This window comes from Cryptomeria japonica, chromosome 7 (assembly GCF_030272615.1).
Source record: "Cryptomeria japonica chromosome 7, Sugi_1.0, whole genome shotgun sequence".
Classification (NCBI taxonomy): domain Eukaryota; kingdom Viridiplantae; phylum Streptophyta; class Pinopsida; order Cupressales; family Cupressaceae; genus Cryptomeria; species Cryptomeria japonica.
Window position 1 is genome coordinate 429,195,353 of NC_081411.1, and position 72,089 is coordinate 429,267,441.

At 37.3% G+C, this 72,089-nt stretch overlaps 4 protein-coding genes across 4 annotated transcripts; all 4 read left to right on the forward strand.

The window, feature by feature from the left end:
• Window positions 1-6,658: 6,658 nt before the first annotated feature.
• On the forward strand, window positions 6,659-23,844 carry LOC131856813 (polyamine oxidase 1-like). Its single transcript, XM_059208744.1, has 3 exons — window positions 6,659-6,843; window positions 6,925-7,091; window positions 23,806-23,844. Exons 1-3 carry the CDS (start codon window positions 6,753-6,755, stop codon window positions 23,842-23,844), a joined length of 297 nt encoding a protein of 98 aa, XP_059064727.1. The 5' UTR covers window positions 6,659-6,752.
• A 1,923-nt stretch (window positions 23,845-25,767) lies between these two features.
• LOC131856814 (polyamine oxidase 7-like) lies at window positions 25,768-26,275 on the forward strand (the record flags this gene model as incomplete). Its single annotated transcript, XM_059208745.1, has 3 exons — window positions 25,768-25,868; window positions 25,950-26,096; window positions 26,188-26,275. Coding segments are annotated over 3 exons (336 nt in total), but the record flags the coding sequence as incomplete, so codon positions are not given.
• LOC131855918 (polyamine oxidase 6-like) lies at window positions 26,268-28,164 on the forward strand. The gene is made up of 7 exons (XM_059209237.1): window positions 26,268-26,543; window positions 26,625-26,768; window positions 26,909-27,058; window positions 27,149-27,403; window positions 27,521-27,602; window positions 27,720-27,820; window positions 27,906-28,164. The coding sequence occupies exons 1-7, from the start codon at window positions 26,328-26,330 to the stop codon at window positions 27,984-27,986; spliced, it is 1,029 nt and encodes a 342-aa protein (XP_059065220.1). The 5' UTR covers window positions 26,268-26,327; the 3' UTR covers window positions 27,987-28,164.
• Window positions 28,165-65,830: 37,666 nt separating this feature from the next.
• On the forward strand, window positions 65,831-68,808 carry LOC131030422 (polyamine oxidase 7). The gene is made up of 11 exons (XM_057961256.2): window positions 65,831-66,148; window positions 66,230-66,479; window positions 66,561-66,707; window positions 66,822-66,883; window positions 66,990-67,171; window positions 67,253-67,396; window positions 67,531-67,680; window positions 67,771-68,025; window positions 68,144-68,225; window positions 68,343-68,443; window positions 68,529-68,808. The coding sequence occupies exons 1-11, from the start codon at window positions 66,058-66,060 to the stop codon at window positions 68,607-68,609; spliced, it is 1,545 nt and encodes a 514-aa protein (XP_057817239.2). The 5' UTR covers window positions 65,831-66,057; the 3' UTR covers window positions 68,610-68,808.
• Window positions 68,809-72,089: the final 3,281 nt, after the last annotated feature.

Consider the following 72,089-nt stretch of genomic DNA (forward strand, 5'->3'; position numbering starts at 1 on the left):
CACACCCACCAATAGTCAGGTAGTTTATGCAAACACTCACCACCTCTCCTAAAAAGTAACAGGTTCGGAAGAACTCACTACCCCAAGGTCTTTATAGTCGGGTCTCGATGGTGATGGATAACTCAATGGCTGATGTGGTTATACCTATGAAGGGGCCTGCTGGTTAGAACTAAATCTCGCTACTTTACGAACAATTGCACTTCCTTTTTTTTTTTGTATTTTACGATTTAAGACTCTCTGGGGAAATAAAAGGCGAAGCATAAGGGAAACAAGAAAATAACCATAAAGATCAATACAATGACAACTCAATAAACTATACAATTAGTCCCCTACAATTTGAGCAATTATCAGATATTATCCAGGTTAGCATTCAACAACGGACTTCCATAAAACCTGCAAAATCATCAATTTCACAAATTTGTGGACATAGAATCATCAACAATATGGCCTCTCACAGTAATTCCCATACACCACTGACGTGCGCAATATGGTTCATATCATAATAGACAAAAAGATTACCATGTTGCTAACTCAAAATAATAGACATTACCAATTACACAGAACAATTTGGTAGAATATAGATGTATCAGGCAATCTACAAGTTGCTTTTCATATTAATCTCCATGAATGTATAGCAAAAATAACTCGAACTTCTTAACAATCAGCAAAAATCTCTAAAAATCTCTAAGTGGGCCACAAATCATCAATTTGGGGACTCCTACAAATGAATTCAACTTCTCAATTTATAGAAGTTTTCCACCCTTTTATTTAGGAAATAACTCTATCCTAAATTAAGAACTAAAATTAGGAGTCGTAGTTAACTTGCAAGTTTCTACCTGGAGATTCCACTTAACAACTACGAAACAGATGCTGCATGAGCACTACGAAGACCATGCTGGGTTAGCCACGTTTTTGTAACCATGCAAGATTTTCAAAATTGGAACTTGAGTAAGAAGAGCAGTTTTAAAATCAGAAAAAGCTTTGCTATCTTTAGCAATTGTGTGCCTAGCTTTTTTTTTTATTTCTTGGTAAATGCCTTATAATTTTCAATTATGCATGAAACTGCTTGGACTGGTGGATTGGCTACATGCTTAATTCTAAATTTATACTTTTTCAAAGTCTCCTCTGCATGTACTCCTTGTTCTTCTAACTCTTTTACCGTATCCCCCACCTCCTGACACTGAGTGATCAGCTGTGTGTATCTATCCATAAGGGCGGTATCGAACTGGGCAGCAGGTCCTAAATTTTGTGCTTCATATGCATCCCATTGATTCAAAACTTGCTGCTGGTCCATTATTCTAGTATCAGCCATTCTGAGGCCAAAAGGCCCTAGTATATTCATTACAAAATCTTCATATGACAAAATCTCTCTGAGAAGAGGGTCTCGAATATTAGTCATCTCCTTGACATAGTGCTGATACATCTCTACTTTCACCTCCAAAATGTATATGTAGGACTATAGATTCTCACAACTATCCCCTCCTAAGAGGTCTTCTTGTACTATAAGCTCTTCTCCTAACCGCAGTATTCTTTTCAAAATTCGGAGCTGTTTATTGAAGGCATTCTCCTTCCACTCACATTGTGTGGAACAGGTTGCCAAAGCTCCACCTGCCTGTACCACCTTATGGTATATTTCAAACGTGTCCTATAGAAACAACCTAATTTTGGCTGCATTCATTTGAGTCCAAGACTTAGCGGCCACAGCTACTCGTCTCACCTCCAATAGTGCCTTTACATCTCCTTCTGGCAAGGATGAGGTTGAAGGTAGGTCATCTATCCTACAAGAGTCCAAAGGTTTGCACATTTCTACCAAGAGATGTTTATACTGCCCAAGCTGTGCTTTAAGTTCTACATTCGAACTATGCTCCTTTTCTATGCACCCTCTAGCAATGCTTGTGGCTAGTTCCAAGGTATCTAACTCTCCCCACTTGGTCTGCTTACCTAGATTTACCTATGATGCTTGGTATTTGGGAGAAGCTTGTCCCTTGGCCTGCGATGGAACCGCCACATCTGCAATCACTTCACCGGAACTAGTTTTCGACAGGTGGTGAACCGTCTTCAACTTCTTAATCTTTGGTGGTTCCTCGGTGATTGCTTGTTGTAGAGTAACCTTGGGAAGCTCTACTTTTCTCTTTTTCTTCTCAAAGGTAAACTCTAACCATTTTGGTATATCTTAAGCTTTATCACCTTGATGTGATACAATCTCAGCAATTATAACATGCACCTTTGCCTGCTCCTCTACCTGCTCCTCTGCTTCAGCTCTCGTTTGGCTAGGAACCTGGAATGATGAAATTTGGCGGGTTAAGTTAGCTTGGAGAGCTTGTTGTTTGTGTAACTCTCCTAGCTTACCACTAAGTTCCTCATTGAATGTCATCTCTTCATTCCCTAGGTCCATCTTTGTTTGCCCGGCTTCTATATCCTTAAGCAAGTCTTCTTGGTCTTGAGGAGTTAGAATCAACCTTTCATTCAGGACATCCTTTGCTTCACCTCCTTCTTGCTCACTACCTAGAGGTCGTTGTTGGTCTAGATCCTCTTCCTCCTGGTCAGAGTCAGACTCAACATTTCTAATTTTCACTTTCTCAGTAGTGGGTGTAAAACCTTGCACTTCAGGCTGCCCTGTGGATACATTAACAAATGGTCGTGCAGGAGCAGCGGTGCCCGAAGCACTTGTTGTACCTATGGAAGGTGGCTGAACAGGTACCTTCTTGGTGGCCTCTAGGTTCCCTTCCTGTTCTTGAGTATCTTCTCCTCCAGTGTGGCCTATAGCAGTCCTTGGTGGGAGAACTCTAGCAAGTGGAACGACACCTAGCCCATCGGTCACCCCTAGGTCTACAGCCTTCTTTAGTAGTTCAGAATCCTTCATCTTTTCTTGGAGTTTCTTTAGTAAGTCCTCAGTGCTTTCTTGAGGCTTGTCCTCCTCACTTGGGTCAGTGGAGGTATTCTGTCTTGAAGTTGATCTTGTTTTTCGGGAATACTCTTTTTGGCCTCTTGATTGCGGCACCCTTGAGGTGGATTCTTTTTGTTTTGTTTTTGATGCATTGGGTCTGACCCTCTGGCTTAACCATTGCTTAGTCCTATTGATGACTACTTGGGAGACCTTCTCCATATCTGTATCTTCACTTGCAGACCATTTCACTGGGGAGAGAGGCCTCTTGTCTATTCCTGAGGGAAAAATATAAGGAACATGCACACCCGTCAAGAGCGTTTGATTGGGTGGTCCAAAGGTATCACGTATATAAGGAACATGTACTTGAACTGAGATCAGCCACTCATAAACTAGATCGAGTAACTCTTGATCATCCCTCGGGTCTTTAGGGAGGTTTGTCTCGATACCAAAGTCTCTAACCTGCGGCACGGACAACCTTTTATAATTCTTCTCCCTGACTTGAAAATTGTCTTGCAAGTTGGCCCAAAAGTCTTCCAACTTGGGCCTATGCCCCTTATATGCCTTAGGCATAGCTTGCCTAAGTTTCCCGTAGGGATCATAAAATTCCCTAGTATGATTATATTCTTTCAGGTTCAAACCTTGAAGCTCTTGCTTGGCCAATTTTGCCACTTGTATTTTAGAACAAGGAAAGTACCCAATGGACACCGAGAAGTCAATACCTGTTTTATGTTTAGAGGATAGTAGTGATTGGAGACCAAGAAGTTGTCTTACATACTCCAGCAGGATTACCCTATCATTGCAATAACGAGGCAGCAGCATTGGATTCCCTGTGAATCCACTAACTCTGATGTAAGTGGAGCGTGGGTTTTGGATGAACCAACATGCCCACTCCTGGATAATAGCCATGGCTTCTGGGCTTATCCGATATCCTACATCTCCAGTCAACTTAATGATTATAGGGAAGATGAAGGCATCATTAACCCTTTTGAAGTGTGTCTTTGCATTTGTTAGAGTGAGCTGGGAATAATATTCCCATATGTTCTTTTGTCCCTCCTTCTCTCCTAACTGCCCTTCTACCTGTAGGCCTGGAAACTTTCTGGCTCTGGCAGCTACCCAAATGACATAGGACATGAAAAAGAACTTCTGGGTGTGCTACACCTCCTTCATCTACTTACAAATGTTGTCGGAAAGGATTTGCCGCCAATCAAAGTATTGCTTTCCTATGAATATGGTACTCATAAATTGGAACATCCAAGGGTGGAAATGCTTACAATCAGGCTTGTCGAAGGCCCTATTGAGCATGATAATCAATTCTGTCTGAGGCTCTTTGAAGTCTGCCCTCAGGATCTCTATAGCCTTGAGCCCTGTTTTCCTCTCCTCTTCCAACCAGTTGGTATTCATGTGTCTTTTGCTGGCTCACACCTTCTCGTTCCATGTTTTCAAGGCCTCTTTTTCTGTTAATAAGAATGCCTCTTCCCTAGTTGGGATTCCAAAGATGAATCCTAGCATATCCGGTGACAAGTCAATAACAGTCTTTCCATGTGCATCCATACACTTTCTTGTCTCTAGATTGTAGAATGGAGCGATGGTCATTATAAACTCTGGTGCTTGAAGTGACTGCAGGAATACAATAGCTTCCACAAGACCCGACCTCTTTATCCTTCAGTGGAGAGCATCTAGGTTAGGTTTATCAAATTGGGTTGCAATATCTCCAATCTCTATGTGTCCCACTTCAGTGTCCGTGACCCATCTAATTTGATCATCGAGCTTCGAAACATGGACCTATCCTTGATATTGGTATTTCATGGTGGCTGGAAGTCTGTCAATTTCTTTACCTCTCTTGTTGGCGGATGAGTCCATCTAACCACTGTAACCTGCAGCCAAAACACAAATTTTAGTCCTCAGTATTAAACATAATTCTTCATCCACTTCGGGTAAGCAAAAAGGAAAAGGGCTCGGAAATCTAGGGTTCCAGGCTCCAGATTTGGGACGATCCGGAACTCCTGGGATCCGGGGTTCCGGGGGTGGAATGGAAGGCAAAACCCGGAACTCTGAGGATCCAAGGTGGAATGGAACATGAAACCTGGAACTCTGGGGATCCGGGGTTCTGGGGTGGAAGGCTAGATGAAACCCGGAACTCCGAGGATCCGGGGTTCCAAGGTGGAAGGAAAGATGAAACCCGGAACTCCGGGGATCCGGGGTTCTGGGGTGGAAGGCTAGGGCACACCCAAAAACAACAAAAAGAACAAAATACGAAAAGGCATCCAATCTATAAAAAAAAACACAAGGAGAGACAACAAATTCACCACCCTGGTGAATCGAAAATCCAACGGACGCCAAGAAAGAGAGCTTGAGAGTCCGGAGGTTCGCGACTTGGAGCTAGGGAGGAGAAACTCTTAATGCACAAATGAACTCAAAAAGTTCATTATCTCCTATATATAACCTCCCAAAAACTCTTCTGTACGAAAACCATAAACATGAGCTCGGGACTCCAGGATTCCAGGGTCGACAGAAAGGAAAACGAAAGCCACCTCGGGACTCCGAAATTCTGGAGTTCCGAGGTTGAAAGTGTTGAAATGTACTGTTTTTGCTGGATAATAAGAAAGATTGGACGACTGTGTATGGTGGACATAACCCATTCTGGGTGAACCAAGTTAAATCTCTGTGTCATCTGTGTCCTGTTTTATTCCTTTATCTTTTGTATTTAAATCTGCATATAATTGTTAGTTCATATTTGCTTCGGATCTGCTTGAAACCCTAACAGAAAGACCCAAGACCTCGGGAACTCCGGGAGTCTGAGGTCAGAACAACAAGGAACCTTGGGACTTTGGGATTTCAGAGTTCCGAGGCAAAACCAAAAGAACCTCGGAACTCCAGAATTCCAGAGTTCCGAGGTCAAACCCAAAAGGGACCTTGGGACTCCGGGATTTCGGAGTTCCGAGGTTGACACCAAAAAGAACCTCGGGACTCCGGGACTCTGGTGTTCCGACGTAAAAACACAAAGAAACTTGGGACTCCGGGATTCTGGAGTTCCGAGGTAAAAAACAAAAGGGACCTCGAGACTCTGGGATTCCAGAATTTCGAGGTCGACACCAACAAGAAAAGAAAGAAACTAAAAAGGGGGTCCATATTTTGACTCAAGGAAACCAAATGGGGAAATGGATATGCTAGGCATAACAAGAACAACAAAAGGGACAACAGAAAATACAAAGAGCTCTAATGAGCTTTATCCTGAGCAACAAGATGATCCAATTTGTGAGACAATTCAAGGGGAAGATACCTCTGATTCGTAATATTCCAATCGTGCATATACTCGGATACCCACTTAGCCAAATGGTCGACCACACCATTCCACTCCTAAAGATAAAAAGATGTCAATAAATTTTTCTTTGCAATTGGAAGGCACGTGATACATACATATTTAGTTCTTGACTATTATATGCATTTTTGGTGTGGAGGAAAGAAAAAAAATGATGCCATTATCTATCCACGTCATTAACTTGTCGCTTTTGCTCAATATATTTATTTTTCTAATCAATTTCCCTCCATACAACAGAAATTACTTTGACCGGCAACGTCTTCCTCCTGTCCTCTCCCTTCATTGGAGAACTTGAAGTGCGTGTAAAACATATTTTATAGAAAATTAACTTCTCATTCTATAGTTTAATCTAAATTGGGATTTGCAATCAACAACACGAAAAATGCGTGGTTTTTATCGAGCATGAGCAAAATGATATGCTTTTGTTGGCCGGCACTACGATAAAATAAGCACTCAAATATTTTCATCAAAACGAAGCCACACAGCCTATATAATGAGGGCAGGAGGTGAAGTGAATTCACGGAGCTGCCACACTTGGTTATAACAATGTTGTTTCTCTTTGGGATTTTCTTCATCCTCAAGTTCTCCTCTTCCATAGATGCAACCACCACAATAGTGGTGGGAGCAGGGATGTCAGGTATGCTTTGATTTTATTGAATCAAACGTATTCTCGCACATGGAAACCTTGTATTAACTGATTTGTTTTCTGTGAATTCAGGAATAATGGCAGCCAAAACGTTGTCGGAGAAGGGAGTGAAGGATTTTGTAATTCTTGAAGCAACGAATAGAATTGGGGGGAGAATGTACAAAGAGTCGATTGCAGGGTATACTGTAGAGAAAGGGGCTAACTGGGTGGAAGGCGTGGGAGGCCCCAAAATGAATCCTGTATGTGGGAAAAATGGGTTGTTAGAATTAAAAATGTGAAAAATACATAAAATACCAATCCACACACACACACAGGACTTCTTGATGCAAGCTATGGAGTAACGTAGTGTTACTCAGCTTCCCAAGGAGGGTCCCATGGTTCTCTATCTCACAATGTCCCTCAAACCAATGTTTTGCTCTCAGATTACTGAGCAAAATGGTTTAGGGATGGCAAATATGAGAACGAGAGAGATTTTAACTGATTTTAGTATGAGATGTGTTATAAGCTAGATGAGATGCTAGAAATGCAACAAACTAAATGATAAGATGACGAGGTTAGTATGAAGATTATCCTAGCATACTATATTTACTCTATGATGGAACTAAAATGATAAATAAACTACTTTAGCATGCATATTCATGATTAATTCTGATCTAAAAGAGAGGCTAAATGATGAGCATAAAATGATATGAAAGCTTGAAACAATTTGAGCATAAGTGTGATGCTTCAAATTTGAAAGATGATTGTTAAGAATGGAGGAATGAGAGCTCTATTTATAGCACAAACAGGGCAATGGATGGTCAAGATTGAATGGCTTAATCAAGGGCCAAGTTTGAAAGTTAGGGATCCATATGCACAATTGGCACCAATGAAATAGTGACAAATGTCCACACCAGATTGGGTTGAGAGAAGAGGTTGGAGGCATTAAAGGCCTGATGAGACCTCATGGTTATCTAAAGGCTAAGGGTCAAGTCTAAGTTAGGTTTACCCACTGAATTAGGATCTAATCCAAAGATAAACCTTTGTGCAAATGATTAAGAGATAATCATGGTCAAAGCATTAATGACCTGATGAGACCCTTGGGTTGGATAGAGGTTGAGTCAAAACAAATGTTTTAACCATGTGGGAGGGTTTGAAATAACCATTAATGGTTATTGGAGACTTTGTGGATTAAGTGGTTGAAGGTTGGAAGCCTTCAATGGTTTTCAAAGACTTTAGGGTTTTAGTGGTTGAAGGTTGAAAACCTTCAATGGTTATCCAAGACTTTGGGCCATTTGAGAAGTGACCTCCATTTGCTTAGGGATGTGACAAAGTTTAGAGGAGGGTTAGGTTAATTAGAATCGATTAGAAGATTCTAGAAGGGGTTAGGAAGGGGTTTGGGATTTTGCAAGTGGATGAGGGGATAATAGGATTTAATTGAATTTATTTGATTTTCATTCAATTTGGTTGGAATTAAATAAATTTGATTTATTCAATTTAGGATAACTATTTAATTAAATTTGAATTTAATTAAAAGTGGCTAGGGGGATTTAATTGAATAAAATGATTTATTCATTAAATGGTATAGTGAATTTTATTTAAATAAATTGAATAATTTATTTAATAAAATAGAAGAATGTGGATAATTTAATTAAATTGGATTTAATCAAATAGAAAAATGAACATAAAATATTCATTTAGGAATGTGGTCATTTTTATACGTCTACATTTTGCCCCTCTTTGAAGTGACGTGTGTGCACATGTTAATTCAAAGAAAATGATGTGTTTTTGTGTTTTTATGATCAAATGCAATTTTTGTGTCACTCTTTTGATTTGCCAGTCGTGCCCCAGATTTGATGCGATGCTCCAGATTCGATGCGATGTGATGCCCCCTCAGGAGATGAATCAATATTTTTTTGGTTGGAAAATTTCTGATTTAAATTGATGACGTTCGTATGATGTGTAGGATTTCATGCGTGGAGTTAGTGTGTAAATTGATTCATCTCCCGATAAATTAAAAATGTTTTAGTATAGGGGAGACCGCGACCATATTACAGGTCCAGTGAGGTAACCCTAATTTCATTTTTCTCCTATAAAAAGGGAAAAGGGTTTGATTTGAATTCATTTGTGCTTTGTTGACTTTGAAGAAAAGAGAATTTGCTCTGGAGAGAAAATGCCGATTCCTTACCACAGACACCGTTTCGAGCACGTTCGGAGATATCGGAGACCTGCAGCGCATGGACCACCAGTAAGTCAACCCTTTTGACCCTTTTTTGATTTTTGATTTTGTCGATTTTAGGTGTTTTTTGAATTTTTAAGTTCGGGCGTTGCGGTTTAGCGCATCTAAGGTAAACAGTAGCGCATACGCAATGCAATCTAGCGCATCGGTGTCAGATTTAGGGGCCGCGTCCGAAAATATTTGGTAGCGCATAGGATTTTTAGGTTAGCGCGTAGACGGAAAACAGCGCATGTAAAGCCCATGTTAGCGCGTAAGGGAAACAGGATAGCGCATCACTTTGACCTAGCGCATAGGATGCATAGAAGTTCGCAGGAAGCCGGAGGGTTAGCGCGTGATCATAACCTAGCGCATAGGGTTTAACAGGTAGCGCTTAGGAAGATTAGATTAGCGCGCAGAGTGTTTCTAGCGCATAGAATGAAAAGGCGAGCGCCTAGGGAGGATAGATTAGCGCGTAGACAGAGTCTAGCGCATAGGTTAGTTTAGGTAGCGCAATGGAGGAAAATAATAGCGCATAAACATAGGCTAGCGCATAGGGCAAATATATTAGCGCATAGGAAAAACAGCGTAGCGCATAGATGGAATCTAGCGCATAAGATAAATAGGTTAGCGCGTAGGACAAACAGCCTAGCGCGTGGGTCTTTTTTAGCGCATTTCATGTCTGTTTTAGCGCATCCAGGAAAAATTTGTGTTGTGGTCGATCTAAAATGTGGTGTTTTTGCGTGTCTGTCGTGTTTTTGATGCATGTATCCAATATGAGCATTTGTATAACTTGTTTTGATGTGAATGTTTCCAAGTTATGTATAGATATCAAGCTATTTGTGGGGATCAGAACATGATTTATTTTGTGTTATCTGTTTTAAGTTCAAAATGCATATGAAAGCCTGAGTTGTTTTACAAGCCGGTATGGGTTGGAAACTTGAGTTGTTTTACAAGTTTTGATATGGGTGGGAAACTTGAGTTGTTTTACAAGTTTGTGATTGTGGTACTTGAGTTGTTTTACAAGTTTTGATATGGTTTTTGAGAACTTGAGTTGTTTTACAAGTTGATATGAAATGATAGGTTTTTGAACTTGATGTAGATGAGCAAATTTGTTTCATGTATTTGATGTGAGTTGTATTTTGATATCTTTTTGTTGATGTGGAATCTGATATTGGATATGTTTTGTTTGTTGACAGGAGCGATTGGGGATCGTGCAGTCGAGGGAGAGATTCCCGAGACCATGGACACTGATACCACGTCTGTCACAGGCAGACTTAGATATTATTGAGAGGTGTGGATTGACCTCACTTTTGGATATGCCTCGGTTCACTGTGAACCGGGGACTCTTGACAGCACTGGCAGAGAGGTGGCATAGTGACATGAACACCTTCCATTTTGCCACTGGGGAGATGACCGTGACACCAGAGGACTGCTATCGCATCCTGCATATTCCTGTGGTAGGAGCTATACTGCCCTATGAGCAGACAGAGGAGGGCGGCACAGAGGCACTGCGCCGGATTTTTCATGATGAGAGTGTCTGCGGGTATGAGATCTCGTGGCAGGAGTTCCTGGATCTTGATTATGCACCGCTGCCATCTGTATTGGCAGGATTTATTGGAGGATTCCTTTGTCCTGATCGCAGGTCAAAGGGATTTTCAGTGGGATGGGGGCTGGTTCTGGAGCAGATGGTCACACAGGGCCGGAGATTTGCATGGGGGTCAGCGATGCTGGCCCACCTTTACAGGAGCCTGCACGAGGTAGTATACCTCGGTTATAGCAGTTTATCAGTAGGGGTGACACTCTTACAGGTATGGTGCTGGGAGCACATTCCAGCAGCGAGGCCACTGGCAGACAGGGATAGGCCCGTGGGGGCAGCTTATGCATATGGTTATAGAGGCCTAGTTGTCCAGCGTAAGCTGGGCAAACTAGAGCACTGGAGGAGGGTTTTTGATGACATAGATACGGTCATCTGGAGACCGTACATAGGCTGCGAGGTATGGGCCGAGGATGGTATGGAGATGCCGTTCGTTTTTATGATGAGGCATTTGATTGGGAGGACCCCGTTCGTTATTGAGCGGTTTTTGGTTACCCGAGTTTTGAGGCAGTTCGGGAGGCAGTAGGGTGTTCCACAGGGGACGTGCTTATATGCACGGCGGCAGCAGGATGTGGCCGATTGGGGGCCGACCATTGACAGTGCTGTTGTGATTGAGGAGTTTACGGGTTTGGCTGGGTAGATCTGGGACTATGCCCCAGAGATACAGGATGCTGGTATGACTGACGAGTTTGCTCATTTATTTGTTGCTCGGGCTGTGGCTAGGATCTCAGATCCAGAGGAGATGAGACCGGTTTTTGATTCAGATGGAGAGGAGGGAGACGGGGGAGATGAGGGGGATGATGGGGATGATGGGGGTGATGGAGGGAGGAGGAGAGGGAGAGGTGTGCAGAGGGCGGTACGACAGGGTTGGATTGAGAGAGGGAGGGGAGGATTGGCCATTGGAGCCGGGAGAGAGGGCAGAGTCACAGAGGTACTAGCGGCAGTAGGAGGAGAGGAGGAGGTGGGGAGGCCAGTACAGAGGAGGAGGATAGATATTCTTCCACCTCCCGTACCCAGGACAGGCCGAGTGGGGGGAGTGGCGCCAGCACAGGTACCGTTACGGGTTCGAGTGCCGGGACACATAGAGGACGCCCAGATCCAGACGCTTCAGATCACTGTGCAGCAGCTGCAGGCACAGATTTTGACTTATCAGAGGCAGATCTCTCAGTTGATCACTGAGAGAGATACCGAGATGGAGCGGCGGGGGCGAGCAGAGGAGGCCTTGGCGACCGTACAGAGAGCTGAGGCGGGTGGTCCCTTGAGAGACACCCTGAGAGAGCTGACACGGAGTGTGCAGGAGGCTGCATATTACAGGCAGCACTATGAGGAGGCGGTTCCCAGAGAGCGGCATGTAGAGAGCTTTGCGCAGTCGAGATCGAGTCGATCTCGAACTGTCGGGACACGATCGGAGAGCCGTGGAGTGACAGGGCCAGCGGGACAGGACCCTCCTGCCGATCCGGGAGCAGGTGCCTCAGGGGCTAGACCATCTCCATCAGGGGATAGTCATACTTGAGAGACATGGTCTCTATTGTATTTTGAGCAGTGTATTCTTTGTACTGGACACAGTTGTGACACATTTTGTAGATTTTGATCATTTTGAGAGATATATATATAGAGCACCATTTTTGACCGATGTGATGTGTTTATGGATGTATGTTGTATGTGTGCTTCTTCCTTTTTACATGATGATGTAATGCTTATATACATGATGTAATGTATGATATATATGTATGTTTTTGTATGTTATGAGACGTATCTTGAAAATGAGATGTATGATGTTAACATGCTGCTTTATGTAAGATGATGTGTAATGATGTAATAATGATAGATGGGATAATAATGAGATGCAACTTTTTATAAAATGAGATGCAACTAATTGTAAAATGATATGCAACTAATTGTAAAATAATATGCAACTAATTGTAAAATGATATGCAACTAATTGTGTTTGGATCATCTCTCATTCTGTATTTGCCATCCGATATAACCATTCATTTGCTTTCTTTGTAAATATCATCATTGAGCATTGATTTGTTTAGGATATGTTGAAAATTTATACAAGCATAATGGTATAATTGAACCATAATGACCTGAGTAAAAGTTACATGATTTTTAATTTTGCAAGATAGCACAAGCGTCAAGGTATATTTGAACCAGGACGACCTGAGTGCGTATTGCGTAAACAGACAAGAGTAGATCATTTATAATGCGTGAAATGGGATCAAGCCTTCAGTGATATGGATCATGTCTCGAGACAAATATTCACACAATACAAGTGATCGCCTCCCAAACAGAAGACTAAGAAAATGTTGGAAGTTTCCCATGATCTCTGGCTGTGAAGCTTTTGATGAGATAAGAAAAAGATTTCAATTTATTAAAAAGTTCAAAATGCAAAATAATCAAGACTTTAATATGATAATGCAACATGGAGTACTTCAGAAAATCATCCATCCTTAAGTTTCTGGTGTATTGTTCGTGTTTGGTTGTTGTGATGTAGTGTAGTTGTGTTTGTTGGATGTCATATGTCTGAGTTTTGCAATAGTTGGTATGTCTTGAATGTTTGCAAGTTTTTGAACAGTCTAATGTCCCTAGATGAGTGTTTCTGCTGGATATGAGTATGTACAGTGATTTCCAAGCCATAGTAAAATGTGGTAGATGAATAACCCAGGATAGTGACTACGCTAAGTATGTTCTGGATAGATATATGCTAAGTGTCGGGCGATGGCCGAGAGTGTTTTGATGGATAAAATGGCATGGATATAGAGAAAGGAGCCGGCCTTTCACAAAGGCGCCTGTTTACCAGGTTTTCACCATTTGTTTTTATTGTACTTTGTATTTTGACTTTTTCTGGAGTTTTGTATTTTTTTGTTTGTTTTGGCGTTTTCCGTGCACTAGGCTACTTTAAGTATAGTACTTTTTTAGATGAATGCTATTAGTTGGATCATCAAGTACATCTCCTTCAGAATTTGTTAGCTGATAAGCACCTGATCCATAGACTGAAATGATGACATAGGGACCCAACCAGTTAGGTTCAAATTTCCCTTTCTTTTCTCTATCTTGCTGGTTTCTGGGATTTTCTTTTAGGACTAGATCACCAACCTTGAAGTTACGAGGAATGACCTTATGATTGTAGCTCCGGCACATGCATTGCTGATATGCTTTGAGATGAGTATAAGCATGTTGGCGTCTTTCTTCTAATAATTCCAATTCCTGCAGTCGATTGACCCGATACTCTTCATCTGGAATCAAACCTTTCAAAGAGACTCTAAGAGATGGAATTTCTACCTCCAAGGGTAAAATAGCTTCTGATCCATATACCAAGGAATATGGTGTTGCCCCTGTAGGTGTGCGAATGCTAGTCCTGTAGGCCCAAAGAGCTGGATTGAGTTGTATATGCCAATCTTTGCCTGCATCATTCACTGTTTTCTTAAGGATTTTTAGGATCGTTTTGTTAGATGCTTCTGCCTGACCATTTCCTTGTGGATAGTATGGTGTAGAAAATCGATGCTGGATTTTGAATTTTTCACATAGTTCCTGCACATCTTGGTTTTTGAAAGGTCGTCCATTATCTGTGACAATTGAACTTGGAATACCATATCTGTAGATCAGATAATTTAAGATAAAAGAAGCAATTTGTTTCCCAGTCATTGTGGTCATGGGAACTGCTTCAATCCATTTGGTAAAGTATTCTATGGCAGTTATAATGAACTTGTGTCCATTTGAAGATGAAGGATGTATTTTGCCTACCAGATCTAATCCCCATTGACAAAAGGGCCAGGATGTGGTAAATGGTTGCAGTTCCTGTGCTGGTGCATGTATCAGATTGCCATGGATTTGGCATTTAGGACATTTCTTGGCGAAATGATATGAGTCTTTTTCCATGGTAGGCCAGTAGTATCCCATTCGTAGAAGCTTTTTAGCAAGAGTAGTGCCACTCGAATGTGTACCACAAATACCTTCGTGAAGCTCGTGTAAAGCTGAATCAGAATCATTACGATCAAGACAACGAAGAAGAGTACCATCTAGACCTCGACGATATAAGGTATCAGCGGTAAGGGTGTAACGGGCAGCTTGTCGGATAAAGTTACGTTTTTGGTTGCGGGATTGGTCAATGGGTAATATATTATGCTTGAGGTAGTCATATATTGGTCCATATAACGGAGAATCCGAACCGGTTAAGGCATATATAACATGAGATTCAGAATGGTCATAGGCGGGAGAGAACAGTTGCTCTACCAGGAACTCATAACGACTCTGTTGTTCTGGAATTTTTAGTAATGAAGCGATCGTAGCCATTGCATCGGCTGCTTTGTTATTTAACCTTGGTATTTGCTCAAAAGTGATGTGCAAAAAATACTGTTTGAAATCATCCACCATCCGTTTGTAGGGTAGTAGCTTATCATCCTTTGTCTGATAGTTGTTGTTGATTTGATTGATGACCAATTGTGAGTCTCCATAGACTTTTAATTCTGTGATCTTCCATTCGACGGCCATTTTGATGCCTATGACCAATGCTTCATATTCAGCCATATTATTTGTACATGGAAACATAAGCCGGTATGATCTTGGCATAGTGTGTCCTTCAGGGGTGATGAATAGAATGCCGGCCCCTGAACCATGTTGGGTATAGGATCCATCAAAGTATAGGATCCATTGTTTGGAGGAAAGAGCAAAAATGTCCCCGTCTGGAAATTCAATGTCCATGATTTGTTTTCCTGGTAGCGGTGCGTCAGCCAGCTGATCTGCAATTGCTTGTCCCTTGATGGCACGTCTTTCTGTGTAGTGGATGTCAAATTCACTGAGAATCATAACCCATTTAGCTAATCGGCCTGTGAGAGCTGCCTTGCTGAGTAAATATTTGAGAGGATCAATTTTGGCTACTAGCTTGATAGTGTGTGCTAGCATATAATGTCGGAACTTTTGAGATGCAAAAACAACTGTTAGGCAAGCCTTTTCAATGAATGTATAATTGAGCTCATATCCATTCAATGTTCTACTGATGTAATATATGGCGTGTTCTTTTCCTTGTTGATCTTCTTGTGCCAATAATGCCCCCAGTGAAACATCTATCGTTGATATATACAATATAAGAGGCTTTCCTGCAATTGGTGGTACTAGAACTGGTGGATTCATCAGGTACTGTTTGTTTTGGTAAAAGGATTCTGCACATTTAGTCTCCCATTTGAATGGCACATTTTTGTGTAACAAGTGGTTAAATGGCAGACTTTTATCTGCTAATTGAGCGATGAATCGCCTGATTGATTGAAGTCGCCCTTGGAGAGATCAAAGTTGACTAATATTCTTTGGTGGTGGCATATCCATGATGGCTTGTACCTTTGCTGGATCCACTTCAATACCTTTAGCTGAGACGATGTAACCTAGTAACTTGCCTGATGTAACCCCGAAGACACACTTTTTAGGGTTGAGTCGGACTTTGAATTTCTGCAATCGATCAAAGATCTTTGTTAGGATGCCAAGATGTTCAGCTCTGGTGAAAGATTTGGCTAGTAAATCATCCACATAGTCTTCCATAAATGTGTGCATCATATCATGGAATATGGTTGTCATTGCTCTTTGGTAAGTGGCTCCGGCATTCTTTAAGCCAAAAGGCATTACATTCCAACAGTATGTTCCCCAAGGACAGGTGAATGCTGTTTTGTCTTGATCTTCAGGAGCTATTTTGATTTGATTATAGCCTGAGAAACCGTCCATTAATGAGAGCATTGCATGGCCTGCTGTGAGATCTACAATTATATCAATACTTGGTAGAGGAAAGTCATCCTTTGGGCAAGCTTTATTGACATCTCTGAAGTCGGTGCATATTCTGATACTACCATCTGGTTTTGAGACTGGAACAATGTTAGAAATCCATTCTGCATAATCAATAGGTCGGATGAATCCGACATCTAATAATTTCTTTAATTCCGTTTTGACCATGAGTGCTATCTGTGGATTCATCTTTCGTAGTTTCTGCTTGACTGGCTTGACCCCTGCAGAGATGGACAAGTGATGCATGATTAGGTGTGGGTCCACTCCAGGCATATCAGCATATGACCAGGCAAAGTTAATTTGTTGTCCTTTAAAGAAGATGATGAATGCCAATCTTTCCTCTTCGGTCAGAGATTCTGCAAGGTGAATGTTTCTGACTGCTTCAGTGGTACCAATGTTGATTGATTGAGTGGGCTCAATCAATATGGGTGATCGTTCATGAAAATGTTCAGGAAGAGTGTCAAGTCTCCCATCATTAGGTGCCTTATAAAGGTTTTCACCCTCAGATGCGTCCTTTATTTTTACTTTTTTGGGATCCATTGCTGCCATTGACTGGTTTTCAGCCTTAGATTCATTATTTGATTCATTTTTGCGACTGAGAGACTTGGCACTCCCTGAAGAACAGACGTCGTTATGTGGTTCACTGGTAGAGCCTGTTTCGGGATTTACGGTACATAGGTAGTGGATAATAGATTCATCATCTGGAAAAATTGGGATATCATGAGTCTCAGGTTCAGTCCAGTCGATGAGATCAGGGAAGACAAGTGGTAAGGAATCATGGGGTGGGTTAAGTTCAGCTACTGTAAGTGTTAGAATAGAGTTATCATCGTGATGGGTCTTGTTTTTAAAGAAATTTAGGGTTTCATCGAGGTCTTCGATGGTATCATCTTCTACATAGACTTGTTCGTAATATTGTTGTTCGCTTTCCTGAACGTCATAGATATGTTGTGGTCCAAATTCAAGAGGTCTATCTTCTGCGTTATGTTCTTCTTGAGAAATGGATATGAAATCAGTATCATCGGGGATATTTGTAGTAGCGTCGGAGCAGGTACCCCATTCATATTCATTTGAATCGGTCTCATAGGCATCATCCCAAATTCTATCTGTGTTGTAGACAGGTATGTTGTATGGCGAAAATAAATCCTTGATGATAGATACTATTTTGACATTTTGTGTGGATTCTGTATTTGATCCATCTTCTACATTCTGGATTTGTTCATATATTGTGCTTCCTCGGGGAGGAATGATGGGTGCTTGTGATGATAGGATTGGTTCTTGAGCCACTGGTGTGTGAATATGAACCACTACTGCAGATATGGCCTTCTTATGATTCAGAAGCTTTCCCTGATGTATCTTCTGATCTTGACGTTCTCTTGCCTTACGGATTGTTTCTACTGATTCAAAGAGAGCTTCCTGCCATGATTCTTCCTTGTATTTCTTCTTTTCTTTCCATTGAGGTTTTGTATTTGTATGTGGCGGCCTTTTTAATAGGAAAGTGAATTTAGAACCTAATCCTGCCTTATTTCTACTAGGTTGTGAAGGAAGATCTATAGGTTCAGTGACTCCTTCTTGGCGTTTCCCAATAGGTCCTTTACCACCATATCCCATTTGTTTCATGATCAGGTAGCCTTTTCCATAAAAGTGTGTTGGTAGAACAATGTCTAGAGCGGCCGCTCTATTAGCTTCTTCTTCATCTTTGTATAACCAGTTAAGAACATCTTTATCTTCTGATTCATGTGCTAGAGTCCCCAATTGGATGAAGGTACCATTAAATTTAGTTATGGGCTGAGTTGCCTGATGTATTGATAGAGTAGGTAAACCATGTGATCTAGGTGATGTTGGTAATTTGGTTAAACACAAAGGCTCCATAGAGTATTCGCCCATGCCTTGGTCTTTGATTTGCATTTTCTGTTTGAAATCTGCCCATAAGGAGTTGGAGTTTGCTAGTGGTAGATCAGGTGTCGAAGACTGTTGCTTTTCTCTGTTATAAGGAACCAAACTGTCTTGGGCTGCCCCCATTGTATTGCAATGTTGAAATGGATTGTGATCAGCTGATATGGAGATTTCCTGTCCATCATAAGGAAATTTGACACACTGGTGGTATGTAGAAGGTACTGCTTGCATTTCATGTATCCAGGGTCGGCCTAGTAAGATATTATAAGTGAGATCAATATCTAAAACTTGACATATAGTATCCTTTTGCACTGGGCCTACCTGAATAGGTAATATCACTGTTCCTTTAGAGGACCGTTCCTCATCATCATATGCTTTTATGGTAATCTTTTTACAAGGATCAATAGATTCTTCTGAGAAACCTAGTGCACGGATAAGCTTTAAAGTACATATATTAAGTCCGGCTCCTCCATCTATTAAGACTCTTTTGACACGGTGTTTGCAAACAATGACTTCAATATGTAGAGGAATATTATGCGGATGACTCAATGAAGTATTATCATGCTCTGAGAAAGTGAGGTTATGAGACTCTGTCATGTGGGCCACCATAGCTTGGAATTTGTCTGTATCCAGATTTTGAGGTACATTTGTTTCTAAGAGCGCTTGCTCCAATATGTCTTTGTGTCTTGGAGATAGCTTTAACAATTCCAGGATAGATATCTGAGCCGGAGTTTTTCGCAGTTGAGTAACTAAGTCGTATTGGATCTTGGGTGTGGTGGTTGGAGGTGCAGTATGCCCCTTTAAGACATATTTCTGGGTCTGGGTTGTTACATTGACAGATTCATGATCACGTTTATCTCGAATGGTTATAACATTGACTTGATGGTCTTCAGCTGATATGTGATTGATTGTGTTGTTGTAGATGTGATTAATACGAGCTCCGCGGGTATCGTTTGAAGTTGATGCTCCATCTTTATAATTTGGTAAAGGATCTTTGAAGGCTTCGTGATCATTATTTGTTTTGAGACCATCCACTGTTAAGTCCCCTCGATCAATCATGTCTTGGATTATGTGTTTCAATCTCATGCACTCGTTTGTTCTATGACCTTTGTTTCGATGAAAATCACAATAATGGGAATCATTCCACCAAGGTGGTTTGATCGGGGGTTCATAATTGTTGATTGGAGGTAAAGAAAGAACCTTGTTTGCTAACAGCTCTCTGAATGCGGACTCTAATGATTGGCCCAATGGTGTGAAAATACGCTTATGGAAATTGTTGGTGTTGTTGCGTGAATTGTTGTTAGGCCCTGGATTCAGATTTTTGTTTTGATTATCGTTGGCATTGTTGGTGTTGAGTTGTCCTTGAGTATTGTTGGGTGTATTGGGAGTAGCATTTTTAGGATTTTTCGTATTCTGAGTATTTCCTGATAAAGCAAGCACTGGCTGTTTAGATTTAGGATCATAGGATTCATTGTTGCCGTCGTTTTTGTTTCGAGTCCAAAATCGAGTTTTGTTTAGATTGGTATTGTTTTGGTTATTGTAGTTTGATGAGTTCGTTCCTTCTTTGTAGAATTTGAGTGTTCCCTTTTTGACACAAGCTTCCTCTACTTGGATGCCATTTTCAATTAACTTGTCAAAAGATGGGATGCATTGAAGTTTGAGTCTGTAACTCATTTCCCCATTCAAGTTATCAATGAAGATTTCCATTTTCTCTCTTTCAGGAATATCGCGAGGATATCTTGATACCATGCGTCGCCAACGTTGAAGGAATAACATGAATGTTTCATTTTTCTTTTGTTTGGTGTTGCAGATATCTAACATGGTTATGGCATGTTGGATGTTGTAAGAATAATGGGTGATGAACTTGTTGACTAATTCGTCAAATGATCTAACAGGTGGTGTAATCTTGGATAACCATTCCATTGTTTGTCCTCCCAGGCTTCTTGGGAATAACCTCATCAGATACGTGTCATTATGAGCAAATTCAAGACTCATAGTACAAAATTCTCGAACATGATCTCGAGGATCACCTTTCCCATCATATTTATCAAATTTAGGAATGTCTGAGTTTGGAGGAAAAGGTATCATGTTTAAGCTTCTGTCAAATGGATAAGGACAGATTTCGTTTATAGAATACCGCACTGTTGTCCCTTGTTGCATATCATGCATTTGTCTTTGCAACATTTGCATCTGTTGAGTAAGAGCAACCAAAGGCGTATTATCTTGCCGAGGGAAGAGTTCTTCCCTTGGATTTGTTCTCATTTGAAAAGGTGTAGCAAATGGTATGTGTTGTTCGGGGGTTTCGAACATAGGTACTCGCATTTCTGGTATATGTTGTTCTGGAATACGTTGTTCAGGTATGCGAGTCTCTTCTTCCCTTTGTTGTTCTTGGTATGTGTATTGTTGAGATCCTGTTTGAAAGACATTTGCGTCGAAATCTTCAGGAATTTTGACACCTTTGCTTGTAAGCATAAGCAGATATTTTTCTTTGTCATTTTCCATGAGTTTTTCAATGAGTTTTTGGAATGAAGGATTTTCTTGGCATTCCTGAAGAATTGCATCAGTAATTTCAGGATCTTCTGAAGATGGAACTTCAAAAGGATTTGATAACCTGCAATTCATACTTGATTCCGCGGGTGTCTCGCTTTGTTTGTTTCGTTGAGAACGAGTGACAGGCATTTCAATAGAAACTTTCAGTGATGAAAGGAACAAAGTCCTCGTTGATGTTTTGCTCTGGCGTTGGTGGTTCTGGTCTAGGTGTGTTATATGTGATGCACTCGTCGGGCAGGAATGCTGGATTGATTTTTCCTCCGCGGTTTATCTTTTGATTAAAAGCAGACTTTTGACAGTATGCTCTTGTTTTTAGGGGTTCTTTGTCAAATTCGCTGGATTTGTTTTGGATATAACGTTTGACGTGATAAAGAAATACCCGATGGGATTTGAAGAGTTGACGATTGATGTATAAAAATTTATTTCTCTTGATGAATTTGGAAAAGCTTGGTTGCTGTTTCTTTAATGTGATGTTGCGATAGAGGTTCTTCTTTCTCAGAATAAGGCGATTAGTCATGCATGAGTGATCAATGATTTCCTTTGATTGATTTGGACTCAGTTGATTCTTGTTTTGAAAATTTCAAATTTTACTTTATCAGAATGAAGGTTTAGCTATTCCTTCACGATAAAGCGCGCCAAATGATATGGATAAGAGTTTCCCGATCTGGAAACTGAATTTGACAATTTGGAAAATTTTTAGACAAGTGTTTTTGAGATGAGATTCGTAAGATATTTAAAGGATTGAATTGATACTGATGATGACAAGTTTCCGGATTATGATAGAAAAGACGTCCTCTAATGCTTGATTCGTTTTCAGATTTTGACAACCTTGTTTGACGCAAATTTGACTTGAAAAATAGTTTTATAGCTTGTTTTTGTCACTCTGGTTTGATGAAAAACGTGTTTTGATGGAAAACTGTGTTTGAAATATTTTTGAGATTTTCAAAAATTTTGGTTTTTCCAACTCTCTGTTTTTCTCCTTTTTTTTACGCGCTAAAACAGTTGTTCGATGCGCTAGCCAATTTTTTCAATGCGCTAAGAATACTTACCTACGCGCTACTCTGCCCCTGGTTACGCGCTAAACAATTGATTCTGGAAAATTTTGTGTGGTTGACTGTGAAATATGTACGCGCTAAACTGTAATTTCCACGCGCTACCTGGTTTGGTTAATGCGCTAAACCAGAGATTCCACGCGCTAAGATGCTTGTTATATGCGCTAAAACAGACTTTTTTGAAATTTGTTGTGAAGTTTTTCTGAGAATTACGCGCTAGACTGTGACCTTGCAGCGCTAACTGGTTTGGCTAATGCGCTAAAGCATCGTTTCAACGCGCTAAAATGTTTGTTATACGCGCTAAAACATATTTTTTGAATTTTGTTGTGAAGTTTTCTTGAAAATTGACGCGCTACACTGTGACTTTTACGCGCTAACTGGTTTTGTTGATGCGCTAAAGAAGAGCTGCAACGCGCTAAAATGTTTGTTACAAGCGCTAAAACAGATTTTTTTGAATTTTGTTGTGAAGTTTTCTTGAAATTGACGCGCTACACTGTGATTTGGACCCGCTATTTTGTTCTTCAAATGCGCTAAAATAACTGTTTGACGCGCTAATATGTTGTTCTCACGCGCTAAACTGCCTTGATTTTTTTCTCTTGGTGCTTTTTGTGATGTTTTTGATTTTTGTTGAGAGAATTATCAAGTAGGATGGATGATTTTCTAAAATACAAAATGTAAACACGGCATACAAAGTATAATCATTTTACTTAATCTAACATGAAGTGTATGTTCTGTCGAGGATGTTTTCGAATCCCCAATGTTTTAACAGGTTGGGTACAAAATAAACACTTCAGAAAGACTCTTTATTCAAGGGTCATAAGCAACATCATAGCTCACTAGTCTCGATACTCCATCAGCTCAAACAGCCGTGTCACCCCCTAGAGGGCGCCCGTTTTTTTGCCTGTTGCCAGAAGTTAACCCAAAGTGAATTGCTTCACAGTTGAGTAGTTATCTTGGGAGATATATGGTGAGTAATCTTGTGGGCGGATTCTTCCCCACCCTTGCACTATGATGTTACAAATGTTTGGATACTGACTCAGCTCAAAGTTTCTAATGCTAAGGTTCTTAATCAGGCTTCCTGTTCGGCCGTCAGTGATAAACTCCCTCAGGAGGCTTCCCAACCTTTAGAACAAAGGCTTTACGTATCTCAAGGATACTGGGGGAAGGCTAATCGCTGCGTGCAACCGTTGAAAAGGACTTTCGTCACTTTCCACATTTGATTATAGTGGGTTGGAATTCTTGGCGTCAAAGTCGTTCCCCACTTAGGTCGTTCCCTTCACACCGGCCATAAACGGCTTTAAGAGTTGAGTGCAACTCCTCGGGAAGGCAGGCCTGCTAAAGGATTTATTGCTTGAATAAAAGAAAGCATAAGAGTGGTTTGGCTTTTTGGTCACCCAGTTAAGGGGAGAGCATATACCTTCCACTTTCGATACACAGCAGATAAGTTGTTCTTTTTAGCCTTCAAGACAATGGTTTGCTAACCTCTATTTGGAGATGTTGCTCCAATCAGCATGGTGTTCTTTTTAACCCTTTATAGCAATGATTATTTAATCTATGGAAAATAGATCGTCAACAAAGCAAATTTCGATTTTCGAGGTCAACGAAAGGAAAAACGTTTTGCTTGTAAAACAAATCTCCTCGCTTTTCCTGCAAGAAATTTGTTAAAAATCCTGCAAAAGAAATCGGTTAGTTTGTTTCGGGGGACTTCCACAAGTCTAAAATTATTTGTTCGGTTACACAATCTTTTTGTTGGTTTTGTTGTTGATGCGCTACAGAACAAACTGTACGCGCTACAATATTCTGTGGATGCGCTACTGTCCCGTTTGTATGCGCTATCCTGTTTCTCCGAAGCGCTACTTTGTGGCTTTGATGCGCTAATTTATGGTCTGGTATTTCAGCGACCTGTTTTTCGGGAATTTTGGAATTTAATGCGCTAACTGTCCGTTCGGATGCGCTGGAAGATTTAGTCTAAGCGCTTGTATATTAGGCCGATGCGCTAATCTGTCAGGTAGAAGCGCTGATCTGTGTTTCGGTTTTTCTCGAAAAATGGTGGATTTCTATGCGCTAACTGTTTGCTGAGACGCGCTAGTATAAGAAGATGAAGCGCTAAATCTGTGGGTATATGCGCTAATCTGTCATGTAGAAGCGCTAATCTATGTTTCGCCGGCGTCGACACCTACAGGAAAATATGTTAAATAGTATCATGCGCTAAGGAACAGTTTTAACGCGCTAAGACAGAAAGCCCACGCGCTAAACAGTAGGCTAGAAGCGCTAAACTGTTAGGCGGATGCGCTAAAATATGTCTTTGACGCGCTAATTCTAATTTCCCGCGTACCTGCAAAACTCTTCAAATTCAAAAAACGATAGGTTATTGGGGTCGTGCCCCACGGTGGGCGCCAGAAATGTATGTGGGAAAAATGGGTTGTTAGAATTAAAAATGTGAAAAATACGTAAAATACCAATCCACACACACACAGAGGACTTCTTGATGCAAGCTATGGAGTAACGTAGTGTTACTCAGCTTCCCAAGGAGGGTCTCATGGTTCTCTATCTCACAATGTCCCTCAAACCAATGTTTTGCTCTCAGATTACTGAGCAAAATGGTTTAGGGATGGCAAATATGAGAACGAGAGAGATTTTAACTGATGTTAGTATGAGATGTGTTATAAGCTAGATGAGATGCTAGAAATGCAACAAACTAAATGATAAGATGACGAGGTTAGTATGAAGATTATCCTAGCATACTATATTTACTCTATGATGGAACTAAAATGATAAATAAACTACTTTAGCATGCATATTCATGATTAATTCTGATCTAAAAGAGAGGCTAAATGATGAGCATAAAATGATATGAAAGCTTGAAACAATTTGAGCATAAGTGTGATGCTTCAAATTTGAAAGATGATTGTTAAGAATGGAGGAATGAGAGCTCTATTTATAGCACAAACAGGGCAATGGATGGTCAAGATTGAATGGCTTAATCAAGGGCCAAGTTTGAAAGTTGGGGATCCATGTGCACAATTGGCACCAATGAAATAGTGACAAATGTCCACACCAGATTGGGTTGAGAGAAGAGGTTGGAGGCATTAAAGGCCTGATGAGACCTCATGGTTATCTAAAGGCTAAGGGTCAAGTCTAAGTTAGGTTTACCCACTGAATTAGGATCTAATCCAAAGATAAACCTTTGTGCAAATGATTAAGAGATAATCATGGTCAAAGCATTAATGACTTGATGAGACCCTTGGGTTGGATAGAGGTTGAGTCAAAACAAATGTTTTAACCATGTGGGAGGGTTTGAAATAACCATTAATGGTTATTGGAGACTTTGTGGATTAAGTGGTTGAAGGTTGGAAGCCTTCAATGGTTTTCAAAGACTTTAGGGTTTTAGTGGTTGAAGGTTGAAAACCTTCAATGGTTATCCAAGACTTTGGGCCATTTGAGAAGTGACCTCCCTTTGCTTAGGGATGTGACAAAGTTTAGAGGAGGGTTAGGTTAATTAGAATCGATTAGAAGATTCTAGAAGGGGTTAGGAAGGGGTTTGGGATTTTGCAAGTGGATGAGGGGATAATAGGATTTAATTGAATTTATTTGATTTTCATTCAATTTGGTTGGAATTAAATAAATTTGATTTATTCAATTTAGGATAACTATTTAATTAAATTTGAATTTAATTAAAAGTGGCTAGGGGGATTTAATTGAATAAAATGATTTATTCATTAAATGGTATAGTGAATTTTATTTAAATAAATTGAATAATTTATTTAATAAAATAGAAGAATGTGGATAATTTAATTAAATTGGATTTAATCAAATAGAAAAATGAACATAAAATATTCATTTAGGAATGTGGTCATTTTTATACGTCTACAAATCCCATTTGGCCTCTCGCCAATAAGTACAAAATGCGTTCTTTTCTTTCCGATTGGAACAATCTCAGTTACAACATCTATGGCCAGGAGTAAGTATGTGTAAATTTGGACTATCAGTTACTATTCAATCATACAAAATGTTTACTGATGTGGGTAGTCATTTAATACAGGGGAGGTATTCTGCCTCAGTCTGTCGTGGCGCGCCCTTACAAGCTGGCCTCATTATCATCTGATTTCAGTTCAAATCTGTCCACATTGTTGCAAAAGACCGGAGGAGAAGACATTTCTATTTTGGCTTCACAGAGGACATTTGGACAGTATGCTTTGATTGCTCTTCGCTGTACTTATTTCATTGAACACATCTAACTGAGCTTAGATCTGATTGATATTTCTGTTGTTTTCATATAGTGTTCCCATCACGCCGTTGGAGATGGCTATAGATTTCTTCATGTATGACTTCGAAATGGCAGGTTTGATCACCATGTGTCGTTTATAAAGTTTTGTAGGCCATTTTTACTGGGTATTATGGAAATAATTAAGCAGCTTCAATGCTAAGTTTGAGTTTGGACTGTGGATGTCCAGAGCCTCCGAGAGTGACAAGCTTGAAGAATGTGGAGCCGAATCCAACATTCGAGACATTTGGAGAAGATGAATATTTTATAGCAGACAGTCGAGGTTACGAATACATTGTTCATAGGATAGCCCAAGAATTTCTGCACTCTGCTAACGGATCCATTTCAGACCCACGTCTGAAGCTCAACAAGGTTTGGCCTTTTCCTTACTATTTAAAAATGAAAGCAAGGACTTTTGGATGTGTTATATGAATGTATCCAAACATGGTGCAGGTTGTTAGAGAAATCGAATACACAGACAAGGGTGTGAAGGTTTCAACAGAGGACGGTTCAGTTTATACGGCAAAGAACGCCATTGTATCAGTCAGTGTGGGGGTTCTTCAAACAAAACTCATCGACTTTAAACCTGACTTGCCTGTGGGTATATTTCTTTGTTTTCAACAGGGTAGAAGCTTTTAAAGAGTTTTTATTCAACTTAATCAATTTTGAAAATCACATATACATTTTCAAGAAAGAAACTCATGAGAAATCACGGTCCTGTAATGATGTATGTGCAGCTGTGGAAACTTATGGCAATTTACAAGTGGGATATGGTGATCTACTGCAAGATCTTCATGAAGTTCCCCTCCAAGTTCTGGCCCACAGGACCTGGTACTGAGTTTTTCATGTATGCCCACGAGAAACGAGGTTACTACAATTTTTGGCAGGTGTGATAACCCATTTTCTCATTTCAACCAAGGGAATCCCTTTATTTTAATTTACTGCTTTTCTTAAAAATGCCTTCCCCTGTTTTACAGCATTTGGAAAATGAGTATCCGGGAGGAAATTTGCTGATGGTGACGGTCACAGATGATGAAGCCCGGAGGATAGAACAGCAGCCTGATCACGAAACCAAAGCCGAAATAATGTCAGTTCTGAGAAAGATGTTTGGCAATCATATTCCTGAAATGGAAGCGATTTTGATTCCCAGATGGGGTCAAGATCGCTTCTACAAGGGAACATACTCCAACTGGCCTATTGGTGTATCCGTACATAACTTTATAAGCTTACAGGTCTGTCATCTAAATCTCCATTAAAATTGTTCGCAGATCTCACAAAGTGGTTTCTGGAAGAAGGAAATGCTTATTATTATTTTATTACTAAGAAAACATGGTAATAATGGATGTCAGGCACCAGTTGGGCCAGTGTATTTCACTGGAGAGCATACCAGTCAGGAATATAATGGTTATGTCCATGGTGCCTATCTTGCAGGTATGTAAGATGTCTCTTTCTAAGCATATAATATCTTAGCTTTCAATTTCTCACCTTTTAGATTGAAGATGGAATGCTAGTTAACTAAGCATTGTGTGGTATGGTGCATGAGATTAGGCATAGACACGGCTAATCAGTTGCTGGATTGCATTAAGAAGGGACATTGTGCTACCAAATCTCATGAGCAAAATGAAACCTGTAACGCAGACATTCAGAGGGTAAGTGGTCTGTGCATTTTAAGCATGGAATAAGTAGTAAGAACGTATTCAAATCAAATAATCTAATGTGGACAATGTGGAACAGGAGATGGAGATGGAAAGGGCAGCATGGATGGGTAAAGTGCAAGTTCTGGAAGACGCACTCTCACACAAATGCAAACCATGACTTCTATGTAATCAAATGATATTATTTAAAGAATAATGAAACCAAGCTGCTATGTTACAGTCTTGGGGTCAAATTACGGCACGAATCGATGAAATGCAAACTAATGATGCTGGTTAGCATTTTGTAATGTTCAGATGTTTTAAATTTCCAAAAATATATGAAGTACCTAAATTTTGTTCTTGGGTGTACTTTTTAATTTTTTTTTACTAAAATTATATATAATTAAGATTATAAAATATTATGCATGACATTTTCAGTTTAATATATTAGATTGTATTTTATTATCTATTATTAAGATGTAAAAATGTAGAAATATAAGGAAAGACAAGATCTAATATTACTTGTGTAATCAGAGTTTATTGTAGTTGGAATCATGATGTATATGAGAATCATTTGAAGTCATTTCAAATTATCTTTATCCAGTGTAAGCATCTTGGGATATCTATGGTTTGATAGAGATGATTGAATATTTATTTGGTACTTTTGGTGTTGACATTTTTAGACACAATCTACAAGAATGACAACCTTCTTGTATAAATTTGCTTCTAGATGATGTATTATGTTATGCTTGTCACAAGTATCTAATAGAAGAAAATATATTTTAGCTCAAATAGTAAGAACACTTGTCTATTGATATGTAGGAAAATATAGATACACTTTGACATTTATAGTATAAATGTACATAATATTTGTAGAGCTCATTGATTTAAATTTTTTAAAGTTTGATCTCTAAATTAAAATACCAAATCAAAACATAATTTAAAAATTAGACATGGTTGTTTATGTTTTGCCACCATATAACGTATTTAAAGAAAATAAAAAACCCAATTAATTTTATCATGAATTCACATCTTTTACATACACTAAAAAGACATTGTAGAAAACGCATAAGATTACCATCCTCTCTATTACCACATTTGAGCTTGAATTTTTCCAAAAGACAAATTTTAATGCCACATTGAATAATTTGTCATTGTGTATTTGAGGTTGAGCTTGTGTACGGTAAATGCAAAAAGATATGCGTGCTTATCTGATTAATGATATGGTATTAGCCTCCTCCATTCAAGGGGCTAAGTAGCAGACTATCAACTTCAGAGGCAACAATCATTACTTTTCTAATCAATACAAACAGGTTTTCTTCTATTACAACACAAATTTCTTTTGACCGCCAAAGGGCAAGTTGTCATTCTATACTCTAATTTTATTTTATATTATTTTGCTAGCGAATAAACTGCTGCCTCCACTTTAGCAAGCAGCGCTAGATCAAGTCGCTAATAATAAATGAGGAGTTTTCACCTTTACTTTTTTAGATTAACATTGAGCATGTGCGTGGTAGCTGCAAAAAGATATTCTTATCTCATTCTTATTTTATTGCATGGTGTGGGGATTAGTGCATGAATGGGTTGGTAAAGTTAGTGTTTTTATCACTTGCCATCATTAGTAAGGATATGGTTCGTACAGCGTGTTAGCAACGGGTTAGTCAATTACAGCTGTTAATTGTAAAATCGATGTTGTAAAACGTGCAACATGCGTGTTAGTATGTCATTTTGAAGCTAGAATAAACACGTCCCAAAGATATAGGCATAACAATCTACATAATATTTATATCTTCATAGCTCATTAATCATCTAGAGGGCTTCGGCCCTAGCTCACCCGGTCGTGGATCGCAACTTAAGGCGTGGGTATGCTCCCCGTGGTCTTGAGTTCGAATCCCCGGCTGTGTTAACTCTGTGTGTGTTGCTACCTTGTGAGTGGGTTGTACACACTGGGGGATTAGTCTTGCTTCGGCAAGGACACCTCCAGATTCCACGATAGTGAATATAAAAAAAATTAATCATCTAGGTCATCCAAAAAGCATATAAGTTACATTATTAGGATATCTATTATCATGCCATAGACACATGGATAGTACATCTATTATCAATCAAATAGCTTGAATTATTAATCAAAATCATAAATTCATACCTTGAAAAAACAACACATAGAAAACACACATAAAACTTTTGGTGCAGCAATACCAATATTAATCATTCATTATATCCTACTACCCTCCACCACCAATATATTTGTATTAAAATCATGTCTAAACCCTATAAAATTGGGTAGCTCTTAATACCTATTACTTGCGTGCTACTAGTCAAAGCTAGCTAACCCTATGATTTAGTCAAATGATTCTTTTGGTAGAGCGTGCACCCTAACTCCTATAATGCTAGAAAAATGATAAGATTATCTATAAGAGAGTTATAGGCCTTACAATTTCGGTGATCATTATACACACTTAAAATTGTCTTGTGCCTACAACAATAATTTTACTAATTATTTATTTTTATTAATTAATATTTTTAATTATTTAATTTTATTCTTCTAAATCAACATCATTCCTCCACTTCAAATTTAAAATTTGAATCTCCATCCAATTTCATAATTAAATAATCTTTAATCATTTAATTATCAAAATTCCCTTCTAATATTAATTAAATAATCATATTATTTAATTAATCCTCTCTATTTACCTTAATTCAATAATCTTTACTCTTCAATTAAATCAATTTCTATTATCTTCTCATAATTAAATAATTATTCCAAATCATTTAATTAGCTAACAAGGTCATCTCAATTAAATAAATTTCCTAATTTATTTTATTTTATTTCTCTCACATTTCAATTTAATTTAATTTCCCTCACATTTCAATTTAATTTCACGTTAAATTGTTTCCCTCTATTTTTTAAAACCAAATTTCTCCAAATTCAACTAAAAAGATGATTTCATCCATTTTCCTATAGCACATGTCAAAAATGGTTAACTGCCATTGACTCCCAATGACTCATCAATCACTTTTTCTAACTAGTTAGTCAATCCATCATTTTTGAAATCACTTTCCAACTTAACTAAGTCAAACAACTAAATTACCTTACTAATCAATCTAGTTACATGAGTAATAAGCTCCTAACTACCTTGTCTCATTAATTCTCCACCATTTATCTATCTGCTATCATATCAATCCTCATTGTTGATTTCAATCTCAAAATTCTATAAATTCAACATTATTCTCAATCATGATAAACCACATCCTTCAAATCCTTGTGTGATCACAGTACGATAATTGTGCTATGAATCTAGGAGCCATCATACACTACATGAGAACAAGAAGAACACTGGAGGTACTTGCATGGATTCATCATTTGGTTTTCATTTGATTTTTTTATTTATTCATTTATACTTTTTGATTGAATTTGATTGGCTCCTCTATTATTTGCGATTGAAAATTTATAATGGATTGGAGTTTGTGGTTGCTCTTTCAATCTATTAACATGCAATTCGAGTTTTAGTATGCATACATTTGGTGAACCCAACATGAATAAATCCATTTAACACTTGCTTTTGTGAGTTTTTGTGAGTTTGATCTTATAGGTTGAAGACTTCTTTGAGGGGGTCTTGGAGATAAATTTTTACCTAGAGCCTCAAATCACAAAAATAACTCTACAATTGCATTTAGGAGGATTGAGAGATGACTTTTGACACATAATTTGTTATATTTTTCTCACTATCAATTTTTTTTAGCCCTCTTCCATACAATTGTACCATCACATACATGTAATTAATTTTCTAAACATTTGTTTATTCTAAGAATTGTAGATTTGAGGATAAATATACAACAATTATATAATTTGAAGTCCATAAAATCACAAAATGTATATGCTATTCAGAAGAAGATATGGGTATGTGCACCAAGATGGGGGACCAAAAAGTTGCCAATTTTTTTTGCCCAAATGTAGCCATTTGGCATGCACCAAATAGGGTGCTCGCCATATTTGGCACACACCTATAGGTTTGACATTTCCAACCTATTTGATGTGTGCCAAATAAGGAGAGCGCCAAATGTCTAGAATCAACAAATTGCCTTTCTCTTTCGCTTTCTCTCTCCCAACATGTATGTAATGAAATATAACATTTAAGTATAAACATTTATTTCAGTATGTCTTTTTTCTTTCTTATACTTTGTTATTTTTCATGTATATACTGGCAAGATGTTTTAAAATGGTTTAAGATATTTAGGAGTTATAATGTCGTTATATGTTTTAGATGATCATTTAGATTTTCAGATAGTCAAATTTCAGTAATCAACATTCTCTCACTCTCTCTATGCCACCGTCTTTATCTCCCCCACTCTAAACCTATAGATCTTTCTCTATCACTCTTCATTTATCTCATTTATACCTCTCTCTATCTAACTCTCCCCTCTCAAGCCTAAGATCTAACACTACCTCTTTACCACTCTTTCCTACCCTTCACTTTGTACTATATGTTTTCTCTCTCTTTCTTGATACACCTTCCCCTCACTACCTTTATTTCTCTAGATTTATCCCACCTTCTCTCCCTTTTTACTTCCCCTTTATCTTTACCTCTACCTCTTTATCCCCATCTTATTACCCAACTCTCTCACCTTTATCTTTACCCTAGGTCTCTCACTCCTCTCTCCCTAGGCTCTAGGTTTCTTTCTTCTCTATTTCTTTACCTCCCTCTCCATCTCTCTCCTTATCTCCATACCCCTTTTTCTCTCTTTGTGAGCATCTCTCTCTCCCTCACCTCCCTCCATATATACCTCTCTCCACCTCTCTCTCATCTATATCCCCCTCTATATATATCCTCAAGTCTCTCACCTCTACACAAAGATATACCCATCTCTATCCCCCTCTATCTCTATCCTCAAGTCTCTCACCTCTACACAAAGATATCCCAAGTGAGAGAGAGGGATGGAAAGAGAGGGAGAGGCCCAAGAGGGAGAGGGGGGTGTTAGCACCTTGCAAAATGAGAAGACATCCTCATATGAAATTTTTTAATTTCCATTATTTTCTATTTTCCCACTATTGTTCATAAGATTCCCATAGTTTTCCCACTACTATCCATAAAAGTCATTAACCCTACATGTTAAAAAAATTTGAAAAGATACAATAAGAACAAGGTGTCAAGTATATTGTGAGAATTTTAAATACAAAATGATCCATCTCGGTATATCGATCAAGCCATTACCATGTCTCTATGAAATCAAGTGTGAATATTACCATTAAGAAAGAAAAACATTGTTGTTAGTGGTATTTTGCCAAGACTCTATATGTGTCAAAAATAGTATATTGACATAGCACCAAAAGCCGACATGACATGGATTATGTCTGATTGAAAAGCAATGTCATGTTGAAAGTGAGTGTCGAAGAGACGCATCTCACCTCTCATTGAAAAATAGACATCAACATGACATTAATGATCTATTAAGGCCTGTGGTGGGGGAAAAAGTGACACTAAGCAAACATGCCCTAATCTCACTTTCAATCACACACTTGTGGAATACGAAAGAGCCTAGAGGTATCACACAATTGGCTACTTCTTTTTGTGGAAGAGAGAGCCACGGGCTACCTATTAGGATTTCTATTCCTTTATTGCAAATGATAGATAGAATGATGCAAGTTCAACTATTAACCCTAAAGTGTAAGTATGAACTAGTAACAAGATTGCAAGATTGAGATTAAGTGATGAAAAGTTGTAAACACAAGGATAAAAGGAGAATGCAGATGTGTACCTAGAGTTAAAATTTGAGTGAAAATGTTCGGGACGGGGGCGTGGGCGCCACTGTCCTGATTCTGCTCCTGAAACTGCTATTTTGCAACCTGAAAAGCTGTCGGAAATGCTGAAACTTGTTGTCTGACAGAATGACCAGGGCGCCCAGCGCCCCTGTCTTGGCAGGACCAGGGCACCCCACGCCCCTGTCCTAGCTTTCTGGATTGGAATTTGGTGTGAAGTTCAGTCTCCGTCTGCTTCCGTCGGATCTGCAACTTGCGGCGTCCTTCGAATCGCGAAACCTACACTTATATCTGAAAAGGTATGGTGGGCGGCTATATAGGGTTTTGCCTTAGTCAAACCCCCTCTTTGGTGATTTCCACCTCCATGAATAGCCAAGTTGTATTGTAAAAGTAGTGTGTGTGCAGACCTTGTGTGTGTGCAAGATCCTAAAATGCAAGTAAGCAAACTCGAGTAACCTAGAAAGTAAACCCTAATTGCTTGCAAATGATAATGTAAATGCTCCAAATCAAGATGTAAAGAGATCTAGAGCATGAATACAAGTGATATAATGAGGCTTATGCAAAGACATGAAAACAACATGAAATCATACCCAACCCCCAAGGGAGGGGTACAAGCCAATCTTCAGTCGGTGATCCCCTATTGCTCTTCAATGTCTTCAAAGCCCTAAATGGATGAATGAAATTGATGAATTCTTGATGGATGGATGTTGAATGTTGTTGAAGTCTTCAAAGATCTACTCTTTCACTGCGTAGAAGGCCCTTGAAACCAAAAATCCCCGAATCCTTTCAAATGAAGAAAGAGAGTTCTTATATATGAAACCCTAGGTCTTAATTTCACATTTGGCCGACCTAGAGATTGAATCTCCCGCCAATTTCTTGGGGTTAAGCTTTATTTTATGATTGGATTGCCTCCTAAAAATTTGGGAAAAATGTTCGGGACCATGTGCACGCCGGGCGCCATGGTCCTCTCCAGGCGCCATGGTCCCGACAACTTTTCACCAAATTTTCAGGGCGTCGGATATGATGATTTTAGAGAGAATCCCGAAGTTACGGGTGATTTTGAGATGTTTTGACCCCCGAAATCAAGCCCCCAAGTTCAAAATAGGACCTAATTAGGGTTTTTGATTAAATGATGTATTGGAGGAATAAAATGAAAGGGGTACACTTTAATGAAAGGGCCCAACTTTATGATATGGGAGATGATAAAACAGAACCTTAGACCTAATTAATTTAATTAATTAAGTGCTAAAGGGGAAATGCAATGCAAAATGCAAAATGCGCCAAGGCGGGTGCTAAACTAGGTGTGAAATTGTACCACCCTAGCAAGTGCGTACAATTTACGATGCTACAAGGCCAAAAGGGGTCTTAGCGAAAAGGGATGTTATGTACTGAAAAGAATGAATCATACAAAATGCAATGGGTCTCATAGTAAACATACTCTAAATGGTTTTCGAAGAGAGCCATCACTCCAAATATCATATCAATGAGACATTAATATTTGAAAGAAGCAACAGGAGATCTTAGTGAAAAACAATGTCACACCGAAAAATAACTCATCGGAAAGGCATGCTTTACGTCTCACCAAAATGTCGATATCTGTGAGACACTAAAGGTCTTCCAAAGCTGAAGGAGATCCTGTTGAAAAGAGAAGTCTTATCGAAAATTGACTTATCGAGGAGACATGTTTTATGTCTTCCCAAAATGTCAATTTCGGTATGATAATGAAAGTCTAACAAAGACAGATGGAATCTTGTCGAAAGACGATGTCACACTGAAAGTGATGGTATTATAGAGATATTTCAAGATCACACCAAAATGTTGGAGTTTCAATATAACTATGAATGTCGAACAAAGGAGAAAATGCATCTCATCGAAGTGTTGAGTCACACCAAAATGGAAAATCGCTAAGACTCAACTTATCTCCAAAGTTACACTTAAAAGGTCTTGCATAAGTGTATTCTCTCATTCATAAACATAGGTGCCCTAATTCATTTGCACATGGAACAAAATAATTGATCTATGAAGGCATTCGATCTCTGAGTGTGATATATACAAAATAAATTTTGTAAACCAATCTAACTGAGAATCATTGAATTTCACTCAGAAGAGCATTATGGTAGATATTGTAGTCTCAAGAAAGACAATGACTATAAAATGAAAAAAATGACAAACAGGAGACTACGATGAGGAATGTATCTACGTGGGGATAATTGCTTTGTAAATCAAGATCGATTATGCATATTATCTAATTTGTAAACACAATGTAATGTAATCAACTCGGTCTTTAGTTTAAGGACATTGATTAGTTAGGGGATAGTTATCAATTTTACATTTAGTTATCAAAGCTTGTAACCATTCTGAGGGGATACCTTGTGTCTATAAAAGGGAAGCCACATATTGGATAAAAAGGAGATGAGAAAAAAAATTCAAAAATACTGGCAATTATAAAATTTGGTCTTCTCTTCGTAACTATGCATAATATATTGTCATGTTCTTTTAATATTTAGTTTGGCTCATTGTTTTGATTATAGTAATCACAAGTTGTTCAAGAATTTCTATCTATAGTGGTCATCTTGTTATTTTAGTCTATTGTATTGAGGATATTGTGGATTAATCAAGGAGGTTTTTATCCATGGATGATTGTTGTGTTTGGATCTTTCAAGGAAAGATTAAATACATGCAGAATAGTCATTTTAATAAAGATGAATCATCAAGTATAAGAAATTGAACAATTGACAGAATCACATTAGGTGTGAAGTTAAATATTGTCCAATAAGGAAAACATAGAGGATATTGTTAGGAACTTACTTGAGTTTGCACCTAGTAGAAGGCGGGCACTAATCTCATTCTAGAACTTTAAAATTCCTTACAACTTTGTAACTTTTTTTAATGTCTTTTGTACATTTTACTTTGAAGGCCACAAACAATTCAAACTTTTTAATAAATCTACTTTATTTTATTCAAGGTAAACCTGCCTAGGTATTAGTAGAGCCTAATGTGTAGGGATTAGCAACCAAAGTTGGTTCAATCTACTAGTTGGCAATTACTAATTGTTGAAATCAACTATAGAATCTATCCTATTCTTAAAGTTTAGCAAAACCTGTGTAGTTTTGAGCTCCAACAAATTGGTGACTCTGTTGGGGAGAACAAAACCATTCCCTGAATTAATTCCCTAAAAGTGTGGTGATTTTGATCTTGTTTTTTATAACCTCAAATATCTTTAAACATGCCAAAAGTAAAATCCATAACAAGTTGACCAAAATTACAAATTTTTCACCTCAGCCTTTTATGTTTGGCAAAAGTTCACTGCATAAAGATCACCCTGCTGATCATATAGAATTAACACCAAGAAAATATAATAGAAGGTGAAAACAAAATCAGAAGGAAACAAACCAAACTAAAATGGGACCTCGGAAGGATAAAAATGGGATATATTATTGTCAATATGTAAATCCACTAGTGGATATATAATTCCCTACAAAAGCAGAAATAAATATTCAGGATCAATATAATGAGATGACACTAAACCAAGCACAGGGAACTATGACACGTTAGCATCAAGCGAGAGATAGTAATAAACAAAGATTTTCCAAATCCCCCCTAGGATTCTCAGTGCTTGGAAGTACTAGCAATAAGTCATCCTCATCAAGTAGCCAAAAAAAGGATCTTCGGAGCAAGACTTATAGGCTTAAATACTCATGCTTGAAGAAAAAAAAGAGAAAAGGATATTGATGTTGATAGAAAGGAGAAATATGATAGCCCAGGAGGTGGCTACCTTAGCTACAAAACACGAAGATGGAATTCCTCCCAAAGAACCGTGCACCCCATGTGTCTACCCAATTGCAACAAAGTATGCTTGTGTCTAATAATTCATCATGCTGACTAATGACTACCTCAATAGGAAATACTTAACAAAACACTCAATACACTATGCTAATGACATCCACTCCTGTTAGTAACCCCATCCATTCAACTGCAATGTCAATACCTTGTGGGACTATTATAGCCATGAGCCAAGGTAGGATGGGATACCATAATAATAGATATAACCCTCCACAATGCAATTATACTGGCAATTATCAAAACTATCAATATAATACAAACCAATATCAAAACTATAAAGCTAGACCACAATATCAATATCAGTATGGGAATCAATACCAACATCAACAAAACATGTTTACTAGAGTACCTATAAATGTGGATAGGTACAGACAAATGGATTTCAAAGGGATTTTTGGATTCTCAAATCCTATTAGTGATGAACTAAAAGAGGAAATACCCAAGTTCATAAGGAATGGAGCAGTGTCAGGGGAAGATCACATAAGAAGCTTCCAAAACACCTTGGATAACTTTGATGTGCAAGAAGAGGATGTATTTATGAAGTTATTTATGCAATACCTCATTGAGGATGCTAGGGATTGGTACAAGGGCTTGCCAAACTCATCAATTCATAGCTGGGAGGAATTCAAAAGGATTTTTGTTGAACAATATGAAAGTCATACAGACCCAAAATTCACCCTTCATTAAATTACAAATATCTAGAAGGGGTACAATGAAACAATGTCCAACGTTAATATGAGGTTTATAAAATTACTTAACAAGATACGACCTAATTTAAAGCCTGATGACTCAATGAGTTTGAGGTTTGAGGTTTATAAAAATACTTAACAAGATATGCCCTAATTTGAAGCCTAATGACTCAATAAATTTGATGTTTTACATTGATGTCATTGATCCAAAAACAAGGTATGAGCTAAGAACTAGGAATCCCCCTAATTTAGCAAAGGCCTATAAAGCTGCAATTATTCTTGAAAGAAATACAAAATCTTTTGGTAAAACAACTAGGAGAGATGATGCAATACTCTACAACCCCAAAATACAAAATAAATAGCCTAAAGAAGAAGACGAGATGGATAAAGTCATAAATTCTTTGAAAGAGCTTACACATAAGGCCACAAAGAATGACAAACCACAATTTCAAAGAAATGATAGATCAAGGTTGCATGACATGCCATATAGAACCAATTAGAAATATGGTAGACTTGTTGATGAGAAGAAAGAAACTTTTGATCCTTTAAAGAGACAAAACAATCATTTAGTCAAAGGTGCTCCTCGGTGTGTGTCTTGCAATCTGCCACACTCCCCATTACAGTGTATCATGGCATAAAACTTGCAAGATGATGAAACAGGGTATAGTGAACAAGAGGAGTATGATGATAGCCAAACCATTAATATGTTGTTTGTTATGGGAGAATATGAATCTTTTGATGATGGTGGATATGAATATGATGTTACTTACCAAAAATAGAATAAACAACCTCACCAACAAAAAATATTTTCAAACTATGAAGACAATGTTGACATAAGAACTTGGTGAAGGAATGATGTTGTATCATTACAGAGACCCTCTGAAGAAGAAATCAATGGTCTTACTATTGTTGTTGTGGAGCAAGCCAAAAGCAATTATAATCTAAGAAATAGAGTAGTCAATCAAGACCAAGGTAAACCAGTTGGTCTTTTCATTAAAGGAAGCGGTCCAAAAAATATTGATAGGAAGTAATAAAAAAGTAAAGGGCCACAAAAGGTAGCATTGATCAGACGAATCATAGTATGCCTAAGAACCAAGAACCTCAAAAAAAAGATACTCCACAGACAAAAGTTCCTAAAACAACAACACCCCATACAACCTCATTCAATATTACAAATGCACTATCCCAAATGAAAGTATCAGTGCCCCTGCTTCAGATGATGAGGATCCTAGAATACAAGAATAGTGCCTTGACATTAATTTCAGAAGTTTCCCACAACTTAAATGGAACCAAGCGAGCAAAAGGTAATAAAGCAATAGATTCAATGGAAGAAGGTAAGAAGGCTCTTGAAATATACCTTCAAACTTCTATACCTAAAGGTCCCTCTCAAATTGATCCATTTTATTTGACATTGTTGATAAACAATAAATTGAAGAGGAACTGCATGATTGACTCTGGAGCAACCATTAATGTGATACCTTTGGGAGTTATGAGAGAGCTTGGGTTAGAAGTCGATGATCACTTTGGAAGGTGTTACGCTATGGATAATAGGTCTATCCATGTTGTAGGGGCTATGAAAGATGTGGAAATAAAAATAGCATCCTACCCAAAAGCTACTTATAACATAGATATCATTGTCATAGATGTACCCCTGAATTATGGAATGTTGCTCCCAAGGCAATGGATGGGATTGGTAGGAGGGATTATCCAATTAGACCTATCACATGCTATAGTACTAATGACTGGGAAGAAAGTAAGAATTCAAAGGGATCATAGGTATCCTTACATTATTGAACATGACAATGTGGAACGGATGGTAAATTTTTGTGACACGGAACTCAAAAAATTTATTGTACAAATTGCATAACTAGAATTAAAAAATAGTGATCTAGTTGCAGCTCACACCCAGAAATACCTTGTTGATGTTTGCCAAATGTTTTTTGATGGAGCATGTATTAAAGAGGGAAATGGGGTAGGGGTGATATTTATTTCTCTTGAAGGAAAAACCTTTAGGTATTCCTTTTTATTATCCTAAAAAATGAAAACTTGGGAAAGATAAATCTAGGAACTGAGTATTCTCCAAAAAAAGTATACATTGGAAAGAAGATAAGTCCTAAAGTCAGGGAGATGTTGATAACATTATTAAGAAATTATAGACATGTGTTTGCATGGTCTTATGAAGATTTGAAGGCTTATAGGGAGGACCTCTTCCAACATGAAAATCCATTAAATCTTGGTGCTAAACCCTTTAGACAAAAGAAAAGGCCCATAAATCCTACCTTGGCACACAAAATGCAAGAGGAACTTATGAAGTTGAGAGATGGAGAATAATAAGACATATCAGACATTCTACATGGGTTTCAAACTTGGTACTAGTAAGAAAGAAGAATGGAGATATAAGACTCTATTTGGATTTTAGAAATTTGAGCATTTCATCGTTCAAGGACAATTACCCATTGCCAAATATGGATGCATTTTTACATCATCACAGGATGTGAATTATTATCTATGTGTTGTCATTGATTTCATCTAACCTGAATCATGGGACAACCCCTATGAAACTTGTTCGTTTCATAGCCCATGTCCTCCAAGGTTGGTTGACTTACCTCGTAAGTCATTTTAGTTTGCATATTTTCTTTGTGTCATTTTATGTTTACATGTCTTGGTCTTATCCTTTGTCTCATCCTTCAATTTCACTTCGGGTTTTAAAACCCGAACTATAGTTGTTTTTTGAGTTTTCCTGCACATTGGGTTTTAAAACCCGAAGTGTAGTTTTATCTGCAAATGGTGCAAGTTGAGGTTTAAAACTGACTTGCAAGTTCTCTATTACATTAGGTTTTAAAACCCTGTGTGCAAATATGTCTTACCCCATTAACAGGGTGGGTTTTAAAACCCACCCTATCAGTTTTGTTCTGCACATCTGCAAGTCGGGTTTTAAAACCCAATATGTATCTTAAGAGTTGTAGATATGTAGATCGGGTTTTAAATCCTGACCTACAACCTTTGACCTACACATAAGCAGAGTGGGTTTTAAAACCTGATCTGCTAGTATGACTCACTCTAGGTGCAAATAGGGCTTTAAAACCCGATCTGTTAATTTTTCTGCCTTTGTTGTCTAAGAGTCATTTTGTCTTTCAAACATTATTCTAAGTCTCTGAAGTTGGCGATCTGATTATGAATGTCGATTTCCATGATGAAAATGTTGCAGATTCTGGCAGATGACTAATCCTTCTCTGAGTAAATATGGAGGGAGGAAAATGAAGAGTAAAGTGTCATCTTGACACTAATTAGTTTAAACTCATGTAGTAGCTTTTTCTTTTACTGCAAATTTTTATGTAGATGCACTTTCATCTTATGCACAACTTCTGGATATTTTGCACTCTACAGTTGAATAAGTCAATTGTGCTCACTTTTTTCTCAACTCCTTCCCTATAAAAGGAGAAGCCTCATTTGTAATCTTTTATCTTTTGCAAGATAAACAGAACTCTGCCAAAATTTTGTCTCAAGGAAACTTTGTGTTCTCTTGTGTTGAAATTAATCAAGTGAATAAAGAAAGCAATTTTATGCTGCCAACTTTGTGTTGGGAAAGGATTGTATCTTGCGAGTAGATGTTCTTATGTCATTTTCTTATATTTGTTCCTAATTTACTTGTTGGTATTTTAATGCGTTGTGTAAGTGAAGGAATTTTCTAAGTGTGGATGTAAAATTTGTGTTATATTGCATATTTAGAGCTTTATTGTTATACAGTGATTGTGTAGGAAACTTTGGGCTACTGCTGATTACTTTTCAAGGTTGTTATAATTCATCTTGAAGACTTTGGGCTGTTAGATATCTTTAGTTATTAAGTTAGGTGTAGTGTCATTAAATTGCGACCCTAAAAATTTTTGACTACATTAGGGTCCTCACGCATGCAAACTCGAATCCTCTAGCCTGATCGGAGACCGGAGATTGCTTGGCTTGTGAAAACAAATTCTTCCTTGGCCTCTGCATCACCCCGTTCGCATTCTACCCTAGAGAAAGGGGTAAGACAGGGGCGTAGCGTCCTTGTCCTCCCAGGAAAGGGGTGTAGCGTCCATGTCCCTACCCTATTTTGGGCAGGACCCTTCCTAGAGAACGCATTGTGGGTTGTGCCTCAGGCGGGAAACTCTCCCGATGTCGGCCCATGATGAAATTCAAATCCACCAACATGTATTTAAGGAGCATTCATCCTCTCATTTGGATAAGTTCAATAAGTTGAAGTTGGATAAGATTGGAGTATGCACAAGTGATCAAGCATTCAAGAGCATTCAAGCATTCTTTTCCAGCATTGAGCATTCTCAAGTCTCCCTTCAAGGCTAGGTGTTGCAGTCAAGTCAAGGATTCAACCATTGAAGAGGAGATTGATTTCAACATACAATTCCATACAAGCATTTCTATCAACATTTCTACTAAAACCTCCCTTGAGCTGATTTACAATTCAGTCTTTCATTTACATCTACTTGCAAGTACTTTCTTTCATTACTTGGTTAATTCCAAAACTGGGGTTTGACCTAAAGCAAAACCCTCAATCCCAACCCATTTTCCTTTCTTTTATGTGTGTAGGTTGCAAGTGCACAGTTGTACTTTCAAATTTGGACTTCATTTGCAGAGGCGAGAAAACCCTTTTTGTTTCACAGATTTTCGGAGGACTGTGTACATTCCCTCCACGGTCCGGACAACTTTTTGTCAAATTCGCAAGGCCACTTCGTCTCGCCATTTTATTGCTAGATCCAGGTGTACAACTTCATCTCATATCCTGATCTCAAGTTATAATCGATTCTTTGTCACTTTTGCTCTACATAATTAAATCAATTCCTTTCCATTTCAAACAAGGAAGAAGGGATCCTAGCATTCTCAATTCATTCAGATTTCAATCTATCATCTTTGTGTGGATATTGGATCTAGTGAATTACCTCGTCCCTTATCTTCCTAATGTAATGGTAATCAATAGTGAACCTCTCATCTCTCTTTGAGGGAAAGGGTAGTTTCCTTCTTGATCTATCATTCACCATTTTTCCCACCATTACATTTTGGTGAACTTGGCATCTTCCATGCTTTCCTTTGAACAACATTGCATATTTTTCATTCAAAAGTTTCAACTTTCTACAAACTTAGTGGTTAATTCATTAAAAAGCCTAGTTTTTAAAATTAAAATTGAACTTGTGTTTTGTAAAAATTGATTTGTTTGTCAAATTCAATTCCCTCATTGTCTTGTTCAATTTGTAATTAAAATTTACAAAATTAACAGATTACTCGTTAAAACCCTAATTTTCAAAAATCATCTTGAACTTGTGCAAAAATTTGATTTTCATTTAATTTTCAGATTTCTGATTGTTCCCAGATTTGTTTTCAATCCTAGAATTCAAATTTTCAATTTCTCCCCTTTTTCCCAAATTTCAAATTTCAAAATTAAGTGGTTAGGTCATCAAACCCTATTTTTTAAAATTAATTGGATTTTGTGTGAATTTCAAATCAATTTTAGTTACATTTAGATTTATAAACATTTTTCAAGGTGTCCCTATCCATTAGGTTTGACCCTTTTTCAAAATTGTAATTCAATTCCTCTTTTTCTTCAAAACCCTAATAAGGTCCTATTTTCACCTTTGTGCCTTCATTTCGCCCATCTAGAGATTATAAAATTCGCCAATTTTGGGGGGTTAGCTTTAAAACCATCGTAATATCCATCCCTAAAAATTTCAAAAAATGTTGGTCGGACCATGTGCATTCTCGCCACGGTCCTCAACTTTTTTCCCGAAATTTTGAGAGACTGTTATGACTGTATTTAATAGCCTTAATCTGGAAGATTAGCTGATTTTATTGATTTTTGATCCCTTTAGAATTGGAAATACCTTCAAAATTCAACATTTCAACTTTCAAGAAAGTTTTTAAAATTAAGAGGTTAATAATTGCCTGCCCTAATTTAAAAAATTCTAATTTTAAAATTAAGTGGTATTCCCTTGGCCCTAATTTTAAAATTCCAATTTCTTTCCATTTTTGGAAATTGTGTCATCCTCTTCCCCCAATAGAGTTCAAATTGTGTAATCATTATTGTCTTGAATTTTGCATTACTCAATTTTGTAAGCTTTGTTCTACAATTCAAAATTCAAATTTTCCCTCTAATGCATGAGTTTTACAACTATTAGTCCTACCTATCCTATCCCTGTTAGATGAAGCATTAGAATTAAGGCTTCCCAAGGTTTAATTACCAAGGAGATGGAGCCTAATTTGGGTGACTTATTTAATGAGGATCATGTCAATTCTTCCAATCCTAATCATGTGCCTATTGATGGAAGACATGATGAACAAGAAGCTTTAACTAGGGTTTCTTTAGATCAACTTTCTACATTGGAAACTTTCAACAATTGATGTTCCAAAAATACCCTTATAGTGAATCTCTTCCATTAATTGAAGGTCTTAAATGCATGCTTCAAAGTGATAAGAATGGAATTGATATATTGCGTGGCATTGCACATATTCTTGATTCTAATGTCATGCCTATCAAGAGTTGTGTCGAAACCCTAGGTTACTCACAACCTTCAACACAAGTCAATTCCTCTATTCCTTTGACTAATCCTATGACTAGTATTCCTACTTTCACATCTAACATCATGGCTACTTTAACTCAAAATGTCATTCCTACAACCATGGGTCATGGGGGAAATCCCTCTTCTTCATTTAATCCTCCATCGATACCTATGCCTTCTATGAATGTTCCTACTATTCCTCAACCAATCAGTGTGACACAAGGGGGTAATTCCTTCAACACCTTTATTCCTCTTTTAAGTGTCCCTTTTCCTACCCAATCATCACCAATGCCTACTTATCATAATGTCCCACCACCTTATTCTTAGTCCATGCCTTCTTTCCACAACATCACAACACCTTCTCAATCATCTATGTCGAACATCAATTCTTCTACCAAAATGACAATTAACAATCTTGCTCAAACCGTGTCTTCCTTACAACAACAGATTGCTTCTATGGGTCAATCCAAGTTTAGTGTGCCCACCTTTGATGTTGCGAGCCCACTTTCTCTTGATATTGTTAAAGTCGTACCACCTGAACATGTTGAGATCCCTCAATTGGAACTCTATAATGGAAAAGGTGATCGTCTTACGCATGTCAAGACATTTCAAACCTTGTGTACAAATTTTGCTTATGATCATCAATTGCTTGCAAAAATGTTTACAAGAGAACTAAGATATAAGGCCTTACAATGGGATTGATCTTTGTCTTCTTATTCTATCACTTCTTTCAACAACTAGAAAATGCTTTCATCCAACAATTTCAAAACAAATTTGGTCCTAAAATCTCTTTGACTGATTTAATGCATTGTAAACAAGGTGTTAAAGAAAAAGTGTCTGATTTCATTGGTAGATATAAGCATTTGTGTGCTCAAATTTCTTTTCATGTACCTGATAATGATATTTAAAGAATTTTCATTTCTGATTTACAAAAAGATATCAAGGAAAAGCTTATTTTGTCTAAGTTTACTTCTTTTTCGTAGTTGTGCGCAACACTCCACAATTATCTATTGGTTGTGAGTCAAATGGAGCAATCCACTCCTATGGCTCCGAGTGATAAGAGGGAGAGTGTTCAACAACCATTTGCAAAGTTCAAACCAACAAAAATCTTCATCAATTTCAATGATCCAATCAACAACAACCATGTGAATGCTACAATAGGTGTGCCTTCTATTTCTAATTTTTTCCAAAGAGAAAGGAAATTTACTCCTTTGAATGAATCTTTACATAGTATTATGTCTCAGTTGTTGCACAAAAATGTTATCAAACTTCCTCCTATAAAACAAGTTGATCCTTCCAAACTTGCATCTCCTTATTTTGATAACAATTCCTTTTGCAAAATTTTGGGGTGTCAATTGGGGAATCTTCCTGCTTCCTATCTTGGACTCCCTTTATGTCAAGTCCCTCCTGATACTTTCTGGGGTGCTCTTGTGGATAAATTTCATAGGAGGCTAGCTGGTTGGAAAGGTTCTCTTCTCAGCCAAGTTGGTAAGGTTCAACTTTTGAAATCTACTCTTCAGAATATTCCTCTTTATGCCATCAACCTATTCAGAATTCCTGCCAAGTTTGCAGAGGCTATTGAAAAAATTCAAAGATATTTTTTGTGGACAGGGGTCGAGAAGAAGAAGAGAATGAATCTGATTGTGTGGGATAAGGTTTGTAAACCTATAAGAAAGGGGGGTCTTCACCTTAGGAGAATAAGAATCATGAATGAGTTTCTTATGGCTAAGAAGATATGGAGAGGTTATAATACCCAAGGAGAATGGAAAACGATATGGGACAACAAGTATAAAAGACAATATCCTACCCTTCTAAGCTTCCTCAAGGCTGAAGATATCCCTATTAGTTCTAATATTTGGAAAAGTATTTCAAGAACAAGAGATCTATCTACCAAAGGTGTGAAATAGAAGGTGGGGAAAGGAAACCTCATTAAATTCTGGGAAGATTCTTGGCTACTTGATACCCCGTTGAGTGAAAGTCTGGATTGGGGTAAATTTTAGAATCAGTGTAAGGAGAAATATGGCACTATGGTGGGTGACTACTCGAATGATGGACAGTGGAAGGAATTATCCCATGTTAATCCCTCCCTTGGTAATTTGAACAAAATTATGAACTCCATGGTAGTGGTGGATGATGAGGATCAACTAATCTGGAAACTCACAACTAATAGTAAATTTTTTGTTGCCTCTCTCTATAATCAATAGTTTTCTAAGTTGGAGAGTCCTTGTTGGGCTAAGGCTTGGGTGAAAGGCCTAATTCCTAAAATTAATATTTTTTTTCTGGACTATCCTTCAAGATAAAATTTTGACTATTGATAACCTCAGAAAAAGAGGAATATGTATGCCTAGTGTTTGTTTTCTTTGTATGCAGAATGAGGAAACCATTAACCACTTGTTCTTCCATTGCCCCTTCTCTGCTGATATCTAGGCCAAATGTTTAGATTATTTCAATATCAGTTGGGTTTTTCTGGAATCATTCCAAGAGGTTTTTAATTCTTAGCGTCATCCCTCAAGGAATAAATCTATAATTTTGTTATGGAGACTGGTTTTACCCCATATTTGCTGGGGAATATGGAAAGAGAGAAATGAAAATGTTTAGAGAGAAGGCATCTAAGGCTCAAATAATTTTTGAGAAAATTAAATGTCATATAGTGGAGAATATTAACATCATAGGTGGAATAGCCAACCCCCAAGATCAGAATGATCATTTGATCTTCAAGAATTGGAGATTAAAGGGAAGAGATATCTTGCAGGCCCTCCCCATGGCTGGATGAAAAGCAACTTTGATGGTGCTTCAAAGGGTAACCCTGGCAATGTGGGATGCGGAGTGGTTTTAAGGGATGAATGGGGAAACTGCAAAATCATTAAATGTATCCCTATTGAAAGCCAAACAAATCATGTTGCTGAGGCTATGGTAGCTTATCATGGGATGGTGCTATCAAAGGAAGCCAATTGTACCAGGGTATGGTGTGAAGGTGACTCTTTGAATATCATAAACTGTTTGAATAAGTTGTTCCCACCTTTTTGGTCAATAAACAATGCTATTAAAGCAGCGAAGAAAATAAGTGAAACCTTTGATATGTGTGTCTTCACACATGTGTACAGGGAAGCTAACTCATGTGCTGACTAGGCAGCCAACCTGGCCTGCCAAACTGAGGAAATCATTACTATTGATGGGGAGAATAAACTTGCGTGTGAGGTAAAATCCTTGTTTGAGCTAGACCGTATCCAAATGAGGCAACTTGGCATCATCAATCATAATTCCTAATGCTTTTCCCTCTACTTTTGATGAAGGATTACAATGACGATGATGAGCATTTATGTAATTGTCTTATCATATTAACAGGGCATTGATTATGGGTTGTTTTTCAGAGTAATAAGAGAAACCGGAGAAGAAAAATCAGAACAGATATTAGGAATTCCAACGATTGTGAAGGAAAAATGGGAGGGAACAAAAAAAGGTTTGAACCAACCTCATGTTTAGATTGGAAGAAGAATAGAGAGGTTTGGGAGATTCTTCAGGAGGTGGGATTAAGTGTGTTCATGGAGAGGCTTTGTGGTAAAGACCCAACAATCACCAAGCACTTTATAAAGAATTGGAAGAGTGGCAAAGTTTTGGTGGGAACTCAGATGATGACTGTGGATGAAGATATTATTGCAGAAGCCATAGGGATGGTGATTGAGGGCATTAAGTTCTATAGATATCGTAGCATCTCTGATAAGGCAACGGACATATTTCCTATCACGGATGGTGAAAAGAAGAAGATGGTGAAGGTGGATAACTCCTATCACTCCCCAAAATGCATCTGTAGGCCATGGAGATTTGTGTTGTTTGCTACCATAACCTACATTACATTGGATGGGAGATTTACGAGAGCTAACGGGCACCATTTTGTGTTGCTCAACCACTTCCGCCATGGTGAAAAGGTAAGCTTTCCCTATTATCTTGCTTGTTCCATGGATCACACAATTAAAGAAATGCAGAAAGACCCTCAAGGCGACCATGCTCTGCATTAGGGTCTTATGGTTTTAGTGTATAAATTGTTGAAAGGGAAATGCATAGAGAAACCAGTTAGAGGTAAAAATACCAGGCTGAAGAAACAGAAAGTGAGTATAGTGGTTTTAACTATGATTTGGAAACCGAAGGTGAGTCAGAGGAGCTTAGCAAAAAGGGGAGGAAGAAGGGGAAGAGAAAGAGGATTGTGGTTGATTCTGATATCTTGGACTCCGAGGATGAGTCCTTTGAGGAAAAATTCATCAAAAGCAAGAAAGGTAAAGACATGGGGAAACAAACCCAGAGGAATAAGAACATCAGCAGGGGAGTTAACAAAGACAAAAAATAGATTTTGATAGCTTGTGATGAGGATGCAAAGGAGGAAAAAAATGACAATGTGAAGGGTAAGGAGGGGGGTGAGATTCTGGATGTGGTTTGTGATAAGGATTTGAATACTCAAGGATTGTAGAATGATAGCCAAGAGGATAAAAGGGGAAATCCTAGTGACTGTCATGGGGATAATGATAGTATTAAGGGATTTTGTGATACTATCAACATAATTGTGAAAGATATTGGTAACCTGAAGAATGATATGATTGCTACCAAAAAGGCCATGATAGGCAACAAACCTCTTTCTGAAAATGTTAAAGAACTGGCTATAGCTATCAACAATGTTGAAGCTATTGAAAACATGGTTGGTAAAATCCTTGAAACTAAGAAGAAGGTTAAGGAAATGGAAGATAATAGAGAGGTGAATGGGCTAGAAATTACCATGAAAAATCTGGGCAATAGAGTCGACAAGATGGAACAAACCGTGAAGAGGATAGCTAAACAGAATTTCCAAATTCTTAAAGCCTCTGTGGACAATATGAACATTCTGATTAACAGAGTTGATAACTTTAAAGACAAAGAGCGCGACAAGGACTAGACGGAGACAAGAGGTCATGAGAAGAGAACTAGAGCCAACACCAGGAATTAGGGTGACATCAAGGGACGTGAGCTGGATTATATGAAGACCTTTGCGGACAACATGAAGTAGATGGTGGTTCATGCAGAAGATATTATGAAAAATATCTAGTTGTCTCAGTCTTTGTCTTTGTCTTTGTGTTGTCCTTTTGCTATCTTTTTGTTGTCTTTTGTTGTTTTGTTGTCTTAGTGCAGCCCTATGTGGTTTGAGATCCCTTTTTGGTTTGGATGGGATCTAATTTTTTATTGGGGTGATCAGGCATGGATCTTTTCTTCTTTAATGCTTCTTCTTTCTCTTGTTATGTAAAAGGTTCGGGTTCCTTTCAAAAACCTATTTTTACTTAATCAAAATAATTCCTTTTGCCAATTTTATCATCAACCTGGTCATGATACTAAGAAATATTTTTCATTTAAAAATAAGGTTCAAGACTTGATTGATAATAATACTATATTTGTGGTAGGTGTGAATGATAAAGGGAATAAATCAGTGGCTCCTCCTAATCAAAATCTTAAGATTTTCACTGATCCCTTTCCATCTCATACCTCTAATGTTATTGAATAATTCACCTGTATGGCTCCAAACTTGGTTAATATGGTAGAAACACAAGATATGTCTAAGGATCCTTGTCTTACATTTGACCCTAGTGAGACCATTAGAGCACCCAATGACCCTTTATACATAGTTTCAAAGGTTAAGGATATCCCTTGTCGTGGTGCCCTGATTGATCCTTCTTGCATGGTTAATGTCATAACTGAAGAGTATCTTTTCACTTTACGATTGCATAAACCAATATATGGTACTTCTAATGTAGTTGTAAATTTATTTGATGTCTTCTCTTGTCCTGCCATTGGCTCTATCACCCTTCCTATTGAAGTCCATACTAAATCCATGGATGTTAACTTTGTTATCATACCTTCTTCTGAACAATTATGTGTGAAGTTGGGCTATCCTTGTCTATCTTCCATGAAGGCTATTACTTCTCCAATCCACAAGTGTCTTAAATTTCCTCACAATGGAGAAATAATAACCGTGAACCATAGCTTATTTCATCCATCCGAAAGAATCCTAAGTGTTCCTATGGATCTCTTTTGGCCTAAAGAATTTCAATCTCTTCCATCAAGGAGTGATGCTCGTTTTCAATCTTATAAAAAATTGGAAGAGCAATATGATATTATCCTTAAGTCAACTTAGATCCCCAACACTTGATATTCCTATTATTCTTCAAGATGAGGTTCTTCCCCTCTCGGATAGAACTAATATCCCTCCTAAGGAAAATTGTCCACCTACTCCTATGGATGTGACTTTACCTTCTCTTAAGGAGAACAACAATATTCCTCCTAAGGTTAGACCTATACCTCCTCCTCATTATGGACTTGGTCTCCTCCCTCCACCTAATATTCCTCCTTTCTATGGCGCAGTTCCATCTCCTTCCTCTTATCGAGAGAAGAGACTTGCTTCTCCTATTGTTCAACCAAAAAGACCTCAACCTAAACCTTCCACTATCAAGGAGAGAAACGTTCCTACTTTTTCAAGTGTTCCTCCTCCTTCTTAGACTTCCACTAAGACTCGACAGAACTGTTGTGTGAGAGCACCGATGAAGATGTCATGTTCGAGCTTGTGAAGCTATCCCTCAAAATACTCAATCTCCTCAGACTCCGACAGTTGACATGATTCCCTTTTCTCCTAAGCAAGATGTTCAACCAACATCTCCAAATTATAAGTTGCATAAAACATGTGACATGGTTTTACTCCTATTCATGTTCTTTCTCCTCTTGCTATAAACTTTGATGAAGAAATGGGTGAAAATATTATTCATAATGGTAATACAAATCTTAATGCTTCTGATAGTGATTATGCGTATGTTGATGTGGACAAATATTTATTGGATGAGTTTTCACAAACCCTAATCCTAGCTCCTAGAATCAAACAAAGTGACTTACAACATGGGCATAGTCCTTGTTTGGATTTTTTGATAGCTCCATCTGCTGTGCTCGATATCGCTCCTTTGGCGTGTTGCTCGCCTTCTTGAAATAGTGATCAGCAAGATCAGGAGGTGGATGTCCTGCTAGACTAGCAATATCAGCACTAAAGATCTTCTCTCTCTCTCATTTCTTGCTCTTTTGTGACCATTCTTCTATGTGTATCCTTGTTCTACTCTTGTTCCCTTAATATCTACTTGGGGATGATGCAAAGCATTGAGATCTTTTCTTGGTCTCTTTCATGTTGACTTAAAATATATCCTCTCTTCCTTCTCTTCTAAGGTAGTGTCCTTCTTTCGGAAATGAAGATGATTATATGCATATACATACATGATATACATGATTTATCATACAACATACTGACCTCGAGGAAAGCGACACTACCTCGTGTTTTGTGTTAATTATCCTTGGGTTTATACCTTGAGTGGGGGCTAAATCCTTGCAATAATGCACTCCTTCCTTCTCTCTCTTGGGTGTATCCTACCTTAAAGCAATCGCTCTTGATAAGGTCCGTGCGATCTCTTTAACATGGGGGCATACACTTCGCTCATATTTTCCTTCTTGTGATACTTAGAATTACTTAGTGAACTTTATTTTTCTTTGTAATCTATTGTATCCTTGCTTTCATGACTCATAGTGAAGGGAACTTTTCTACTTGCAGTCATGGTTCTCCCCTTCTTGATCTTCCCTTTTACTTTGTCAATCAAAGTCGTAATATCCTAAGTCCACTGGGGGCTTGGCGCATCTTGCCTCCTTGACGTGGTAAAAGTCTTTCAATATTGTTTCCTTGTACTTTACTGATAGTATTGGCATATGCTTATACTCCCACTAAAGTGGGGGCTAAATGTAGTGTCATAAAATTGTGACCCTAGCAATTTTTGACCGCATTTGGGTCCTCATGCATGCAAACTTGAATCCTCTAGCCTAATCGGAGACCGAAGATTGCTCGGCTTGCGAAAAAAATTTCTTCCTTGGCCTCTGCATCACCCCGTCCACATTCTTCCCTAGAGAAAAGGGTAGGAGAGGGGCGTGGCACCCCTCTCCCTACCCCAAAATGGGGCAAGATCCTTCCTAGAGCATGCGTTGTGGGTTGTGCCTTGGGTGGGAAACTCCCCCGATGTCAGCTTGTGATGAAATTCAAATCCACCAACATGTATTTAAGGGGCATTCCTCCTCTCATTTGAATAAGTTAAATAAGTTGAATTTGGGTAAGTTTGGAGTATGCACAAGCGATCAAGCATTCAAGAGCATTCAAGCATTCTTTTCTAGCATTGAACATTCTTAAGTCTCCCTTCAAGGCTAGGTGTTGCATTCAAGTCAAGGATTCAACCATTGAAGAGGCGATTTATTTAAACATACAATTCCATACAAGCATTTCTATCAACATTGCTACTACAACCTCCCTCGATGTGATTTACAATCCAGTCTTTCATTTACATCTACTTGCAAGTAATTTCTTTCATTACTTGGTTAATTCCAAAACTAAGGTTTGACGTAAAGGAAAACCTCCAATCCCAACCCATTTTCCTCTCTTTTTTGTGTGTAGGTTGTAGGTGCACAGTTGTACTTTCAAATTCGGGCTTCATTTGCAAAGGAAGGAAAACCCTTTTCGTTTCATGGAATTTTTGGAGGTCCATGTACATTCCCCCCACGGTCTGGACAGATTTTCATCAAATTCGCAGGGCAACTTCGTCTCGACATTTTACTACCAAATCTAGGTGCACAGCTTCATCCCATATCCTGATCTCAAATTATAATCGATTCTTTGTCACTTTTTCTGTACATAATTCAATCAATTCCTTTCTATTTCAAACAAGGAAGAAGGGATCATCCTAACATTCTCAATTCATTCAGAATTCAATCTATCATCTTTGTGTGGATATTGGATCTAGTGAATTACCTCATCCCTTATCTTCCTACTATAATGGTGGAAAGTGTTTGAATGGTAATCAATAGTTAAACTCTCATCTCTCTTTGAGGGAAAGGGTAGTTTCCTTCTTGATCTATCATTCACCATTTTTCCCACCATTACATTAGGAAAAGTATCTTTGCTTACGTAAGACTTTGTGCTTACACTAATAAAGTTTGAAGTAAATTGTTGTACACAAGTTTGGCTAGTTATTGTAAGAAATGAAGAGGGGAAAAAGACCTGTGAGGTGGATTAGTTAATAAGCATGCAACTCAAACCTATAATCATATGAAATCAAAGACATAACTCCAAAATACATGAAAATGTGAATAAGATGCATATACCTCACAAAACCTTATACCTTCTCCTTCGGATGGAGCTTGATGAAGTGAAGGCGCCCTTGGATGATGCTCCACTTGATGTGCTCCTCTTGCTTGCTTGATGTGGATGGCTCTCCAATGTTGTGCACAAATGAGATGGATCTTGGAGGATGATGGAAATGAGATGATCAAGTGTGGATGAGATATGATTTGAACATGATAAGGATGCTAAAATGATTTTCCTAGGCTCAAAATGGCAGCATAAGATTATTGAACTTGGAGATGAAAAATGAAGGGATGGAGTCCTCAATTTATAAGAGGAGGAGAGGAAGAATGGATGGTTGAGATGGATTCAAGATGAAGGGCTAGGATTGCTTGTGAGCTCACACAAGGTCCAAGAGAGGGTGTGGAGACCAAGAGATATGCCTTAAAGACATTTCTTGTCTCCACACTCCTCAAGGTACATTGGAAAGACTTCCCAAGGTACCTTGAGAAGAGAAAAGTGCATTGGGAAGACTTCCCAATGTGCCTTGAGTGGAGCAAGGGATGTGACATTCCTTGAAGAATGGGGAGGAGGAATTTAAAATTCTCCAAAAAGGGATAATCATGGGGATTGGAGGAATAAGAAGGAATTAAAAATTCCTTGGGAGAGGAGATGCCTAGAGGATTGTGAGAGTTTGAAGATCTCACATTCACCTAGGAAAAGAGCATTAAAAGCTAGTGGCTGGATGGAAGGGACAAGGAGTTGACTTCGTGGCTAATCATGATGATTAGCCATTAGCAACTCATTAGGAGGGGGATTAGAGGAAATGTTAGGTGGGATTAGGATTTTTAGGAGGATTTGACTAGGAGAGAGAATGAGTGGAGAGAATTTAAAAATTAGAAGAATAAGGTTAAGTGAGTTTAGGGAGTTTCTAGAAGACTTTATTAGGTTAATGATGAATTAAGAAAATGGTTTGTAGGAATCATGTGGGTTAACTAATTAATTGAAATTAATTAGCCAAGAGGAAGATTTGTGAGGATTTAATCTTTTTAGAAGAATAAAGAAAGGGATTGATTTATTAAATAAATCAGTCACATACAATAGTGACAGTATCAATTATATTTAATTAATATTGAGGAGAATTTGAATTAACATAATTAATTAATTAATTATGTGAGGAATTAAAAATAATTAAAAATAATTATTTTTAATTGTCTACAAGAAAATTGTATGAATTGTATCAAGTGAAGTCATTAATGTTAATTTTGAAAAAAGAGGATTCTACACCCTAAGCTTACCCCCAGGATCTAATTTTAGTTGTTGAAGTATCAAGCTATATCAGGGAACCTCCCCTTACTGAGTAGAGAGACTGTGTCTCATCATAGTTGTGTGTGAAACATAGAGTTTGTCTTCAGTACGTTGGTGATAAGATATTCACCCAACACTATGATGGATGGTTTTTCAGATTACAATCAAGTTAAGGTTAAGGAATTAGAATAGTATAAGACTTCCTTCACTACTCCTTAGGGCACATAGATTTATGTTAGATTGTCATTCGAGTTAACAAATGCAGGAGCAACATTTCAACCAGCCATGGATGTAGCATTTGCAGATTTCATCAATGCTATAATGGTGGTGTATCAAGATGATCTCATTGCTTACTCAAAGAAGGCATAAGAGAATTGTAATTTACATCTAGAAAATATATTTTTGCGAGCACTAGAATATGGGATATCTCTTAATCCTGAAAAAAACCAATTTGCAATCACAAAAGGAAAAATTTTGGGACACGCACTCCAAGGAAGGAGTAAGGATAGACCCTAATAGAGTGGTTGCTATTGAAAAAATTCCCATCCCTAATATGGTAAAGGCCATTCAATCATTCTCTGGGCACATTAATTTTGTTAGGAGATTCATTTCAAATTTTGTTGAGATGGTTAAACCCATTTCAAAGATGTTGAAGAAAGGAGCACTTTTGGACTGGTCAATAGAAGCCTTGGATGCATTTGTAGACATCAAAAGAGCTATTAAAGAGGCTCCTATTTTGAAATCACCATATTTTGGTAAGCCATTTTGAATTTTCTCTTTTGCTTCCTTCCACACTATTGTTTCTATCATGTTGCAAAAGAATGATGAGGGGCATGAACAACCAATAGCCTTCTTTAGTAAATCCCTTCAAGCTATCGAGTTAAAGTATGACATCAATGAGAAACATGCATATGCTTTGGTTAAAGCTATGAAAAACTTTAGACCATATTTAGTTGGTGCAGAGGTAGTGACCTATGTTCGCAATACAATACTGAAGGATATTTTAAGACAAAGAAAAGTAACAAGGAGAAGGTGTAGATGGATTAATCAAATCTAGGAGTTTAATATAGACATTCAAATCACTAAGTTGGTTAGAGGGAAAAGTTTGACCAAATTAATGGCAGAAGAAAACTTAGAAGTAGTATAGGTGAACAATGTAGAATGGGAAGATGCTACTTTTAGTATTGAAAAAACCTCATGGTATATTAATATAGTATACTAGGTCTTAAGCATATGAAGTGTGTAGATGGGATGAATGAAAATCAAAGAAGGACCTTAAAACTATGAGCATACAAATATGTAATACTTGAGGGAGATCTATACTAGAAAAACAAAGATAAAGTGTTGTTACTCTTCTTAAATGAGTGGCAGTCCAAGAAGGTTTTGGAAGAAATGCATTCAAGTGTCTATGGTGGACATTTTTCAGCCAAGACCACTACTCAGAAGATTCTTAGATTTGGATATTATTGGCCTTGTGTTTTCAGTGATGCTCATAGCTATATTAGGAAATGTGAAGCCTGCCAAAAATTCTCAAGAAAACTAAAATATCAGGGAGAATTACCTTTAAAGCCAATGCACATAGAGGCACCATTCAATCAATGGGGCATAGAATTCATAGGGGATATTTCAGAAAAGTCAAGTGGGGGACATAGATGTATCCTCATTGCCACAAATTATTTCACTAAATGGGTTGAATCAATCCCTACCAAGAAAGAAACCAGTAAAGTAGTGATAAAATTTATGAAGAATTAAATTATAACAAGGTTTTAAGTACCTACTAGAATTATCACTGACAATGGGATGTGCTTTTTCTCTAATGGGTTTACTTCATTTTGCAATGATTATGGTATAACAATTTCATATGCATCACCTTATCACCTTGAAGCAAATGGGAAGGTAGAATCAAGTAACACGAATATTTTTAAGATAATGAAGAATATATTGGGACAAAACAAAAAATCCTGGGATTCAAAATTGAAGCTTGCACTTTAGCCAGACATAATTATGATTAAGAAGGCAATTGGCAAATCCCCTTTTGAGTTATTTTATGGTAGCTAGGCTAATATTCCCATCAAAAATCTCTTTCCCATATATAAATTTATTATCGAAGAAGGTTTGGATGTCCCTGAACTAATGGAGGCAAGGTTGGAGAAGCTTGCAAAGCTAGATGAGATTAGAAATGAAGCACACAAGAAGAATATTAAGGAACAAGTAAAGGAAAAATATCTATATGATGAAAGAGAAAAGCATAGGAGTTCCAGCAAGGTGATTTGGTTCTCATGTGGAATGCTAGAGCTCAGGATAAAGGAAAGAATGGCAAGTTTGAGTCTCTATGGGTTGGTCCTTTTGTTATCAATGGAAAGAATAGAGCATAATCATATTTTTTACAAAATATGGATGGAGAAAATATGGAGTTGCCAACACATGGAAAATTCCTAAAGCGATTCTTCTCGTGATTATTATCCATGTGCAATATTTTAGGTTCCACTTCCATGTACTATACCATCCCCATTCTACAAAACTTTAAGTCTACATCTCAGAGAAAACTAGATTCTTGCTATACCCACAAGGGATATACATCCCCAGACAGAGCCACTATTAGCACCTGACAATAGTTAGAGGATAGTTATCAGTTTTCCATTTAGTTACCAAAGGTTGTAACTATTCTAAGGGGATCCCTTGTGTCTATAAAAGGGAAACCACAAATTGGATAAAAAGGAGACATGGGAAAAAAATTTCAAAATTATTGGCAATTATAAAATCTGGCCTTCTCTTCATAACTACACACAAAATATTTTTAAGTTCTTTTAGTATTCAGTTTGGCTCATTGTTTTAATTATAATTTTTAGCTCGGTTGTTCAAGAATTTCTATATATAGGGGTCATCTTGTTATTTCAGTCTACTATATTAAGGATATTGTGGATTGATCAAGGAGATTTTTATCCTTGGATGATTGTTGTGTTTGGGTCTTTCAAGGAAAGATTAAATACATGCAAAATAGTCATTGTAATAAAGGTGAATCATCAAGTATTAGAAACTAAACAATTGACAAACACACATTAGATGCGAGATTAAAAATTGTCCAATATGAAAAACATAGAGGATATTTTTTATGAACTTACTTAGGTCTGCACCCAATAGAAGGAAGTCACTGATATCAAATGTCTAGAACCTTAAAATTCCTTACAACTCTATAACTTTTTTTAATGTTTTTGTTCATTTTACTTTGAAGGCCACAAACAATTCAAACTTTGTAATAAATCTACTTTATTTTATTCAAGGTAAACCTTGCTAGGTATTAGTAGAGCCTAAAGTATAGGGATTAGCAACAAAACTTGGTTCAATCCGTTAGTTGGCCATTGCTTATTGTTGAAATCAACTATAGAATCTATCCTATAATACCTAGGCCAACTAATGGATTGAACCAAGTTTGAGCTCAAACAAGGGGGTAGGGAGGGGTTGAGGTAAGGGGAGGGTGAGACCTAAGAGAAAGAGATAAACTAGAGAGAGGAAGGGATGGAAAGAGAGGAGAGACCAGAGAGAACAAGTGAGAGAGATGGAGTAAGGGAGGGGTTGATGGAAAGAAAGGGAGATACTGAGGAGAGAGAGAGATAGCCTAAAGAGATTAATGGGTTGAGGGAGAGAGAGAGTGGGGCTAATGGAGATGGAGAGAGAGGGAGAGAGATCAAGTGAGAGAGATGGAGGAAGGGAGGGATACACTAGGGAGAGTGCCTGGAGAAAGAGCCTAAATGAGAGAGGAAGAGGGAGAGAAAGAGAGGGAAAGGTAGGGGTTCAGAGAGAGAGAGAGAGAGAGAGAGAGAGAGAGCTCTACCTTCCTGCCATCATCTCTCTCTCACTTGGTATCTCTCTCTCCTTCAACCCCTCCCTTACTCCCTCTCTCACTTGGGCTCTCTCTCACACAACCCCTCCCTTCCACCCTCCCTCTCTCTTACATGAACTTTCTCTATGGTATCTCCCTCTCTTTCCATCAACCTTTATCTCTCTCTCTCTCAAACCTTCAATTCCTCCCTCTCTCTCACTTGGGCTCTCTCTATGGTCTCTTACTCTTTTTCCATCTCTCTCTCTCTCTCTCTCTCTCTCTCTCTCTCTCTCTCTCTCTCTCTCTCTCTCTCTCTCTCTCTCTCTCACACACACACACACACACACACAAGTCTCACCCTCTCTTTCCATTAATCCCTACATTCCTCCATCCCTCTTTATAGATCTATTATGTATCTCTCTCTTTCCCTCCCTCTCTCTCTCTATCTTGGGAACTCTTTCTCTCTCAAGTATCTCCCTCTCTCTATGAAGGGGATGAGAGAGAAAGAGAGTGCCCAAGTGAGTGAGAGGAAGGGAAAGAGAGAGATCTTGAGTGATAGGGAGGAAGGAATGGAAAGATATAATAGAGAGAGGGAGAGACCAACAGGATAGAGAGAGATCAAGTGATAGTGAGGGAGGGAGGAAGGGAGGGGTTTAGGCAGAGAGAGAGCCAAAGTGAGACAGATGGATTGAGGAAGGTAGGAATTGAGAGAGAGAGAGAGAGAGAGAGAGAGAGAGAGAGAGAGAGAGAGAGAGAGAGAGAGAGAGAGAGAGAGAGAGAGAGAGAGAGGTTAATGCAAATAGAGGGAGAGTAGAGAGAGAGCTCGTGTGAGAGAGAGGAAGGGAGGGATTAAGAGAGCCCAACTGAGAGAGGGGGGAATGTAGGGAAAGAGAGGGAGAGACTTGAGAGAGAGAATGTTGATACAAACATGCTAATTAGAGGGAGGAAGGTAGGATTTGAGGGAGAGACTAGAGAGAGAGGGCCTAAGTGCAAGAGAGGGGGGAAGAAAAGAGAGGGAGAGACTAGAAAGAGAGAAAGAAAGGGAGAGAGTGGGAGGCAATGCAAGGAAAGAGAAGTAGATAATAGAGAGAAGGGAGAATGCATGGAAAGAGAGGGAGAATGTTGATACAAGTATGTTGATTACTAAAATTTGACCAAACCTAAAATTTATATGAATATTCTCAAAACTAGAATCTACATTATAACTCCTAGAGATATGAAACCACTCTAAAAAATCCTATCAATATATTCATAAAATATAACTTAAAGTATAAAAAAGACATATTAAAATGTGAAATATGACTTACACTTAAATGTTATATTTTACGTATATATTACCCTAACGAATAGATAAAGGGAGAAAGAGAAAGATTGAAAAATTATTAATGCAATACATTTGGCATACACCATATTTGGTGCTCACCAAATATGGTGCACATCAAATTTGGCATGCACCAAACTTTAAAAAAATGTTGTTTGAATTTGGCACACACAATATTTGGCATGCATCAAAGTAATTTCATTGCAAAACACCAAGCCTTAGGCTTGGATTTTCCTAGAACATCCAACCCAAAGGTTTGGACATCCTTTTCACGCCCGAGACATGTTTTTTTGCAAACATACAAATTTTTCTCACTTTTTTGTTTGTGCTCATTGTTAAGTTTGCATGTGCTTTAATGAAAAAAAAAATAAACACCATGACAATGGTAAGCACTGTCATTGCTATCTAGCCATATGTTTTTTTTCACATTTTTATTATGCTAAGGCCATCATCTCTAATTTGTTTTGTTAGTGTGTCTGTTTTTTGTCAAAAACCAACATGTCATATTTTGAGCATAGATTTTTACTCGTTCATCAAATTTTGAAACAAATTACATTTTTAGAAACTAGACTCCATTCTACACACTCTTAAAAATATATATTACTCTGATTAGTTTTCACAAATTTTAGGGGGGTGGGGGGGTGGCATGCTCAAATTTATGATTTTCAAGATGCGTCCACTTTGGAAATTTGTAAAAATTCATATATTCTTAAAAATATTAGAATAAACTACATGGTGTTAACTAGTTTCTCACCAGAGTGATTTTCAAAATTCTAAAAAAAAGAACATTTTAGGGGCGCCACATTTGGTGTTAAGCAATGATTTTTTATAAAAACATGACCAATAAATGTGGTGCCCCTTTTTGAAACCTTTAATCTCCACCATTTTCAAAATAAATTAGTACTTTAGAAAGTACATTCAAAACATTTCAACTCTTGTTCTTGTTTCATCTTGAAATTTTGAGTGTACCTATTTTCAATTTATTGTTGAAGTTCAGACTTCACTGATTTTAGAAAAAAAGTGGCATCTTAAGACCCCTTTTTGGTCTCCCATCTTTGTGCACTTACCCATATACTCAATATGAGGTATATATTTTCTAAATATGACCTTCTACAGATATTTACACATAGATCTCATATTTTATTGTAAGAATATGTCCATAAATTGTCATTTTCAAAAGCATAGATATACTCCTTCAATATATTCCTTCATCCACAAACATATACACATCTATTATTTCATTGAGAAAATAAATGTTTATATTCATTTGCTTGCATACATTTTTTTTTTTTTTGAGTATACTCTTTTGTATATTTAATGTGTGTGCTAGGGTTTACATTCTATATACATCAGAAAAAAAGGGTGAATATTCTTTTTAGATTTTGTGAGTATATACCACAGGCAACCCGTGGTAATACTCTCGACCAATACATAGGCTCCTTTAAAAACCACGAGATGCTTTAAAATCCATGGCTAGAAATAACCCATGGGCTCCTCTAAAAACCACTCAAATTTCATTTAAAATCATCTACTTTTCCTTTTCATATGCTGGAATTTGTGAGTAGACTAAAAGTTGTTTGAATTTTTTTATTAGTTTTAAATTTAATAATTTCTAATTTCTTTTCTTTCTTTTTTAGGGTGCAAATCAACCCATGGTCACACGGGTGACCAAGAGATTCATTAAGTAGAAACTTGGAATTTTTCAACCAACTCTTGGTCATATGGATATATAATTTGGGTGCCAAGGGGCTTAACTCTAGCACCCCTTTCTTTGGAAACTCATAAAAGTAAAGTTGTCAGACATAACTTTTCACTAGAATATCAGATTTTCAAAATTCATAATTCAAAAAGCTAACTCATAGATCTACACTTTCATGTAAACAAGTTTTTTAGATTTTGTGCCAAAAATCAGGTGCGCGAATTTAAAGTCAATCCTTCTTTGCAAACTTTAAATGCACATAACTTTGTCATATGAAATCATTTTTCAACAATTTTTTAAAAAATCTATCAAAAAATAATAAGGAATCCATTTTTCCTATCCATATTTTCTTTTCATAATTTGCTTGATGTGTTTTCCTCATATTTTCAAATTAAGATTAAAATCAACCATTCACATTTGGATTTGGACTTAAAATAAACCAATTTTTTTTAATCCCCAAGATCACTTAGGTAGGATCTCCTCTTGGAGCCCAGTGGTAACCTTGAGCGATAAAAAATAACTGATCTTATTTTCTTTTTTAGGGGGTTTGCCTACAGAAATGATGATTCTACGACACGACCTCAAATCCTAAGTTCCGATAGAGTATAGATAGTGAGGGTGAATTGAAAGACACGCCTCTTGGAAGTGAAACATTGTCATTATGGGTTAAGCCTCTAAGAACTTTATACCTTAGAGAACTGAAGGTAAAGAGTGGTTTACCCACTCCTCCTAGCTATCTAGTAGTATTTCTCTATCATTTCATATATTCTGGCCTCAACGTACCCTTGTGGTATATAGAGGATACCCCCTAGTTGAGCTTGTAAATCATATAGTTGAACTTTTTGGTTATCATTTCTTGTGTATGCAAGGATTGATAATCCCACCTGAGTAGGCTTATGGGGATGTCTTATGTGCTTAAGTACTTAAATATCTCTCCCCACTTGAAAACAAAAGGGGACAAATCATCCAAATTGAGCCACAACATTTCAAATTTTGCATTTCATTCTTGTGTGTTTTCATATTTAATAAAAAATTTGAGTCATAATGTGTTTGAGTTATTGAATTTTCAAATAACTTGAATGCATTACCTGTGTTTTTTTGTTTTTTTAGCTGAGTGGACACTTTTTTGTTCACCATCTTGGTGTGCATACCCCAATATACAATTACATCCAAACATGCATAGACTTTTGATGAAATGACAAATTTAAAGTTGCTCAACATATGTATAATTTTTCTTTCTTAAAAAATTATTTTGAAAACAATATCTCCCACTATTATATTTACAGAATTTAATGAACAAATAAAACCAATGCTTAGATCATTAAGTTTATATGATAAAAATGACAAATAAAAGTTTACTCTGATCACGGGGGCTTCACTTAGTGAACCTGGGATATAGCATGTGCATTCATGACATATTAAATAATCTCCCTATTTTCAAAAAATATTGCCCTGAAGTCCTTTTTTGTCATCCCATAGGTCAATACACAACTCAAATTAAAAGCCCCCTATTTTTACCATATATTGCATTTTTTCATAGCCCAAATTAAAAAACCTCCTATTTTCACCAAATAGGCAATATATTGAGCTTATTTTTTGAGATATTAAACCCCCCAATATGAATGCACGTGATATAATATTGCCTAGCTAGTGAAGCCCTCATGACTCTATAACAACATTTTGAAAAAAATTATTTTAATTGAAATAAATATGCTAATGAATGTGACTTATTCTTGTTGGGTAGTAGATGGACATGGATCATAGAACACATCAACCACAATCTAAAAACACATAAAACACAAAAACACAAATACATAATCTTCATGTGCTACAACACAACTTCCATTCAACATAAAATGATTATGAATTCCATATAGCTTGAATGTTACAACATTCACATTCTCCTCCTCGTGATCACTTATTCATCTAATCATACAATAATCAATTCATTACATGATTCCTCAATATATAGATGTCTTTTAGGTTACAACGATGACTGTAGAACTTAGGCCAACATATCCAAATTATAAATATTTAATATCAATGCTCATTTTTCAATAGGCTCGTTGAAATGAAACTTTTGAATCAAAAAAATATCATGTTCATTACCAATAGGCTCATGTTATTCTTGTAATAGGGAGAGAGGGAGGCAAAGGGAGAGATAGGGATAAAAAGGAGAGAGAGAGAGAGAGAGAGAGAGAGAGAGAGAGAGAGAGAGAGAGAGAGAGAGAGAGAGAGAGAGAGAGAGAGAGAGGGGAGAAAGAGAAAGAAAGGTAAAGATTAATATACATAGTGATAGATGTAGAGATGTAGAGAGGTAGAGGAAAAGATAATAAGAGAGATAGAGGGTGAGGGAGAGAAATAAAGATAAGGAGATAGAGATAGAGAGACAAAGATAATTTGATATAGAGGTTTACAATGAGGGATAGGAGGAGAGATGAAGATAAAAGGAGAGAGGTAGAGAGAGTCAGAGGGAGAAATAAAGATAGAGAGAGAGGTAGGGAGAGATAGAGAGGAATAGATAAATAGATATGGAGGAAGAGGGAGGAGATATAGAGAAATATATAGATGGTGAGATAGAGTGCTAAAAAGATGAAGATATGACAAGATATAGGGAGGGGTACATGGAGAGAGAGAGAGAGAGAGAGAGAGAGAGAGAGAGAGAGAGAGAGAGAGAGAGAGAGAGAGAGAGAGAGAGAGAGAGAGAGAGAGAGAGAGAGAGAGATAGGGAGAGAGATAGGGAGATATATATAGAGGAGGTAAGAGTGAGATATAGGCAGTGTATGTGAGTATAAGTTAGAGAGAGATATGGAGACATAGGGAAGTAGATATATATAAATAGATAGGAGGAACGAGGAGAAGAACAAAAAGAGGAAAGAACTAGAGAGATATAATTATCTATTATACTTCATTTAATAGTTTATATAATATAAAATGATAAATATGATTATAATACAATTTTTCATATAAAATAAATATCTTAAAAAATATAATATATATAATAATTTGATAAAAATCTTATAATCATTTTTTTAATATATATTAAATTATATATAAATATTATCATTTATATCTTTATCAACTAATAATTCTCTTAATTGAAAATGTTATTTGTGTTTTGACTTGAAAAATATGTCCCATTTATTACCACCAAGTAATTTTATCATTGGATGCGGAACCTTTTTTTCTATATCATAATAAATCTATCATTTTGATATTTGAACATAAAGAACTTTACTATAAACATTTTACAAGCTTTGTCAAATAGACCAGAAAGTAAGGGAATGATAAAGAAATGCAAAAAAAAAGGAAAGAAAGATTCTTTTATTGTTAACAATATTTCACAGTTTGTATATGGATCTACAAATAGCTTATAACAAGAAAATATATGTACTTATGTGTAAATTAGAAACCACCTTGCTTTGAAAACAATTGAAAAATAACAGAAAAGAATAACTAGAAAATAAACTGGGACAAATAAAAAATATCTATAACAACTAGTCCAAATCGATTCCATCATCTTACATCCCTTCTTGAAATGTCTGAATTGTTGATGTAGCAAATTATATTAATCTATTCCACCAACAATCAACAGCTAAGCTACCCGTCGGCGTAATAAAAGAAACACGTGATTTATGAAATTTAAATATATGAAACACGTGATTTATGAAATTTAAATATATTTAGTGTGCATGTTTAGATTTTGAACAGATAAGAATAACTTTATAATTGTTTTGCGATTGGAAGGCTCCTCAGTATTATATATTATATGCTGTTTTGGTCGGCCATAAAAGAAAAAAAACAATTGATGCCACTCTGTCCACTGCATTAACTTGTCGATTTCCCTCCATACAAATCAAATTACTTTGACCAGCGACGTTTTCCTCATGTCATCTCCCTTCATTGCACACAACATTGATGTGAGTGTACAACGACATGTTTTACCCCTAATTTTTATCTGATTTGGGATTTGGAATTAACAGCACGAAAAAGACGTGGTCTGTGTCGAAAACGTCCAAAAAGATCTGCTCAATCTTTTCAGTAAGACGGAGCGACACAGTCTATATAATGAGGGCAGGAGGTGAAGTGAATTCACGGAGCTGCCACACTTGGTTATAACAATGCTGTTTCTCTTTGGGATTTTCTTCATCCTTACGTTCTCCTCTTCCATAGATGCAACCACCACAGTAGTGGTGGGAGCAGGGATGTCAGGTATGCTTTGATTTTATTGAATCAAACGTATTCTCGCACATGGAAACCTTGTATTAACTGATTTGTTTTCTGTGAATTCAGGAATAATGGCAGCCAAAACGTTGTCGGAGAAGGGAGTGAAGGATTTTGTAATTCTTGAAGCAACGAATAGAATTGGGGGGAGAATGTACAAAGAGTCGATTGCAGGGTATACTGTAGAGAAAGGGGCTAACTGGGTGGAAGGTGTGGGAGGCCCCAAAATGAATCCCATTTGGCCTCTCGCCAATAAGTACAAAATGCGTTCTTTTCTTTCCGATTGGAACAATCTCAGTTACAACATCTATGGCCAGGAGTAAGTATGTGTAAATTTGGACTGTCAGTTCCTATTCAATCATACAAAATGTTTACTGATGTGGGTAGTCATTTAATACAGGGGAGGTATTCTGCCTCAGTCTGTCGTGGCGCGCCCTTACAAGCTGGCCTCATTATCATCTGATTTCAGTTCAAATCTGTCCACATTGCTGCAAAAGAGCGGAGGGGAAGACATTTCTATTTTGGCTTCACAGAGGACATTCGGACAGTACGGCTTGATTGCCATTTCCTGTTCCTCACTCTCAAACTTAGTTTTTAATTGAACCCATGTAGCTGACCTTAGGCTTAAATCTGATACACGTTTTCTATTGTTTTCATATAGTGTTCCCATAACGCCGTTGGAGATGGCTATCGATTTCTTCATGTACGACTTCGAAATTGCAGGTTTGATCGCCATGTGTCATTTATAACTTTGTAGGCCATTTTTACTGGGTATTATAGAAACAAGTAGTTTTGATATTAAGTTTGAGTTTGGACTGTGGATGTCCAGAGCCTCCGAGAGTGACAAGCTTGAAGAACGTGGAACCCAATCCTACGTTCGAGGAATTTGGGGAAAATGAGTATTTTATAGCAGACAGTCGAGGTTACGAATTCATTGTTCATAAGATAGCCCAGGAATTTCTCCACTCTGCTAACGGATCCATTTCAGACCCACGTCTGAAGCTCAACAAGGTTTGGCCTTTTCCTTACCATTTAAAAATGAAAGCAATGATTTTTGAATTTGTTATATGAATGTATCCAAACATGGTGCAGGTTGTTAGAGAAATCGAATACACAGAAAAGGGTGTGAAGGTTTCAACAGAGGACGGTTCAGTTTATACGGCAAAGAACGCCATTGTATCAGTCAGTGTGGGAGTTCTTCAAACAAAACTCATCGACTTTAAACCTGACTTGCCTGTGGGTATACCAGTTTGTTTTCAAAAGGGTAGAAGCTTGTAAAAGTTTTTATTCAATCTCATATGCACTTAGAAGAAATAAATTCGTGATAAAATCATGGTCTTGAAATAATGTTCCTGAATATGTATGTGCAGCTATGGAAACTCATGGCAATATATAAGTGGGATATGGTGATTTACTGCAAGATCTTCATGAAGTTCCCCTTCAAATTCTGGCCCACAGGACCCGGCACTGAGTTCTTCATGTATGCTCACGAGAAACGAGGCTACTACAATTTTTGGCAGGTGTGATTACCCATTTTCTCATTTCAACCAAGGGAATCCCTTTATTTTAATTTACTATATTTCTTAAAAATATCTTCCCCTGTTTTACAGCATTTGGAAAATGAGTATCCAGGAGGAAATCTACTGATGGTGACGGTTACAGACGATGAATCCCGGAGGATAGAACAGCAGCCTGATCACGAAACCAAAGCCGAAATAATGTCAGTTCTGAGAAAGATGTTTGGCTATCATATTCCTGAAATGGAAGAGATTTTGATTCCCAGATGGGGTCAAGATCGCTTCTATAAGGGAACTTACTCCAACTGGCCCATAGGCGTGTCCGTACATGACTTTGAGAGCTTACAGGTCTGTCATCTAAATCTCCGTTTAAAATTGTTTACAGATCTCACAAAGTTGTCTTTTGAAGAAGGAAATGCTTATTACTAATTTATTACTAAGAAAACATGGTAATAATGGATGTCAGGCACCAGTTGGGCCAGTATATTTCACTGGAGAGCATACCAGTCAGGAATATAATGGTTATGTCCATGGTGCCTATCTTGCAGGTATGTCAAATGTCTTTGCCTCTGCATTTAATATCTTGGCTTTCAACTTCTCGCTTATTATATTGAAGATGAAATGCCAGTGACACAGCTAATCAGTGGTATGGTGCATGAGATTAGGCATAGACACGGCTAATCAGTTGCTGGATTGCATTAAGAAGGGACATTGTGCTACCAAATCTCATCAGCAAAATGAAACCTGTAACGCAGACATTCAGAGGGTAAGTGGTCTGTGAATTTTAAGCATGAAATAAGGGGTAAAAACATATTAAAATCAAAGAATTTAATGGGGACAATGTGGAACAGGAGATGGAGATGGAAAGGACAGCATGGATGGGCAAAGTGCAAGTTCTGGAAAACGCACTCTCGCAGAAATGCAAACCATGACTTGTATGCAATGAAATGATATTATTTATGGACTAATCAAACCAAGCTGCAATGTTACAGTCTTGGGGTCAAATTACAGCCCGAGTTTAAATTGAGCATTTTTTAATGTTCAAATGTTTAAAATTTCAAAAACTATGTGAAGTACCTGGGTGTAGTTTTTAAAATTTATAGTATGCTTTCTAATGAGAGATTTTCTAAATTCATGTACATAATGACACTAAATTAAGCAGACTATCAAATTGAAATGCAGTCAATTGTTTCATCAAAACAAAGCGACGCAGTCTATATAATGAGCAGGAGGTGAATAAACTCACGGTGCTACCACACTTTTATAACATAATATAAAAAATGTTTCTCTTTGGAATCCGTTTTCTTGTTTAGTCGATGCAACAACCACAATAGTGGTGAGCAGAAATGTCAAGTGTGCCATTCATATTACTTACCATTACAATAATGGAAACATTAGAAAAATATCTTCTTAAAAAAAAAAAATATGCTGACGTGTAGTTTGGAATGGTAGATGCGATCAGGCATAGACATAGCTAATCAGTTGTACTAACATTATGGTGAAGAAAATATTTTATTATATCTGTTCATACATGAAAACTAACTGTATAGATAAAATCATTTGACACCAAACACAAGGTTGTCTTTAGGAAGATGCTCTAATTCCCAAGCATCATTTTTATGAATGGAACTCATCTCATCATTCATAGCATCAATCCATACTAATTATTTGATCGTTTCTTCACACATAGAGGGTTCACCTTGAATTGTATTAAGAAAAGAAAAAAATTAACAAATGGATTTATATTTGTACTCCTCCAACAAATGTCAACTAAACTCCATACCTTTCTTGGAGCGAATGTTGTCTAGAAGTTTAACTGTCACATGAATTTATACTACTAGAAGAACTTGGTGAACTTGGAGGACTTGAAATTGAAATTGAACTTCCACTAGAGCTTGTGGGGAGAGGAGGAACACCAACATCTTTCATGCCCAAGATTATTGGTGTATTTTGTTGTACACTATCTTTCCACTACCATATGCCTTCATAAAGAAAACACATCCTTAAAAAAAATCCACTATTTTGTGTCAAGATTATAAAATCTATATCCTTTAGTTACATCAAAATATCCCATGAAGATACAAAGTTGGGAATTTGCATCCAACTTCTTTGCTTGTGAATTGGGATATGACGATATGTCAAACAACCAAATACTTGAAGATGAGCCACTGAAGGCGTGTGCCACTCCATACTTCCTTTGGAGTGATGTTTTGAAATGCTTTTGTGGGAGTTTGATTCAAAATATATGTTGTTGTCACAACTACTTATCTCTAATAAATATATAGAATTTTTTTGTCTGCAACATAATTGTGCCATCTCCATAATGGTACAATTATTTCCTTCTACAATATCATGTTGTTGGGGTGTTTATTTGGTAGCAAGCTATCTCTTTATGTCATTCTTGTTACAAAAATTAGAAAACTCTTTGAAAGTAAACTCTCCCCCATTATCTATTTTGAGTATTTTGAGATAATACCCATTTTTCTTTTCAACCAACGTTAAAATTATTGAAGCATTCAAATGCCCCATTTATTATTATATAGTGTTTTCTCTTGCATGTCACCACATATATCAACATGCACAAGCTCTAGAGGAATTTTTTTCTCCATAGTTTGTTTATTAGAAAATTATCTCAATGATGCTTTCCAAGTGCATGACTTGAGAAATCTTCTTATTTAGTCTAAATAGTAGGAATCCCTCACACCATATCATTCTTATGAAGAAAAATTAATCCTTGACAATTCAAATGATCATAGCATTGATGCCATAACCACAAACTAATTGTGATAGTTTTGAGTGCATGCAACCTACTAGAGACTAGTGTGAGGAAACATATATTCTCTATCACATAGAAGTTGAAATAGTAAGTTGCTATCATTATTTAAAGATAATAGTTTCCCTATCCTTGCTACCTATATAATAAAAGCTTCTACATCCCGCTCTAATACCTATTGAAAAAAATAATGATTTAAAACAACACTAACATTATACTGAAGAAAATATTTTATTATATCTACTCATACATGAAAACTAATTTTATGGATATAATAAATAAATTAAAAAACAAAAATAAATAAAAAAATAGTGTGTGGACTATTTTGAAAGAAAATTATTGGATTTTATCTTTATTATGTAAAAAATATAAAGCTAAAAAAAAATCAACTATTGTTGAAAATGCGTGTCTTCAAAGATTGCATTAAGAAGGGACATTGTGCTCCCTAATCTCATGAAAAAAAATGAAACTTGTAATGGACGCATCTACAAGGCAAGCAATCTTTACATTTTAAGCATGAAAATGAGTGGTAGAAACATATTAGAGTAAAATTTTGATATAATATCAAAGTAGGGAAATGTGGAACAAGAGATGGAGATGGAAAGGTGAACATGGATGGATAAGGTGCATATTTTGGAAGATTGAATTTCACAAAAGTTTAAACCATGACTTCTATGTAGTGAAATGTTACTATTTATAGAATTATCAAACCAAGCTTCCCTATTATAGCCTTAGGATCAAATTACATAACGAGTTGAAATTGAACATTTTTTAACGTTCAAATGTTTATAATTTTTAAGAATACCTTATTAATTTTTTTCTTGGATGTACTAATTTAGATTTATAATTTTCTTTCTTATGTGAATCTTAATAAAACCATGCATTTAATTAAGACTATGAAACATTGTGCATAAGATTTTAATATTAGTGTAGATTGGGAAAATTCAGATTAAATGAAAAAACTAAAGCATGAAATTGATCTAACTAAGCTAATCACAAAACTTAATCAATCATGCTAATATATCCTAATTATGACCAACAAAATAATTGAAACAAAACCTCCTAATGCAAACCATCCTTGTGTGTTTCTTCAATTAAACTTTGTTGTCTTCCTTTCATCTCTAATTCTGATGTGTTGCTTTCATCATGTAGGTGCAAATACGAAATACAAGCAAGGATGTGATATGCAAGATTTACTAGGATCGTGATTCTTTGACAAAATGATGATGCTAATTACTAAATGAATCTAGAGGATTGCTAGATTATTGGACATAATACCAATGCATGAAGTTAGATTATTGCTAGACAATTCGATAAAATTTGAATGCTTGAAAGTCGGATTGCTAATTGGACAAAATGACAATGCTAAAAATAGATTATTGCTCTAGACAATTTTAAAAAATGAGAATGCTTGAAAGTTAGATCCCTAGTTGGATATAATGACAAGTTTGAGAAAATATAAGATCTATAGCTTGGGGAGAGAGGAAAACAGGGTAGTAGATGCACTAACCAGACAAAGACACTTGATGAATATGGCAGTCTTTAAAACTAACTTTAAATATCGTGTTAAAGGAACAAAAATAGGATCCATGGTATGAACAAGTCAAGATAACCTTAGAGCTTAATTGAAATGACACAA

Bases quoted from the DNA above. Each gene is read 5' to 3' on its own strand.
- LOC131856813 (XM_059208744.1), top strand. From the start codon at position 6,753: ATGTTGTTTCTCTTTGGGATTTTCTTCATCCTCAAGTTCTCCTCTTCC. The intron at 6,844-6,924 runs GTATGCTTTGAT...CTGTGAATTCAG, and splicing joins GGTGGGAGCAGGGATGTCAG to GAATAATGGCAGCCAAAACG. The intron at 7,092-23,805 runs GTATGTGGGAAA...CTGGTATTTCAG, and splicing joins GAGGCCCCAAAATGAATCCT to CGACCTGTTTTTCGGGAATT.
- LOC131855918 (XM_059209237.1), top strand. From the start codon at position 26,328: ATGCTAAGTTTGAGTTTGGACTGTGGATGTCCAGAGCCTCCGAGAGTG. The intron at 27,603-27,719 runs GTATGTAAGATG...GCATGAGATTAG, and splicing joins CCATGGTGCCTATCTTGCAG to GCATAGACACGGCTAATCAG. The intron at 27,821-27,905 runs GTAAGTGGTCTG...AATGTGGAACAG, and splicing joins GTAACGCAGACATTCAGAGG to GAGATGGAGATGGAAAGGGC.
- LOC131030422 (XM_057961256.2), top strand. From the start codon at position 66,058: ATGCTGTTTCTCTTTGGGATTTTCTTCATCCTTACGTTCTCCTCTTCC. The intron at 66,149-66,229 runs GTATGCTTTGAT...CTGTGAATTCAG, and splicing joins GGTGGGAGCAGGGATGTCAG to GAATAATGGCAGCCAAAACG. The intron at 66,884-66,989 runs GTTTGATCGCCA...GTGGATGTCCAG, and splicing joins GTACGACTTCGAAATTGCAG to AGCCTCCGAGAGTGACAAGC.